Source organism: Adiantum capillus-veneris, chromosome 17 (genome assembly GCF_014529385.1).
Source record: "Adiantum capillus-veneris isolate H3 chromosome 17, ASM1452938v2, whole genome shotgun sequence".
Taxonomy (NCBI): domain Eukaryota; kingdom Viridiplantae; phylum Streptophyta; class Polypodiopsida; order Polypodiales; family Pteridaceae; genus Adiantum; species Adiantum capillus-veneris.
In genome coordinates, this window is record NC_140947.1 from 68608214 (window position 1) to 68680302 (window position 72089).

General features: G+C 43.3%; 1 protein-coding gene across 4 annotated transcripts; it reads right to left on the reverse strand.

Moving 5' to 3' along the window:
- Positions 1–7242: 7242 nt before the first annotated feature.
- TAFII59 (TATA BOX ASSOCIATED FACTOR II 59) lies at positions 7243–57512 on the reverse strand. Of its 4 annotated transcripts, none has more exons than XM_086486981.1 (13): positions 57186–57512; positions 56527–56637; positions 55326–55412; positions 55138–55239; positions 26318–26435; positions 26102–26220; positions 25841–25978; positions 25667–25762; positions 25131–25255; positions 8257–8389; positions 8042–8167; positions 7779–7893; positions 7243–7703 (listed from the first exon to the last, which is right to left on the reverse strand). In XM_086486981.1, the coding sequence occupies exons 1-13, from the start codon at positions 57309–57311 to the stop codon at positions 7273–7275; spliced, it is 1827 nt and encodes a 608-aa protein (XP_086343107.1). In that variant the 5' UTR covers positions 57312–57512; the 3' UTR covers positions 7243–7272. The 4 variants fall into 4 exon arrangements, with proteins under 4 accessions (XP_086343107.1, XP_086343108.1, XP_086343109.1 ...); XM_086486982.1 differs by having other exon boundaries at positions 26318–26426; positions 57186–57511; XM_086486983.1 differs by lacking the exon at positions 56527–56637 and having other exon boundaries at positions 57186–57509.
- Between the last annotated feature and the right edge of the window lie 14577 nt (positions 57513–72089).

Genomic DNA, 72089 nt, shown 5'->3' on the forward strand with positions numbered 1-72089 from the left:
TCCTCTTCCGACGAAAGCTATGGCTATTCTCCTAGAGAATACAAGAGGGGAGGCCATCAAAAATCATACCCTGCATGGCGAAGGTCACAAAAGCTCAAGAAGTTCAAAGAGGGAGGAAAGAGTATCTCTTTTCTCACCTATGATGGCACCTTTAGTGCCACCGACAAAGTATTGGCCTTCATCTAGCAATTTGATGCAGCCTTCGGAGACGAGGGCTTCACGGAGTCCTCCAAGCTACACCATGTAGCTATGCACTTCTAGAAATCAGCTCGTCAATGGGCTAGCCTTCGTGGAAATGGCAAAGCCCCAAAGACATGGAAAACTCTATGAGTTTCCATCATGAAGCAATTCCTTGCAAGCGATGCAAAGGACAAAGTGCTTATCGAATGGCACAGTTTGAAGCTTCTCTCTCACGAGTCTATCCACAAATATGTAGACAAGTTTTGGGATTTACATCTCAAGGCTACTGTCTTCCAAAAGATAGACTTCACCGAGCAAAAGCAACAATTCTGTGCAGGATTACCTGAAGAGATGGCCGAATATGTCAACTCTCAACGGCCTGGTCCTATCACCTAAGTAATCCATCACACCATGGTTGCTTTATACATCAATTTCCCACAAGGGGATAGACGGAATGTCAAGCCCATGGAAAACAAAGATAAAAATGATGCAAAGGGAAAAATCAATGCCCAAAAATTTTCCCAAGGCACTTCCAACAACAACAATTGGTCCAAGGAGAAGAGAGTTTACAAAGGCAAAAACAAACTCTCTCCTAAAGAACTTGAAGCTTTTTGCAAGGAGCATAAGTGTTTTAAGTGTGGGGAGCTAGGACATGGCTATCATTTTTTACCCCAAGAAAAATGCTCGCAATGAAACTCCTAGGGCTTCCACCATTGAAGCTCCAAAAGAGGATGCTCATTGCAAAGGCTCATCTCTCTCCTATGCTTGGAGAAAGGTGAGGGAACATGATGCCTTCATCCTGTTTAACCCTGGCTCATCCACAACTTCATATCAACGGGGTTTGGCGACCAAGTTGGGCATTCAAGCTTTCAAGATAGGAGATATCTTAACAACTGACATAACTTTCAAGGGACAACAAGCCTTTGTTACTCCCTTGATTGGGAAGTTGAGGCTCCATGTCCAAAAGCTATGTCGACAAAGAAGACTTTTTCATCTCTCCTCTCCAACATGAGAATGCTATCCTAGGGGCGCCATGGTTTGATCGCATGGCTGCCAACATGAAGTTCCCTGAAAGGAGAATCTACTTCACCTACAGGGGAAAGAACATGTATATAAATGCTAGTGAGTGTGTTTTCGCACTATACCACTTGCAAATCCTCCTGCTTTTGATAAATCAATGAAGAGCTCAGTTTCTTCGTACATGATTTTTGTCAAAGAGTCCTAAAAGATCCTAATGTTTCATCAAATGTAAATGGTAGGAATCAAGAAGAGTTAGATTTGTCTAATTTTCTAAATGGATTCCAAGATTTGCTCATCGATGATATCCCTATGGACTTACCCCCAAAACGAGGGGATGATGACCATTGCATTGAGCTCCTTCTAGGAAGCTCACCGCCTAACAAGCCTCCTTATCAAGTTTCTCAAGCTCAACAAGAGGAGATCATGAGGCAAGTACAAGAATTGGTTGACAAAGGGATGGTGAGGCCTAGCTCCTCTCCCTTTTTTTCTCCAGTCTTTAGTGCAAAAGAAAGATGGTACATACCATATGTGCGTGGACCATTGAGCACTGAACCATATCACTATCAAAACAGATTTCTCGTGCCTCGGGTAGAAGATCTGTGATAAGCTACAAGGCTTTACCTATTTCAGGAGGATTGACCTTAAAAGTGGCTATCATCAAATAAGGATAGTGGATGAAGATACGCAATTTAATTTCCATATTGCTCACATTGCTGGTAAGCACAATCAAGTGACCGATGCACTTTCACGAGACAACCAAAAGTTAATGCGGTGTCTATAGCTACTCACAATGATCTATCTTCTCTGATAGATGAGTATGCTACTAACCCCGACTATAGAGACATAATGTTAGACCTTGCTTTGGGGAAGAAAGAGAAACCATTCACCTTGCAGGATGGTTATCTTCTCCACGGAAATAGGCTATGTGTTACCCACTCCTTTGTGAAAAAGTCATGTATGAATTCCATGCTCCTCCCTATGCGGGGCATAGAGACATTCAACCTACTCTCCGAGGATTAGAAACGTACTTCTATTGGCCTACCATGAAAGTGGACATACAAGAGTATATTTCAAAATGTGTAGTATTCCAAAAGACCAATTATGATAGAGGGAAGCAACCTGGATTACTCCAGCCATTGCCTATCCCAAATTCACCATGGGAGAGTATATCCATGGATTTTATCTTTGGATTACCCAAGTCTATCCATGGGAATACAAGAATATGAACAATAGTCGATAGGTTTAGCAAGCAAGCACCTCTCAGAAAAACCATTAAGACACACCAAATGGCAACTCTCTTCATATCACAAATTTTCAAACACAATGGGTTACCAACATCCATCGTGTCAGCAAATAGAGATCCTAGAATGACCAGTAATTTCTGGAAAGGTCTCTTTAAAAATCTAGGGACAAGATTGAATTTCTATTCGGCCACTCACCCACAAACGGATGGCCAAAGTGAGATAGCCAATCTTACGATACTTGATCTACTAAAGACTTATGTTACTGAAATAGATCAACACTCACGATGGAAAAAGTACTTACCTCTTGTAGAGTATGCCTACAATAATATTGTACATACTTCTACGGGAAAAGCACCTTTTGAAATCATAGAGGGAAGACTTAAAAGTCCCTTGCTACTCAAAGTACATGGGAAGATCTTCGCTACTGATGAGTATAGCCGCCGCGACCTACAAGAGTCTTTTCAAAAGATTAAGGAGGCTATATATCCATCTCTCAACAAAGGCAAAAAGTTGTTGCTGCTGACAAGCACAGAAGGACCTTAACCTTCAAAAAAAATTGTTGGGTCTTACTTAAGTTTCCCAAGGCTCGATTGAGGCAAACTACGGGCAAAAATCCTACGGGCCACCAAAAGTATTATGCTAAGCTAGCAAAAAGATACTATGGTTCTTTCCAAATCTTGAAGCCCATCAATGAGATGGCTTACCAACTCAAGTTTCCCAACCATTGGCTCATACACAAGGCTTTTCATGTGAGCCGTGAAGCTCACTCCAGGAAGGGAGGGAAGGAAGAGAGAGAGAGAGAGAGAGAGAGAGAGAGAGAGAGAGAGAGAGGGAAAGAGAGAGAGAGAGAGAGAGAGAGAGGGGGGGGGGGGGGGGAGACAACGAGAGAGAGGGGTGGCGGGCGAGAGAGAGACACACGCACATAGGGAAGACAGCACGAGAGAGGGGTGGAGAGAGAGAGAGAGAGAGAGAGAGAGAGAGAGAGAGAGGGGTTATAGAGCGACTAAGAAAAGAGAGAGGAAGAAGGGAGTAGGAGATAGGAGGACTTTAGGGAAGGGATGGTGGTTTCTAGAGGAGGATCTGGAGGAAGGGAAGGTGGTTAGAGGAGTAGATGGAGAGAGGAGGTGGAGGAGAGGAAAGATTTTGGAGGAGGAGGCTGAGGAGGAGGAGGAAGGGAAGAGGAGGAAGCACATGGGCGGCAAGAGGAGGAAGGGGAGGTAGAGAGGGCGGCACTCCAAAAAAAAAAAAAAAAAGCTCGCTCCAAAGCTCGCTCGAAGACCTAACTCAAGATTGACAAGCAATCTTGCAAGAGCGTTAGCTATAAGAATCATTGTTCCTCAAGGTGCGGATTGGGGGACTTCCCTCCCCATGATGCACTAGCGAGGACACCCTAGAGCCATCACCAAGCTCAATGATATTCTTCAACTAGTTCACATAAAGCCCGAAACCATCTCTTGGGTCAATGATACACGTAGGAAAGTGCCACCTACGGAATGTATCCTCACCTTCTTGGACAGAGAAGAGCAACTATGGTTACTACGCCAATCTCACCTTCTCAAGGGACAAAACCTTTGAATCGCCGAAGATTTAACTACGAATCAATTGAAGACAAAAGCAAGCGAGCTCAAGAAGATGCATGAAGCCCACAAACAAGGCAAATGGGCGGTCTATTAAGGTGGCAAAGCCGTCATTTAAGAGTATCAAACTCCCAAACCGGCTTCCCCCTCATCCAATCTCTCTTAGTTATTGTTCTTTTCCTTCCTCTTGGTCAATGGACCCTCGGTCCTTAACTGATATGTACCCAACGCCTTCATTTAAAAGCACCTCCTTTTGGTCTCATAGGTCATATATGATCTCCGTGGAAGATAACTCAATCAATCAATCTCTCTCTCTCTCTCTCTCTCTCTCTCTCTCTCTCTCTCTCTCTCTCTCTCTCTCGCGTTCTCTTTCCACTTCATTGGAGGCCTGCATGTCAAGAGTTAGCACTAATTTACAATGTTGTATAAGTGTATGTAACATTTCTCAAAATAACCTTCTTCTGAAATGGCAGAGCGACTTGACTATATTTGAAGGTTTCTACACCAAATTTCTTCAAAATTCATAGGTTTTCTCACGTCCTTAGTGACGTAGGTTTTATCAAGCACTACGGACGATAGGAAGCTAAACTTTCTTCTCTCTCAATCTCACGAGTATTTGCACTCTTATGAGTGTTTGCAGTGAACTCGAGCGAGCATGTTTGTATCCCTTCTTCACAAGCTTACCAAGCATGTTAATATAGTGTAGACACGAGAGATAGCACTCGAAGACCTTGCCACATGGTAGGTCTACACGATAAAAGGATACTACTCTCTCACTCTTACGAATGTTTGTAGTCTTAGGAGTGTCTGTAGTGAATTTGAGTGAGCATGTGTGTAGTTTCTGGATGTCCTTTCCTCACCTACTCGCAAAGCATGTCAATACCCTGTACATGCAAGCAAGACCACCAAAGACCTCTATGAAAGTATTTTGGTAAAGCAAATTAATACGAGATGTGCTCTCTAACACCCTTCCCTCCTATACTCTAGTTGCCATTGGGTGCTTACATGAGCCCCTAGCACCCTTGGTGCTCATATTGTAGAGCCACACTCAACTCTACGTTCAGAGAGAGCGAGAGACATAGAGAGAGGGGGGGGGGGGGGGGGGGGGGGGGGGGGGGGGGGAGGGGGGGGTCTATAGCAACAATGTGACATGATAGAACATTGAAGGTGGACCAAGGGGTTAAATGTCAGTCTCTATTTATATTGGCTTTGGCGACCATTTCATTGTCCCCTACTCGCAAAGTAAGTCAATACCCTATATACAGAAGCGAGACCACCGAAGACCTCTATGAAAGCATTTTGGTAAAGCAAATCAACTAGAGATATGCTCTCTAACACTCAAGTTGCTATTTGTGTTGAGTATTTTCATATTTAAGATGGTGTATTTTAAAGTAAGAGGGCTACAAAAACCTTGCAACCTTGCCGCTAACATGGCAGCATTCTAAGGGGCTCGGAACATTTCTAGGATGCAACCCCCATTTCCCTTGAGGTGGCCTTCCCTTCTCTACTCCAACTCTCATTGTATGCATACATGGGTCAAGCCCTCGATATTTAGATTGTCTGGCCACCCTTTACTCTACATTCCCTAATCATATGACAAAAAGGGGGATGTTTTCATTGGCTCTAAAGAGAGGCCTTCTCTGGAGATACAACAACCTATGCTTGCATCTTGAAGGCATATTGTGTTATTTCAAAAGTTGAGAGATTTGGTGAATATATATGCAAAAAATTTCTTAGTTTTGAAGTTAAACTATGAAATGTCAGAGCTATTTATCAGCATTGCAATTTCTTGTGATACATTGGTTACAAGAAAGATCGATTTCAAGATGTGTCTAGCCAGATGAGGAAGTTGTGGATCCATCAACAACAAAGCGAGGGATTCTCTTTGGATGTAATGATGTTGCTTTTATCTCAAGGTGCAATCTCCCTTAAGATGCATTGAATTCAAGATATGTTAGGCAAGGGAAGGTTAGAAAGCATGCAAAGGGAAGAATACTTTTGGCGTACAACCGATTCTCTTTCCACCTTCAAAACATCATATTATGCAAGATACCAATGTAGGCAAACAAAGGTTGTCAGTAAAGGCCTTGGTCTATTTCCCTTAACCCAAGGCAACTGTCCAAGTTGTGGTCTCATGGGATGGATTGATTCAAGGATACATCCAAAAAGGGAAGGATGAAAAAGCTTTGGGATCTTCTCATTGGATGCAAAGAGAGGCCTTCTATCTTGCATTCACCTATGTTTGCATCTTGATGGAAAGTTGTAAATTATGTATCACCTAATGCTTGCATCTAAAGGGAATCTTACATTATGGAACCTATAAGAGAGATCTTCATTCAGATATAAATTTGAAAGCACAAGGAGTTTTTGCATGTGCTTCCATCTTGAAGCTTGGCATTATGCAAGAGGCTAACATGAGTAAACATAATCATGATGAGATTGTTGGTCAATGTCATGCTTTGCAATGCTTTAATTGACATGTATATCAAACATGGTATCCTTTCAACCAACTTCCTATGTGGGAAGTTCTTGATGAACTTGTTATGTGGGATGTCTTTTGAATTGCACTCATTGAAGGTGTGTCCAACCAAGGCACGGTCAAGAAAGTTTTTTTCACACCTTATAAATACCATGTGAGTCATCATTCATGGTAAGAGCAAGTGAGAGGGTCGCGCGAGCTAGTTAATAACTATGGCTTACGATCTTTGTCCATACGAATGTCTTTTTCCCATGGGGAGCAAAGGAACCACACTTTGTCCCAGAACAATCTCTTGGTTGTAAGACATTACATCCAAGTAAATAACAATGCAGAGGACCTTCAAGGTGTTACAAGAGTACCAATGCAAGAGCCCCCTGAAATTTTTGCTGAGGCATTTTTTTACATTGACACAGATTTGCATCAAACAAGAAATATCTATAGCATGCGGAGTATTCGCCAATAAACAAATTAATCTCCCAACTTTCCAGGCCCATCTGCAAGCCACAATCAGGCCATATCTTGTATAGTAATTACATTTGTCGATATGCCACTGATTGCATTGGATTATGACGCGATCCATACCTATGGAATATAATAATTTGTGACAGTGTGACCCATAACCTACTTCATGCCAATCTTATTGAAATGCCACGAATAGCACCTAGCCCTTTAGCATCTACAATCTCAAGTAAATGTTTCTAACTATCATGATTTGCAATTGCAAAGTAATCTCTAAAAAGCCTTTAGATCAAATGAATAACCCCAAAGCTTATCATATAAAAGTATTCAATTCAGTTTGTGGTACAAAAGGTAGTATTGCTTCCCCAAAGATGTCAACTAAAGCTGAGAACAGAGGTCCTAATGGAACATCCTCTTTCCAAGATTCAGATAAAGAAAAACTGGACTTTGCAGTATTCGATGACTCCAATTTATCCTTGCTCCCAGATTTCTCTGGACCTGGCATCTGATTCTTGCCCTTGCTTGAATCATCATCAACCGTTTTGGCAGCGGGAATGGTAAGCTGTTCCTCCTGAGAATTGAGGTCCATAGTCGACATGGAGGAGTCAAATGAAGGTCCCTCCATCGATAGACTTTCCACCAAGGGCTTCTTATGTTGGGCTTCCATGCCATCACAATTCCCCGTCCTCTTCCTCGGGCTAGTAATAGTAAGCTGTGAGAGGGCCGAAGCATCGGAGACAATGTCTGGTAGAAGCATGCAGCGTTTTAAGAGGTCATCCTCAGAAAGAACACAGCCTAAGCCTGGTAGGTGTGCCATACCTGATTTTTGAGCGGACGTCCCAATCCTCCCTTTTCCTCCCGGGTTCCAAGCATGTGGCAAAAAGAACCTGGGACATGACTTCACCCTGGAAGACATGCAAACACCTACTGCAACCTGGTACACACACACAAGTGTGTTAATTGTTGATGACAAAACTTCTGTTGGGATAAACCCCTTGTGTCTACTTGCTTTGTAGGATATTGTAGGAGGTAACTTTTGAGAAGATAAGAAGCACAACCTTGAGACCATGGAACGCACATACCAGTAAAGTATTAAACACGCGCATTGCCTCATGTCGCTTGATCTCATTCTTTTGTGTCTCCATGGACAACTCTGGGGTAAGCAGTTCCATGAAAGCCTCAACATTGGGCAGAACCATTAACCCAACCTGTGAGAACAAGGCCAGCGCACTAAGCAGCAAGAGCACAACGAAGCAAGCAAAGGCGGAAGACAAGCTTGCAACCCAAAATGACCTACCACCCGTGGCCCTAGAGCAGCTAGGCCTTTTATAGCACCATAGTGTTGTGTCAGTGCTCGCTTTGGATCCAAAAGCGCTTGCATAAGTGTTCTAGTTATACGAGGTTGAAGGTTGTGGTAAGAATGCCCAAATCTGCCAAAAACAAAGCAACTGAGGCTTGAGCTCATTATACTTGTAACTCATGCCATTCAACTTTCATACGTTTGAAAAACAAAAACAGGAATAACTGATTGCTTATTTCGCTGCAAGTATATGTATCCAGTTTACAACATATAGCAGCTGATCAAGGGGAAAGGACGAAACAGAACCATTTTGGTGGTGGTGGTGGTGTGTGGGGGGGGGGGGGGGGGGGGGGGGGGGGGGGGGGGGGGGGGGGGGCGCGGAGAGAGAGAGAGAGAGAGAGAGAGAGAGAGAGAGAGAGAGAATGGTGCACAGGCCAACATGAGCCAAGTCAGTCCACGTCAACAACGAACGAGGGACAAGCAAGAGGGTGGACACTCACGTGCAGGACGAAGATGACATGGCGGCAACAGCAACAGCACTCTCTCTCTCTCTCTGTGTGCGCGTGTGTGTGTGAAACTGGCCCGTAGGGCGGTAGACGTAGGCTTTCACCCAATACTTTACTTTAGACTTTAGAACACAGAGAAACTTTGCAAAAGAAAACGTCTAACAAGAATTGATAGTTCAAACACACACGACTTGGAAGCTAGAGCGCTACCAAGCAGACGCTGACACCAGTTGGCCCCAAAGACTGGCGTCCCTTTCGATATTTCTTTTTTGTATTAACAGAGGGAATAAAACATGTGATTTCCTACAAGCTGTCCCACATAATCCAGGCTGAAAACGACCTGTTCTGGCCCGATTTCGGTAGCATAACTATACTAGTATGCTTCACAGACAGTATCCCCACGCAATAGATGACTTTCCCGACGCATACGGACACTTTGCAAAACCTCGCGAGAATCTGCAGCACGCTAAATTCTCTGTTTTCTGCTCTGAAAATGCGCCAAATCACTTGTACAGCGGTCCCCTCGCGTCCCTGCACAACTTGGGGGTATAAGGGACAGTTTAGGGCCGAAACCCTAAACCTGCAGAAATACACAGCAGGCTGTATTTCCCTGTTTTGGGCTCCGTTTCGCAAGCCGGTCGCCTCCTAGCAAGCCCTCAAACTCCCGCACCTGTAGGGCTACTTGCCCTTTGAATCGGACGAGATTTCTCACGTGAAACCTCTCCGAATTCACCTGTAAACCTGCGGGGGATTAGCTAGCTAATCCAGTACCTCTGTAAGAGGCTCTTGCCTCGGCAATCGCGCATGAACCCACACAATTGTACATAGGTCAAATGAAAAGCCCTCTTGTAGGGCATCACATAACTGCACGAAGGGGAGAGAGAGAGTAGTGAATGTTGTGCAAGGCTTCAATTCTTGCACTTCACTGTACATAGAGGATAGGCAAGCACACATTAGCTTTGGTACCTGCAACAATCCACCACGGCTGAAAAATGCAGCCCACGTTTTGTTTTATTGCTTCTCTCTCTCTTAAGTTGGAAAAATGTCCAAAAATGTGCCAAGTGGCACTCATGCATTAATTCCCCGCTTTGGACCTTCTGGTCTAAAAATATCTCAACCGGTTGCTCAGTTGACTTAGCGGCAAAGTAATGGAATGTTCCTCTTCTCATTCCGGAGCTAATGACGCGAACAAATTTCATGGCCCAAAATAGCAATTCCCTAAATTTTAGGAGATGCTTCCATTGGACTCTTACTGGTCATCTGGCCATCTTTCATTATTGGGACCACATCCAAAAATGCAATGTAGCCGAGTTCTCGGGTGATTTTCTCTGGGTGACCCCACCTTGTTCTTGTGCCTCTATGGAGTTAATTTCCTAGTATCCTCCAACTTATTAAGTGCGGCAAGGGGACCTAAATGACTTTGAACTTAGCCTAGACATCCTTTACTATACGAGTTCCAGTGCCGACCAACTTCCCGTCTGCGGGTGAAACTACCGTTTACATTGGCAATACAATGTCGGAGCATTTGCAGCTTCAAAAAGAGGATCTCAAAAATTAAACAAAAATCATTGGAAAGAAACCAACAACTAAGGTTAGCACTTGCCACGTCCTCGTGACATAGTTAACAATTGCCACGTCCTCGTGACATACCCCCCTCTTGAAATCGCAAACGTCCTCGATTGTATATCAAGTACATGCCACTGATGATCTTGTGTTGTTAGCACTCTTTTATCATCCCATATATCCGCAAGAAAGGTCGTAACACATAGATATAAATGACTTAATGAGACCTTCGTACTTTTGTCATTTCCATCTATTACACTGAATTCATATGTACATATGATGTGCTAGCTCTATCATTACCCCTCCTTTGCACACGTTGGGTTGGGGCATAAGTAGGCTGTAGCCCAAAGGCTTCAAGATAAAGCTACAATACATTTGGTGACTCTAACAGTTCATGCTCTTCTATCCACTTTGCATCCATACGTAGATAGTTCTTGAACTTCACCAAGTAGCGTCTTGCAACCTGTCCTTCAACTTTTATGTCCTTACGTGCCAAAACTTACTCAGGTACCAAGATCTCATCAAGTTCCTCAACTTCTGGCTGATCCTCATCTGGCAAATCTTCAAGCACATCACCCACGAAGGGTCTTAGAAGACTCACGTGAAACGCATTGTGAATCTTCCATGCATCAAGCAATTTCAGCCTGTAAGCCACATTGCTGATCTTCTCAAGCACTTGAAAAGGCCCATAGTTCAAAAAGGCCGTTCCTTGCCCTTCATCTTCTTTAACCTTGCCTTTTCGAACCTTAACAGAACCCATTCACCAGGTGATAACAGCAATTTACGACGATGACGATCAGCAGCTTTTTTCTGCTTTGCTTGAGTCTTCTCCAAGGCAACTTTAATTTTCTTGTACATTTCATCCATGTTTACAACATATCGATCTACCTCAAATATTTTGTCCTTTGTACGTAATATGGGAGGAACTTTTTGCCGCCTTCAACAATCTCAAAAGGTGCTTGCCAATCACCGAATGCACCGTATTGTTGTACGCATACTCAAGCATAGCCTCTTCTAATTGTCCATCAGTTTGTGGATGAAGCGAAGATGAGAACTTGAGCGTAGTGCCCATGTTCTCAAACAATCCTCTCCAAAACAAACTTGTCATGCGAGGATCACGATCACTGATAATCGATTGTAGCATACCATGGTAATTTAACACATTGTACATGAACAAGCGTGCCATCTGATCAGATTTTATCTTCTTCCTAATAGGGAAAAAATTGGGTCTGCTTGCTGAACCTGTAGATAATGGTCCATATACCATCGTTCCCTGTCGACGTTCTTCGAAGATCAAAGATAAAGTCCATAGTAAAGCTTTCCCATGGCTTATCCGGAATCAGTAATGGTTGTAACAACCTTCGTTCCTTTTGTTTGTCAAACTTGACCTTTTGGCAAAAAACGCATGCTCGCACAAAGGCATCCACATCTCTCCTCAAGGTAGGCCAATAGAAGAATGTCTCTACCACTTTAACTGTCGCATCAACACCACGATGCCCTGCATACGGTGGGACATGACTCTGAAACCGGCCCGTAGGGCGGTAGGCGTTGGCTTTCACCCGTAATTCTTTACTTTATACACACACACAGAGCACTTTGCAAAGAGAACCTGTAATGGGAATTAACACTTAATCGCACACACGGCTCGGAAGCTAGAATGCTCCGAGCAGACGCCGACAACCTGTAGGCCCCAAAATTGGCACCCCTTTCGGTATTTCTTTATTCTTTAGGAGGATAAATTACAAGGTAAGGTCCTGGGAATCCTTCACGTGTATCCACCTAGATACCATTTGATTTGGCCAAATTTCGGCAACATAACAGCCCCAAAACTTGCGCGAAACCAATTTCCCTGCTGGAACTCGCTTGCACTGTCGTATACCCTCTGATTCCTGTCCAAAAACAGTAAATTCAGCACGCTGTATTTACTGGTTTTTGCCCTGTTTTCAGCCCCAAACAGTCTCCTAACTGTCCTCTGCCAGTGGGACACGATTCCCAATGGTCCTGGCGTCCGTACGGCTGAAAAACAGTGAATTTACAGCGCATACACAGCGCTGATTTTGCACCTGTACGGTGAGGTTATGACCCTCACCAGTGCCTGCTTTGGAGCAGCAGCTAGCTACCCCTGTTCCTGCTCAAGGAGGCTCTTGCCTCAGCACAAAAGCATGAACCCACACAACTGTACATCAGTCAAATGAGGAGCCCTCTTGTGGGGCATCACATAACTGCACGTAGGGGAGAGAGAGAGCAGTGTGTAGTGTGCAGGGCATCACTCCTAGCACCACACTGTACATGAGAGGGAAAGAAAGCACTCCATAGCTCTTAACCTGTGACAAGTTCTCAATGAAGCATCCTCCCAGCATAAATCGAGCGCCCCCTCTTCTGCCCTTGACCTGTAATGCATCTGTGAACAAATAGATGCAAAAAGGAGAAGATTTCCATGGCTGCCAAAACCTGCGTATCGCTGAAAACGCAGCAAAACAGCCCTGTAAACACGCATCTGATGCCTTCCAATGCTGAAAATGAGCTCCTTGGACCTAGGCAAAGTCATGGGAAGCTCAAAAATGAAGAGAAATGGCTGAAAATCAGCGTTAAAAGCCTCCAAAACTGCTCCAGAAAGTCAGTTACGGGTTCTGTTCTCCCAGACTTGGTAAATTGACCACAAAGTGCCAATTGGCACTCATACATGCAATTTTCCCGCATTGGGCTTCCTGCTTAAAAATCTCTCAACTTGTGCATCAGTTGACTTTGCAGCAGAGTACTAAAATGTTCCCTTGGTCATACCGAAGGTAATGACGCGAACACATTTCACGGCCCAAAATAGCAGTTCCCTAATTTTTAGGAGATGCTTCCGTCGGGCTCCCACTGGTCTTCTGACCATCTATCCTCATTGGGACCGCATCCAAAAGTGCAATGTGGCCCAACTGTCGGATACTTTCTGTTGGTGATCCCACCTTGACTTTATGCCTTTATTGAGTTCACTTCCTAGTATCCACCAACTTGCTAAGTGCGACGGGGGGGACCTGTATGATCTTGCTCTGAGCCTAGACATCCTCTTACTGTACGAATTCCAGTGCCGACCAACTTCCCGTTTGCGGGTGAAACTACCGTTCACATTGGCCATACAATGTCCGACCATTTGCAGCTTCAAAAAGAGGGTCTCAAAAATTAAACAAAAATCATTGGAAAGAAACCAACAACTAAGGTTAGCAGTTGCCACGTCCTCGTGACAGACTCTCTACCATGACCTTATGTCGCAATGGCCTAATGACACAAAGCCTGCCATGCATCATCAAAAAACCGTCTCTGAGGAGGTAGTGCTCATGGTGTTGCCCCTCTTGCAACTGTTCAAAGATCCTTGTAAAATCTTCTTCAGTAGCATACTGTTCCTTCATGTCATCAAGCTCATGATGATAAAGAATTGACACAGCTGAAATTTGTGGCTTCCTTGATCTCATCATCCACAACATTCTTCTTGCCTTCCACATGCATAATCTCGAAGTGGAACATAGAAAGAATGTTTGCCCATCGCATATGCTTTTCAGATAGCTTCTGTGTCAAGAAGTATCGCAAGGTCTGATGATCTGTCTGGACAACAAAATCAGCACCTAAGAGGTAGTTCTTCCAACTAGAAAGCGCATGAATCACGGCCAAGAGCTCTTTCTCATAGACTTGCATAGCCTTCTCTGGCTCTTGCAAAATTCGACTTTCATAAGCTACTACCCGTCCATCTTGCATTAGCATTGCTCCTACTGCCACACGCGTCACACTGTACCACAAATGACTTCCTGAGATCTGGCAAAACAATTACTAGATTTGAAGTCAACTTTTCCTTCAAGAGACTAAAAGCTGGAATCTCTTTTTGGGTCCATCTGAAAGTGACCTCTTTCTTTTGCAAAGCGTGAAGAGGTGATGCTATCTCTGCAAAATTCCTGATAAACCTTCTATAGTAGGAACACAATCCCAAGAAGCTCCTGACATCGTGCACAGTCTTCAAGTCTTGCCATGTTTTAATAGCTTCGACCTTTGCGGGATCCATTTTGACACACTGTGGCCAAGAAAGTGGATCTCTTCCAGGAAGAATTCAGTTTTCTTCGGATTGACAAGTTTCGAACACAATAATCAAGTGACGCCTATGCTCCTCTTCATTCTTCGAATAGACTTTCATGTCATCGAAGAATGTCCCAACAAATTGTTGATGCAAGCGGAAAATCCGGTCCATCATCTTGTTGAATGTGGCAAGAGCATCTGTTAGACCAAACGGCATCACTAGGAACTCATAAAGACCAGATGTCGTTCTAAACCGAGTCTTGTGCACATCCTCTTGGTACCCACTCTTAAGGTCTATCTTGCTGAAAATTGCAGCACCCTCTAAACGATCAAGAATATCATCAATTCTAGGAATAGGAAACCTACTCTTGATGGTATTCTTATTCAACGCACGGTAATCAATACACATGCGCCATGAACCATCCTTTTTCTGTACTAGGAGCACTCCGGAGCAAAAAGTAGGCTGGATCAGCCCCTTCTCTAATAAACTCCTCAACCTGGCCCATAATCTCTTTCTGTTGCGCCACACTAACCCTGTAGGGAGGTCTATTTTGGTGGGCTACACCCTGGCACCAAATCTATCCGATGGTCCTCAGGTCTCTCTGGCGGCCATTGCTACGGCAATGAATTAGAAAAACAGTCACTAAACTCTCGCAAAAATGTTGATCTTTCTTTATCCAACACAGATAAATTGGACTGACAATTATCTGAGACATCGCGTGCAAAAATCAAGTACACAGAAAGATGATTCTTTATTACAGAAGTGATAGCCGAAGCAGATACAATACGAACAGACTCCCCTTTGAGCTTTACATCCAAAACATGAGTTTTGCCCCTATGTTGAATGGTGATCGCCATGCCCAAGGCATCCAGCACGCCGTGTACTCTGAACATCCACGGAATTCCAAGTAGCACATCGCATCCTTCCAATGGCATGATATAGAACTCTTCTGTGTCTACATATGATTGAATATGGAGACGCAGCTTTCCAATAATGGGAGTAACACACTCTAAGTGGCCAGGACATGCCAACCCTACCTCTGCCATGTACCCCATCACTTCAGCTCTGATGCCCAGCTTCATTGCTAACTCTGGTGAGATAAAGTTTGCTTTGTCACCTGGATCAAGGAAGATGAGTGCCGTCTGATCTCTAACTTTACCCCATGCTCTGCATAACTTGCTGGCATCTGTACTAGGCCTGTCACCCACCATATCTGGCACCAAACCTGTCGTGGGTTTAGGCTTCTTGCCTTTCTGGTCCTCTTTATCATCTGAGTCAGCTCGTCTTTTCCTTTGTGGACAATTGGTAGCAAAGTGACCAGGCTGCTCGCATATAAAGCATTTGTTTTTAGCCATTAAGACCTTCTTTTCCTCGAGCGACTTACGCACAAAAGGATTCCTTTTCTGTTTCTTTGCCTGCGCTCCAGAAGTCCCAGTTGAGTCCTTATCCTTGTTGGCCTTTTCTAACCCCTGTGACGCTTCAGGAGCCGTTTTCACACAGGGTTTCTTCGCTGAATTTTTCTTATGCTGACCTCCTTTTTCGTTGCTCAGAAACCCACTGTCCTCTCCTTTCAACAAGGCAAGACCAATGTTAGCAACTTCCATGAGCTGAGTGAGGGTAGCCACTTTGTTCTTGGTACAGTAGTACCGAAGCCCTGCAAAGATCTGTGCAGGCTAGATCTCAGATAACAAGACATCTCCTCGTTATGCAAAGCCTACTAAATAGTCAAATCCCTCTGCAAACTGAGGAGACTCACGCTCTTGTTCACCTCAATAGGACCTACCGTAAGAGGCACTTGCGACTGAATCTCCAAGGGATCCAAAGCCTATTGAACTTGCCTATCCTTGGGCAACTCGGGCTGCTCCTAAACTACCACTGACTCTTGGCCCTCATGCTCTATTCCTATGTCCAGATGCTCTTGGACCTCCTCACATTCCTGATTTGGTAACCTCTCCTCAAGAGGTCTATCTAGGGTCTGCTCTACCTCATCCAACCTCTGTCTCACAGACCATCTATAAACAAGGACAGGTTTTATCTGTCCTTGTCTACCTAACTGTCTTTGTGTCTGATTAGAACTGTGCTGCTGCTAATTCTGATCCCTCTGACCTCTATAATGTTGGCATGCATGATCCTGTTGCTATGCAGGAACTATTGTAGTTGTGAGGGCCGTCCTCTGTTGCGACCAATCTATCTCTACTCTCCCCCTCTAGGACAATCCCTAACCAAATGCCCCATCTCATGACATCTAAGGAACTGTTTGGTCTGCCTCATCCAACCTCTATCTCACAGCCCATCTATAAACAAGGACAGGTCTTATCTGTCCTTGTCTATCTGTATGTCTTTGTGTTTGATCAGAACTATATTGCTGCTGATTCTGATCCCTCTGACCTCTATAATGTTGTCATGCATGATCCTGCTGCTGTGCAGAAATCTGCTCTGTCAATGGCATGAGGTTACTGAGAGCAACGCTTTCCAAAACCACGCTTTCCAAAACCTCCGATTGTACTCCTGTAGGCTCTTGCAAGTAGCCGCAGTGAGTTGGTGCCAAGCTATCATGACATCGGCTTCAAATTCATTTGACAACCAAGCAGATGCAAACATTTGCTTGAAGTAAACTCATGTGGCGGGTGCCTGTCCTTGCATTAACAATGTCGTCCACCATGTAAGCACGTTGTCTTTCAAGAAAGTGACACCTTTCTTGACCTAGAGGCCTCTGTAAAAATTCCCTCCTGCATAAGTTGTATCAAACTGCCTTTGCCTTATCCTCAAAGCCGCTAAAAGTGCTAAACTTTACAGCTGCACCACCTTCTTTGTAAGCTTTCGGCTTTTCCAGTGCCCCCAAATTGTCATAAGGAATCGTCTGCAACATGGGCACTGTAGTAGGAATTATCGGCGCGTCTTGGCCATTGACATTTTGCGGCATAGGTGCCATATCAACCATGACAAAATGACCCTGTGGCCCCCAAACTGGCCTTGGTTGCTCTGAAAACCTTGCTACATGCTGATGCTACCATACATGGGGTTTGGCATCATGCCTTGCATACCCCCAAACATTGTTCCTGGTATGTACGGCTGGCTTCCAGGCGCATAACCAGCCATACTCTGGAGCACAGATCCACCCCCGAAATACCCAGGATGTACCATGGGTGGTGGAAAAACTGGATGCATTGCCTGGTACCCAGTTCTCTATCCATTAAAGACAGCACGTGGGCTCTGAAAGGTGGCGGGCTGAACTGGCATAGCCTGTAAAACAAGCGTTCTAACCACCTGTTCAAGGGCGAGAGGAACCTGCTTTGGAGCCCCCGACTCCGCAACATGTGAGTGCTCCCTATCCCGTTGGGACGCATGAAGTACTTGGGCTTGAGCCTCAACAAGCTCTGTTTGCGGTGTAGGTTGCCTATTTTACTGCGGAACTGGTGGCGCTTGCAAGAACTCCATAACCCTTGGGTTCTGCAGCAGTTGCAAAAACACATTCACCGTAGCAACTAACGGAATCCTGAACGCATCATCCTCACGTTACCCAGTCTTAAAGCCCTATACTGGAGGAACACTCACATCAACAAGAGGCACATACAGTCGTGGCAGTGAACTCTCGCCAATCTCGAACACCATAGAAATTTCATGTCTGTCCTTCGAAGAGGAGCCCTCTTCCATAATGCCCTTCCCTTTGTCGGCCATAGTGTAATCCCGTGTTTCTGTACTCTGTGTCTTTACCGAAAACAACCGAGGCTCACTTCTTGAGGAAAAAGTGATTTATGTCCCGACAACAAAACCTTGAAGAGGGCCCGTAGGGCGGTAGACGTAGGCTTTCACCCGAAACTTTACTTTAGACTTTAGGACACAGAGAAACTTTGCAAAAGAAAACCTGTAACAGGAATTGATACTTCAAACACACACAGCTTGGAAGCTAGAGCGCTACCAAGCAGACGCCGACACCTGTTGGCCCCTAAGACTGCGCTCCTTTCGGTATTTCTTTATTGTATTAACAGAGGGAATAAAACCTGTGATTTCCTACGAGCTGTCCCGCATAATCCGGGCTGAAAACGACCTTGTCTTTGCCCGATTTCGGCAACATAACTATACTAGGACGCTTCACAGACAATATCCCCACGCAATAGATGACTTTCCCGACGCATACGAACACTTTGCAAAACCTGGCGAGAATCTGCGGCACGCTGAATTCTCTGTTTTCTGCCCTGAAAATGTACCAAATCATCGTCCCCTCACGTCCCCGAACCTCTTGGGGTATTAGGAACTGTTTAGGACCGAAACCCTAAACCTGCAAAAATACACAGCAGGCTGTATTTCCCTGTTTTGGGTTCCGTTTCACTAGCCGGTCGCATCAGTAGCAAGTCCTCGAGTTCCCACACCTGTAGGGCTACTTGCCCTTTGAATCGGACGAGATTTCTCACGTGAAACCTCTACGAATTCACCTGTACCTGCAGGGGATTAGCAACTAGCTAATCCAGTACCTGTGCAAGAGGCTCTTGCCTCGCCAATCGCACATGAACCCACACAATTGTACATAGGTCAAATGAAAAGCCCTCTTGTAGGGCATCACATAACTGCACGAAGGGGAGAGAGAGTAGTGAATGTTGTGCAAGGCTTCAATTTTTCTGCAGCCCACGTTTTGTTTTATTGCTTCGCTCTCTTTTAAGTTGGAAAGATGCCCCAAGCGGCACTCATGCATTAATTCCCCGCTTTGGACCTTCTGGTCTAAAAATATCTCAACGGGTTGCTTAGTTGACTTAGCGGCAGAGTAATGGAATGTTCCTCTTGTCATTCCGGAGCTAATGACGCGAACAGATTTCATAACCCAAAATTGCAGTTCCCTAAATTTTAGGAGATGCTTCCATTGGACTCTCACTGGTCATCTGACCATCTTTCACTGTTGGGACCACATCCAAAAATGCAATGTAGCCCAGTTCTCGGGTGATTTTCTTTGGGAGACCCCACCTTGTCACCATGCCTCAATGGAGTTAGTTTCCTAGTATCCACCAACTTATTAAGTGCGGCTAGGAGACCTAGATGACTTTGAAATGAGCATAGACATCCTTTTACTATACGAGTTCCAGTGCCGACCAACTTCCTGTCTGCAGGTGAAACTACCGTTCACATTGGCCATACAATGTCCGACAATTTGCAACTTCAAAAAGAGGGTCTCAAAAATTAAACAAAAATCATTGGCAAGAAACCAACAACTAAGGTTAGCAGTTGCCACGTCCTCATGACATAGTTAACAGTTGCCATGTCCTCGTGACACTCTCTCTCTCTCTCTCTCTGAGGCTCCTGGAACTGAACCTGTGAACACATCCTCTCCAAACCTCCCAAAGCTATGCCTTTTTGATACTCTGGATGCCTTAGCTATGCTATATAGAGTGTAGATATGGGGACCCTCAGTAGATCATCGTCATAGTAATCAGCATGGACGTACAGATGGGTGGCGAGCCATGGAGATGCCACTTATCTCCATGATCTCCAAGATGATCAAGACTAAGGCCTCAGTTCCCCATGCGATCATCCGAGCATAGTTGGTTGCCCGTCCTTTGGTGGTGGAGGCTCTTACAAGATCAGTGGCATTCATACACAGCTTATGGGAGCTCCCACGAGATCGTGTTGATCAGCTGGCTCTAGAGTCCTCAAGGCACATGACAGCACAGGGAGATACATCATGTTGGTATGCACAAATTGCAGCATGGTTTAAGTTACATGGTTTCTCTATGACAAGCTCCCCCGCCCCCTTTTAGTATTCTCTAGATGCATCTTCTCTTTCTCTGACATAGAGAGAGGTCACTAGACTTATACAACAGCATCTGTTTCAGCTAGGAACCCACAGATGGGAACCCAAAGGACATGGATTCAGCCTATACAGGAGCCGGCACAAGATGACTACATACAGAGAGCATTTTCTCCAGCTCAGAGAGGATGGTTTCTTATCTAGGCCTGCCTACATGGAAACCCATTTGTCCCACGGCTTTCGATGTGCTATTAAAAAGTCTCAGTCAGATTGAGACTCACCGATTTCGAGGAACCTCAGATGAGGCCAGGTTATGCCAGCTATGTCAGACAACATAGCGTCTCCCGTGTTTTACCAATGTATATCTGATCCTCTGTTGCAACCTCCTCCTGCGATGGGAGCATCCCCTCATCATGGGCCTCCTGGATCTCCCAGCTTTGCTGCTTAATCACTCAATATACCTCTGCTAGTGATATGCCTTGTATCCCTCCTCTCTGGGTGGAAGAACATTGTGATTTGTCTCTAGGTGTGTCTCCCAGTTTGTGAGCCTCTCTCTTAGTAATTATGGTCCATGTCCTTGAATCTCTAGTAGAGAGTCCAAAGACATCTTTAATATTGGTATCTCATAACTCTAGATAGAGGCAAGAGGTAGTGAGAGCAGCCACATATCTCATAGTATGTTGTACAGTGACATATATAGTGGAGCTCCGTCTCTAGCGCTTGCCGCGTAGACCAAAAATGAGCTGTGATTTTGAAGTTTTAAAGTATTTTAAGTGATTCTCTCGTGTGTCCTGTTTGATTATCTGCTTGGGGTGCCCAAGCTTGTGACAGTGGTATCAGAGCATGGCCGATTTCTCTTCTACCAAAAAATCCGATCCTTCTTCTCGCGACACACATGGATTCAGGCAAGAATGAGACGACTCCTCCTGCCACCTTAGAAACGAGAGGCGACAGAAAATTCAAGTGGATTAGCAGAGAATGAGTACGGGCCACCTCTGCCTACGTAGTATCAACTCATGGAGATGCAACATCAACAGCAGGTTGATGAGTGCGCAAAAAGCAGATGCTCCAGTTTGCCAAGGACCCACAGTATGCCAAATTTTTGACACGGCACCCGATGGATGAAGTGCATACTCACTGGCAAAAAGCCATTGAGTGACCAATAAAACCGGCAATCAAGAAACCTCCTGTCCCACGGATGTTTATTGAAAATGAACTCGAGGACATTGTTGAAAAACGAGTCAACTAACTATTTGGGTCAAAGGAGAAGCAACTCAAGAAACGTAACAAGGGAATTGACTTCCCTAATTACTTGGTCCGAAATCCTCTTTTGAGAAAGCAAGAAAACAGAAGAAGCGTGTACGGTTCAAAGCATTGTCCAATTCCTCCTCGTCTTCTTTTGACAGCTCATCCTTTTCTCACTCGAGTGATGAGGACAGAAAGGGTAAGAAACGATTAACGGACTATACGTTTTATTCAAAAAGGAAGCACTTGTACAGAGCTAATCAATATGATTTTCTCGACGACAAGGGCAAAAAGGCCAAGGAATTCAAAGAGAGTGGACAAGCAATAAAATTTGAAACCTTTTCAGGGTTTTGAGATGCTCCTAAGTCTCTCTCTCTCTCTCTCTCTCTCTCTCTCTCTCTCTCTCTCTCTCTATATATATATATATATATATATATATATATATATATATATATATATATATATATATATATATATATATATATGATCATGAAGAAAGCTATTGACAAGATGAGGACTGGGAGAGCATATGATCATGATGGCTTAGTCGCTGAGCATTTCATGCATGCCAAAGACCTACTACCAGAGCTTCTAGCAGTTATATTTAACCGTGCCATGTGTAAGGGCCTACCGGACACTTGGAGCCTATCTACGATCGTACCTATCTTCAAGTCAGGAGACCCCATGGAGCCTGGGAATTATCGCACTATCATGATTGGACACACACTGGCACGGTTGTATGCATCCATTCTTGAGCAACAGCTGAGTAGATGGGCAGAGAGGGAAGGAATGCGTGCAACTGGGCAGGCAGGGTTCAGGAGAGGCTTCTCTACTCTTGACTATATCTTGGCCATCATCGAGGAAGGCAGATCTCATGGGAGACGGATCTATTGTAGCTTTGTGGACTTCCACAAAGCTTTTGACACAGTACCCAGAGCAAGATTGATGCGCAGATTACAGGAAATGGGAGTACCCACAAAGCTCATTTGGGGGATCATGGCATTGTACAGATCGGTAGTAGGGCATGTACGCACCCCGGAGGGACTTTCTACACCGGTTCACTCCACTATTGGGGTGAAGCAAGGCTGCCCGCTCTCTCCTACTCTTTTCGGTATGTATGTGGATGAGGTTTCTGACTACATTGAGAGTGATGGGGATAGAGGTGCACAGTTGGCAGGGACATGGATCCCACTTCTGTTATATGTTGATGATATAGTGTTGATCTCCGAATCCCCAGAGGGAATGCAACGTCAATTGGATGCTTTGCATACGTTTGCCCACGAAAGTGGGTTGTCTGTCAACCTTGGTAAAACCAAGGTGATGGTGTTTAATACCACCCCACAGTGGATCAGGAGGTCAGCACCTACATTCACATACGGCCAGGAGACCGTGGAGTACACAGATGCTTACACTTACCTTGGAGTGGTTTTTAGCGGACCTGCATTCACTGAGAAGAGCAGCAGAGACCAGACTGACTAGAGCCCACGCAGCATTGGGCAGATTGGAGAAGATGTGTTCGCAGGTTCAGTTTCAGGAGCCCTGGACGAAGCTTTGGCTCTTTGACACTTTGGTGGCTTCAGCATTGCTCTATGGAGCTGAGATATGGGGACCTTCATTGGATCACCGCGGGAGGCCGGGTCGCACAGATGGATGGGGGAACATGGAGAAACCTCTTGTCTCTATGATCTCGCGGCTCATTAGAGCCAAGGCATCAGTACCACGGGCCATTATCCGAGCAGAGCTAGCGGCCCCCCCACTAGTGGTGGAGGCGCTCACCAGATCAGTCTCCTTCATAAACCGCACATGGGAACTCCCTAGAGACAGATATGCTCGCATAGCACTTGAGTCCTCTCCACACTTAGCCATACAAGGAGATACAACATGCTGGTATGGGGCGATGACATCATGGTTTCAGGCACATGGGTTCAACATAGACAGGTTGCCACCATTCCAGTACTCATTGGATGCACCATCTCTCACTCTTACACAGTCAGAGATCACCAAGCTCATCCGCCAAGACCTGACCCAGCAAGACACCAAGAGGACATGGATACAACCAGCACAGGAATTGGGCACGAAGATGGCTTTCTACAGAGACCACCTTCTCCAGCTTACGGAGGATGGTTTTGTGACGAGACCCAGATACATGGATACCCACTTGTCTCATGGGATACGATGTGCTATTGGCCAGTTACGCACATCTTCTCACCAGCTGTGGATTGAGACTGGGAGATACAGCGGAGTACCAGCAGAGGCCAGGACATGCCCCTTGTGTGACATGGAACCTGAGACAGAGCTGCATTATACATGCTGCTGCCCCGTCTACTACGAGATATGAGGCCGCTTCCATTGCTTGTTCAGAGAGGGTTTTGGACCACTCTCAAGAGTCGTGGGATACGAAGATCAGAGATGCCTGGGCTTGTTCTTGCTCGAGCTGCGTAGACACAGAGATAGCCTGATGAATGGCGAGGCTAGCCAGTCTCAAAGACGGATCACAGACTTCTTCAGAGCAGACACGGGATAGCCGCAAGAGCCACTCCCACAGCAGAGCTCCCCCTCATCTCACACCAGAGGCACACTAATCGACCGAGCGATTGAACTGGGGAAATCTAGGCGCCCACGATTGCGGAGGACTACACAGCATCGACGGAGGCTACGTCAGAAGACTCGGAGCACGCTGGCCAAGCATGCACGACGCCCGGTCAGACTACTAACCATGGAGGAAATTGATGAGATTCGCCAACGACCAATGCTAGATCTCTTGTGACTCAGCCCATTTTTGCTTAGTTTTTGCTTAGTTTTTTGCTTAGTTCACACCGACCAGTCTAGGATCCCATAGTATATATCTTTGTTTTGTACTGTTGTTATTTTTTGTTACTCTGACTTTGTATCAGATCCACCACCTTGTAACTTTCTGGTCTCATAGGTCACTATGGCCTTTTGAAGACGTTAATATAACATTTCATTTCATTTCATCCATCTCTCTCTCTCTCTCTCTCTCTCTCTCTCTCTCTCTCTCTCTCTCTCTCTCTCTCTCTCTCTGCCCCCCCCCCCCCCACCCCACACACACACAAAAGTTCAGTGATTTTACAGTTTCTATTCGTGTGTCGCTATTGATTTCTTGCTTGGAGTGTCCAAGTCTGATACATGTGATGACGTGGTAACCCGTAAACTGACGACCTCGCAAACTGTACGGCCTGCAAAGATGCCGCAGTTTACGAGTGTTGACATGGCAATTGGCTGCTAAACTGGAGGGTGATTTATGGGCCCTAGCTTTTTACAAGCAGCCAACTAATTCTATGATTTCAAGTTAGATGAATCTATTACCTAGACCCCATAGTTGAGAGTTAAAACTCCACTCTAGCCTTGGTTTTGATTTCGTGATGGTGTATCACTAGAGGTTTGAACCTTCTAATGCTCGTTTTGAAATAAACATTTAACTTTTAAGGAGTTGTGTCTCAAGTCATTCCAAATTCCTGCTATTGAGAGTCTATGTTTTGGGCCTTTGAAAGTTTGAAGTTTAGGATTTGCAATTTTGCAGTGTGCACATGTGCTCTAGCCTCTAAATTGTAACTTCTAGCTTCTAACATGTAGTCTTTTCATGTTCTGAAGTCCTATTGTATTGTTTGAATGTAATGAAAATTCATCCATCTTGTCATTTCAAACCCGCATGTGTGTGCCATATGTTCAGAGTGTGAAAAAATTATGCCCTACACTGTCCAGAAATGATTACTTACTGCTAAGAAGTTCAACTAAATGATAACAAATTTACCGCCTACATATGAAGGAGATAAGATTAGCAACGTAATCTCGAAGCTTCCAGTGGTCTTCTGTCAATTTTTTCCCCAGTCGCTTGGCCACCAAGCATGTAATTACAGATGGCATTAGCTGATGCAACTGCAAAAAACAAACAGGACAGGTTAAGGTCTCGTCCTCGAGTGCTGTAAAACAGCATTAACTACAGCTGGCATTATGTTTTTTAAAATATCCCACTAAAGACTCAAGATCTTGACCTTGGAAAAAATTTATTGAAGAGAACAGTATTGGGTGCTTAACTATTATACAGTACCAACAGGATCATAGCCAGAGGTGAATCATTTGCATGGTATGTACAGACTGAGGCTCAATTCCCAGAAATTCCCGGCAAATTAAAACATTGAAAGCAACAAACAATCCCACTTTTTCCCGCCAAAGCTCTGAGACTAAAGACCCAAACTTAAGTAAGACTCGAACATCAAAAAATCTCTTGGACAATTTCACACTTCACTGAAAATATTGATAGCCACCAGCTAAATAGTAAGGCCTTACATATAAATCAATATGTATGTGTGGATTGACCAAAAGGCTGCGAACAATCATCATGAGTGATAAAAGTAGATCAACGTCATCTAGATTCCGACCAACCTGCAAAAATTACCAACTTAACAAGTACCAATTGACCTGCCTTCTTGAGTGGTATTTGTCCCGCAACAGAAAACTCACCTCATCTGCAATAAATTGAGTGAAATATGGGACAAGAGGATGAAGACCAGCATCTGTAGCCAAACTAGTCAGAGCAGCCTTGAAAAGTGGGGAGCTAGCTCTTGTAATGATGAGATCTGTTATCTTCTCAAAGTAGAGCTGCACAAAATAGCATATATAGCAGGTACGTTGAAAAGTGATGTCAACATGCATACAGTCACCTTCAAATGTCAGATACACCAGCAAATTTGAGAGCAGAAATGTGATAAGAACATTAAGTACCTGTAATTCTTGAGACAGAACATGCTTTACGGGAAGCTTGATTTCCACGCCAAATTCATCATCCTTTTGTTTACCCAGTAATGTGTCTATTTTCTTAGAGTCAAGAGAAGGCATTGACACTGTAATAGAAAAGGTTTGAGCAGCCTTAGAGCTTAGCGCAAATCTCAGAATTTTGTGATCATCAATATCTAAATCAGTACTGCATCCAGACTAGACCTTCAAGGGGTACATTTTCTGGAATGGCCGGTTGCACTCCCTCTATTGCCAACCAATGTGTCACAACTGCACTATCCAGTGGCACCTTGGGCAAAGGTACCTCCATAACCTGCAAAAACTGCTGCATGGGTAACTGAAGATATAAAGTTGGCCAATACTTCTTCATCGCAAACATAGTGTTTCTAGCCTATATATATATATATATATATATATTTGTGAGTGTGTGTGTGTGTGTGTGTTTGTGAGTGTGTGTGTGTGTGTGTGTGTATGCACAAAAGTTAAAAATCAAAGAGTTCCTCACGAGAACTGGACAGAAAAAAAAAAAAAAAAAAAAAAATCTCTGAGAGAGACAATTCAGGTGAAGTAACAAGTTAAAGTCCAAGGTGACACGAAACGTTTCATGGTTTCGATTGTTCCAGGTTTCGTCGTCGTGAAATGGTTCATTCAGCACAACAAAAGGCGCCATGGATTTTGTAGTGTATTACACATACATACATACAAACATACATGTATGTATGTATAGATAGATAGATAGATAGATAGATACATACATACATGTATATCTTTGTGTGCGTGGGTTTGTGTGTATGTGTGTGTGTCTATCTATACATAGAGAAGAGAGGGAGATATAGATGTGTATGTGTGTGCATGCGTGCGCGCGTGCATGCATGCATACAAAACAGCCCCTCCACACACCCACAAACATGTGTGTGTGTGTGTGTGTGCGCGCGCGCGCATGCACGAGAGCGTGCGAGAGAGAGAGAGAGAGAGAGAGAGAGAGAGAGAGAGGAGCTAGGAGCTGGAAAGGGGCACCACGTGCCAATGGGAAATAAGACTTAAAAATGTTGACTTTAATACTTCAAACACCTAAATTGAAAAAGACCTTCACACTTCAAACAAGACACGTAGCAGAGGACTTCCACTCCCATATGCAATGGCCCCTAACTAGGTGCCCCTTGCGATGTTTTTTTATATTGATCTTCCACAGATACACCTCTGAGGGAGAAGTCAACTCATCCCACACTCTGATGACCCTCGAAAATTTTTGAGCTAACTTGAGTTGTTTTGCAGATATGATGTAATTATGGACAATTGCTTTCTTTCAAGAAGGGAGGGTCTCACAAACTGCTAACGTGACAAGCCACTGAAAAACGGAGCCAACCTGTAGATCCTATCACAAGGGCACCACGTGCCAATAGAAAAGAACAAACTGAACAGACTTTTCGCACTTCAATAACAAATGAGCTGAAAGAGAGAGATAGAGAGAGAGAGAGAGAGAGAGAGAGAGAGCATACGCGACACGGAGTGGCGGAATTCCACAGAGTATTGGCCCCAAACGTTGGTGCCCCTTTCGGTATTTCTTTATATTGCATCAACACAATACAAGCAGGCACTCCACGCTCTGCACCTTCTCCCAAAAGAGTGCCAGAGAATGAGCCCTAGCCTCATATTTAAAGGCCCTAGGCCCAAAAGCAATTTAAATGAAAAGCCTTAAACTCAAAAGCATCTAGTACAAAAAGCAGTCAACGTGATTTACAGAAATCCGTACAGTTCTGCCACGTCAGCACAGCCAGCGCATCTGCGGAAATTTGTACAATCTGTCACGTCAGCAGCACAAAATCCGGAAATCCGTACAGTTCTGCCACGTCATCAACTCCACACGTGTGTGTGTTTGTGTGTGTGTGTGTGTGTGTGTGTGTGTGTGTGTGTGTGTGTGTTCCTTCTTTACTTTATGCTCTTGTGTCACTTGGGCCTCATAGGACAGGGTCCCATAAGTTGGTAGGAGCTTCTTCTTCGTAATCTGCTTATTCTTAGGGTTCAGGCCCCTCAGCCGGGATCTCCACAGTGGCTCCGTTCTTCAATGGCTTAACACGACAACAGTTTGTGACATCCCCCCTTCTTGAAAGAAAGTAATCGTCCGCGATTACAACATATCTACAAAACAACTCAAGTTAGCTCACAATCAGTTTGCCCTTTTCTTATAAGGAGTTGGCTTCTCCTTTCGGCTCTTTTGATCAAGCAGTTGGCTTCTCCTTTCGTCCAAATCGGAACTCTTGATATTCCGGCGTAATAAAATTAGCCATCACACCCAGACCGCAATGATCCTTGCTGTTGCCTTGATGCACTAAAATTACATACCTAGGCAATCTCATCCAATTAGGAATATTTAGTGGTTGATACATCACAATGCAACACAAATGCTCACATATGCATGTTACAAGACATAGAAACATAAAGTAGCCGATGAACACTCCCTCCGCAAATAACCATCCAGGTCCGGGCCATGAGCTGTTCAACAACTCCCTCATCACTCCTCCCCCAAATAACCTAAAAAGGTCCGGGCCATGAGATATAGAGGCCTTTTACAACCAAACGCCCCCCCAGACCGCAGCCTACGTCGTTTGGAGGTGTTGAGAGTAACCACTGCTTAGACTTCTTAATACTCCTCCCGCATAACCATCTAGGTCCGGGCCATGAGTAAAAACAACACTTTTCAATCATTCAATACTCCTCCGCAAATAACCACAAGGGTCCAGGCCATGAGTATGAACAAGCATTCTCAAACATCATTTCTCGCTACTCCAGCCAGGAGTAAAAATCACCAATCAACCAATATTAAAACCAGAGTCAAACAATTCAAATTGGCACATATACCATATGTTTCAAACAAATTCCACAAATTCCAAACAAGATCACCAAACAAGTTCTCATACAGGTTTCAAACTTAAAAAGCAATCTCGACATTGATCGAGCTCGAAAAGTCGACTGACTTTCCATAATGAAACCTGCACCAAAAATTAGGGTTAGGTTCCTTCCATAAGGCCGTAGCTAACCGTAGCATGATCCACAAACTCTTGAATAGTCAAAACAAGCCTCGACAAGCAATGTTCCTGTGGTGGTGATGGTAGTCCCAAGACCTGGCAATCACACTGGACCTCCAAGGTTTTTAGCTTGAAAAGAGACACCTACTGAGAGATGTCGAGAAATTTCGAGTTATAATTTGCTAGGGTTTCCATGGCAAGCATTTCAGGACACCCTACTCTGCCAGAAGTTGCACTCCGAAGGAAGAGGTCAAAAACCATATAACTTCGGACAAAAACTTTCTTGAAAGCTTGCCAAGTCCTTGGAGTGTGCGGCTTGGTAGCTATAGACTTCCACCACTGCATGGCACTGCCTCTGAGAAAAACAACAGCTCGAAACACTTCTCTTGCAAGTGATCTTTATGGCTTATGCCCTGTAAGACATGAGCGATGAAGACTGGAGCGCACCCGATGAAGTAAGGGCGGGAGTGGCTAATAAGTTCGGGGTCGAGACCTGAAGATACTTCAAATAAAATTCCAGTAGTCTCTGGTTTGCTCTGTCTCCTCTTTTGTAGGACCGGTATGCTTTCAAAAAAGCACACACCTGATACTCTGATACCACTGTCACAAGACGGGCACCACGTGCCAATAAAAAAGAACAGATTGAACAGACTTTTAGCACTTCAATAACAACTGAACGGAAAGAGAGAGAGAGAGAGAGAGAGAGGAGAGAGAGAGAGAGAGAGAGCACGCGACACGAAGTGGCGGAATTCCACCCCAAAAAGTATTGGCCCCAAACCTTGGCGCCCCTTTCGGTATTTCTTCATATTGCATCAACATAGTACAAGCCGATACTCCACGCTCTGCACCTTCTCCTAGAAGAGTGCTAGAGAATGAGCCCTAGCCTCATATATAAAGGCCCTAGGCCCAAAAGCCATTTACATGAAAAGCCTTAAACTCAAAAGCATCTGGTACAAAAAAGTAGTCAACGTGTTCATGAAAATCCGTACAGTTCTGTCACGTCAGCACAACCAAAGCAATCTGCGGAAATCCGTACAGTCTGCCACATCAACAACGCAAAATCCAAAAATCTGTATAGTTCTGCCACGTCATCAGCTCCGCGCGCGCGTAAGTGTTTGTCCTGCTTTATTTTATTCTCTTGTGTCACTTGGGCCCCATCGGACGGGGTCCCATAAGTTGGTAGGAACTTCTTCTTCTTCGTCTACTTATTCTTAGGGTTAAGGCCCCTAAGTCGGGATCTGCACAGTAGCTCCATTCTTCAATGGCTTGACACGTCAGCAGTTTGTGACAAATCCAGGTCGAGGTGCCTAAACCCTAGAAGAAGTAGAAGAAGCAAAAGCAACAGAAGAAGAATTACCAACTTGCAAAGTCTTGCCGAGTGGCCTATTATGAAGACCAGTTCCCACCAACTTATAAGACCCGTACGATGGGGCCCAAGTGGCTAGGATTTAAAGTAAGACCTAGAAGATACATAAAAACGTGATGACGTGGCAACTATACGGATGCCCCTGATTTGCATTGATGATGTGGCAACATGTAAGGACTTCCACAAATTGCATTGTAGCATGCTGACGTGGCAAGTGTATGGATTGCCGCATTTTTAGCTACTGGCTGCTTTTGGAATCGGATGCTTTTAAGGCTTGTAGCTTTTCATGTACCTACTTTTCATGGCCACGGGCCCTTAAATATGAGCCAAGGGCTCATTCTCTGGTACGCTCCTGCATGGAGGTGCACAAGATGGAGTACCAGCGTTGTAATGATTCAAGCAATATGAAGAAATACCGAAAGGGGCGCCAAGGGTTGGGGGCCAGTGCTCTCTCAGGGTGGAACCCCGCCACTCCCCATCTTGTGTGTCGTGCATCTCTTTTAGTTCAGTTGTTATTTGTAAGTGCTTGAAGTTGTTCAATCTGTTCTTTTCCGTTGGCCCGTGGCGCCCGTCCCCGTTATAGACATTTCTCAGAAGCTTGCAAGGTACGTAGGGCGGCGTCTTATCTATAAGGTAACGCCCAGACATGGTGGTCTACTTTGTTGTTGCACAAAGAAGCAACTAAGAAGTTGTTAACAGAAGAGTATGAACACGATGTCATCATGGCTTGGCATCATCTGAGAATGAAAAAAGAAGACACTTTGGTTGACTATTGTCAAAGGTTTTGGGATACTTTTTTGCCAATGTCCTTGTTTCGAAGGAGTACCCTTTTAGACCAAATTGAGCAATTTTGTTGTGGACTACCAAAAGAAATTCGACAGTGTTGTCTGTAGCACAAGGACAATAACTCTATGCACACATGCACCAGACTATGCCAATCTTGCTCTTGCACAAAGACAAGTCACTGAACAATCATTATTGTTGGGGTAAAACCCCATTTGGCTAGTTAGGCTAGGCCATAGTTACCAGGGAACGGTTCCGGTTGATCATGCCCGAAACGTCCCGGAACGGATGGGCGTTCCGACTGGCTGGACGTGACCGGAACAGCTAAGCTGAAACGGGCAGCAACGGCCATAAACGGGCAGCAAAAAACACGGTCATCTAAGCAGCCAACGGTCATAAACGGGCATTTTTAGCCAGCAAGAAACTTATAAATTACTCCCCCTTCCCCCCATTCCTTCACAAATGCATCAAGGCTCTCTCTCCCTTACTCTCAAGCCATAGTCTGGCCGCTCGAGCCAAGCTCTCAACCTCTCTCTCTCTTAGGCTAACCCTCAAGGCTCAAGCTCTCTCTCCCTCGGTCTCAACTTTCAAGAGGTTAAGCCTCTCTCTCAAGCTCTCTATCTCAAGCTCTCACGGAGTCAAGCCCTCTCTCAAGCTCTCTCTCTCTCTCTCTCAAACCCTCAAAGATCAAGCTCTCTCTCTTTCACGGATAATCCATGGCCTCTTCTTCTTGTACAACCCCCTCCGTTCATGCGGGCAACACTCAAAAGGCGAAGGAATGGTCGTGGTGGGATGAAGTGACCTCAGAGGGCACCTTGTCGGCGGCTGGAGGTTCTCGTGCATGGGCATGCAAGCTATGCTCTTACACACAGAAAGGGGGGCATGGCAAAATGAGGGCACACTTTCTTCAAGTGTCGGGACATGAGGTGAGATTTTGCACCAACGTAACCATCAAGAAGAGGAAGAAGCTCCAGGAAAAAGGATTGGCAATTCAACCATAAACCCAAGCCCGCATGCAAGGGTATCGACCCAAAGACCCTCATTTTCCCTCCTCTACCCGGTGTTGGTGGCGGTGGATCTTCATCGGGTCCGATTCGTCGCCAAAGGACCCTTGCCACCTCTTGGGCCCCAAAGAAGAAGGAAGAGGTGGATGCCGCCATGGCCCGATTCTTCTATCACGACCATATCCCATTTGTCGCGGCAAGGTATGCTTTATCGATCTTCTCTCTCATTTCTTCCGTTATCGTGATTTCTGCCACTATGATCTTTAAAGTTTAAACTATGAAGATTCAATTATAATTTATCATACTAATCTCTTCTATGTGTGATTGAAATAGGTTGGAGTATTGGAAAGTTATGGTGCAACGGCTAGGAGAGTACGGCACCAGCTATGTGCCGCCATCTTTAGAGGCTCTCCGAATCACTTTGCTCGATCGAGAGAAGGCAATCGTGGAGCAAGCAACACTCAATATTCAACGGCTTTGGGCAAAACATGGTGTTTCCCTCATTACCAACAGGTGGAGCGATACAAGGAAGAGATCTATCCATGGCCTCGTCGCATACTCGAGTGGAGAGATGTACTTTGTGCACTCTCATGATGCCACCAAGAGTGGCAAGTCCGCCAATGTCCTCTCTGCAAAGTGGAGAGCACCATAGAAACGATCAGTGAGCAACATGTGGCGGCCTTTGTCACAGATGGGGAGGCATCAAACAGGGCAGCAACAGCTATTATAGAGAGCCACTATCCGCATGTGACAATGTGCTTTTACATTGCACACTGCTTCAACAACCTTCTAAAAGACATCGGCAAGCTAGACTGGATCGCTCCAGTCATTGCTGATGCAATGAAGATTGTTACTTTCATCAACAATCACAACTTGGTTCAGAGCGAGTACCTCAAGAGGTCGGGCGGCAAAGTGCTTCTAAAGTATTCAGACACCCGCTTCGCATTCAACTTTCTTCTTGTGCGCAAACTGTCTGAATGTCAAAATGCAGTCCGACAAGTCTTCATCAATGATGAGTTCACCACCTCCCCCCATGCAAAGAAAGTTGCAAGGATAAGGCAGAGGATCTTGAGTTCTGGAAGGAGCTCAAGGGTCTAGATGAACAGGTTAAACCGGTCGTTCATTTGCTTCGAGTTCTGGATAGCATGGATCCTTGCATTGGCAATGTTTATGAGGCAATGACCGCATGATCGAGCAGCTTGCACAGTTTGAGCCGAACATAGAACGATATGAGGAGATCCAAAGTTCCAAGGTGCAGGGCAAGAGACAGATAGAGAAGTCATGAACCAATTTACAGAGATCTTTAACAAGATGATTCTAGACAGAGATGAGCGACGCATTGTCAAAGATCAATTGAGACAGTACAGAGAGATGCGGGAGTCGTTTGGCAGCCCAGATGCTCAGATTGATCGCAGGAAGATAGGTTCAGTGCTATGGTGGGAGGACTATGGCTATGATGGCCCTAAGCTTCAAAGATGGGCGATCCGTATTCTCAGCCATTGTGAAGCAATTGTGGAGTACCTTTAGCCACATTGCTTCCAAGAAGAGGAATCAGCTTGGAGTGGAGAAGGCAAATGATCTTGTCTTTGTCAGCGCAAATTTGAAAATGCTCTGCAAGAGTAGAGGCAAACACACAGATCCTTTTACACGCTGGGAGATGAAGCAAGAGGCTCCTCAGGCAAGTGGAGATGCACAGCCACCGACACCAGGTACTTCATCCATGGCTGAGATCGAGCCGGCGGGCCTAGAGCTTGATGATGAGGAATGAGAGAATGCGCATGATTTACAGCCGGCTACTACGAATTGGGAGGCCTCTCAGGCTAGTGACTCTTGAGTCTTAAGTCTTGAGGCTCAAGAGTTGCGACTTTAGGACTTCCATTATCCTTACCTTTTTGTATGGTTGCTTGAGACTTGCCCTCTTTGACATTTGTAGCTACTAGCATCTTTATGGTATTTGTCACCTTCGGTCTTTTGGTATTGTGGTCACTGGTTTGGTCCCCTTATAGTCTCGACTCTCATTATGGTATATATCACCTTTGGTTTTTTTGTAGCGCCTTGGCGGGCCTTGTTAGCCAGAATTAAGTGAAAAGTGTTATCTTTGACTTCTACTCTTGCAATTATTTGAGAGCTCTAATCTGTAATTACAAGTGTTATTGTGTATGGGCATTGTGTTTGTTCAATGTTGTGTATGTACCATCATCCATGACCGCGGCGCCGCACATCCCAATCAAGTCGTAATAAGGTTGAATGGTCTTTAAATCTTGTTTTTTGTGTGTATTAGAGTCAAAGGACTCTAGTACTACTTGTATTCAAACACATAACGCTAAAAATAGCATTATTTGGGTGTTTCTTTTAGCCTCCCGTTCCGCGCCATTCCCGTTCCAAACCCCTTCACAATCCCCCGTTCCGCAGGGAGACCCGTCGCCGTTTCCATTCCGCGTTCCGGGTAACTATGGGCTAGGCGCCAGCCTACTATACTAACAAGTCTTTCTAGGAATTCTCGTTTTCAATGTACATTTTTCATAAGGTCGTTCCACAAAGTAATGTAACCATGTTCGCACCCCTAAAATCCCATAGACAAATAAGTAGATTTCATTCCTTCTAGGCAAATCTATAACAAAGAAGTGGAGTGGCTCCCCTCTTGTGTAGCACGCACCGCACCACATTCAACCCGTTGATTCAACATGCACTTCTAGAATAGTCCAAGCTAAACCAAAAGCCTCAACTAGGTCCTCAACTTTCCATCACGAGTGATTAATTCCTAAACTTGATAAAATATCCACAAATCTGCTTACCTTTCGCTTTCCTTTCCTTGTGTGCTAGGACCTGCTCTGGAATGAAAATCTCTTCCATCTCTTTCACTTCTAGTTGCTGCTCAAGCTCCTTGTCCTCTGGCACCGCACCCTTGAAAGGTCTTGAAGACTCACATGAAAAAGCATTATGAATCTCCACGTATTTGGCAACCTCAGACTCAAGGATACAATGTTTATCTTTTCCTAAATCTGAAAGGGCCCATAGTATCACATACTAAGCTTTGGGAAAAGCCTCTCCTTACCCATCCTCTTTCATAGGTCTACTTTCTCAAACCGAAGTAGCACCCAATCATTCTCCTCCAACTCCAAGCGACGTCGATGATTGTCTGTTGCCTTCTTATACGTGCTTGAGACTTCTCCAAAGCCTCCTTCATCTTAGCAAAAGCAGTCTTCAAATCTTGTGTATTGATCTGCTTCAAAAATTGTCCTTGGTGCACAAAATAGGTAGAACATTTTTGACACCCTCAACAATCTCAAATGGCAACCTAGTACAAAGTGAGCCTGCTTGCTAAATTTGTCAATTATGGTCCTTTGAACCCTCGGAAGATCATCGAAAAAATCCATTGTATACTTTCCTAAGGTCGATCGAGAATAGGTAAAGGTCATAGGATTCCTCCCACTTTGTCTGTCACTAACACACTAAGCAAGTGCGCACAAACTTCTCCACATATTTCTCAAGCTGTAGACCAATAGAAATACTTTTCAGCACCCTTCAAAGCTGACCAATAGAAAGGTCTTGATGGAGTGCCACAATTCGGAAATGTCTGCGGAGTCTCGACTCCGAGTACAGACGGAAAAAGGATTGAGAGCTTGTCTCTCGGATTTCCCTTACGGGAAGGAACGACCATCGAGTCAGAGATTTAGAACGGAGGGGTTTTCTCCGGTTATTGTGCTTGTAAAAAGATTCTCCCTAATAAAGAATTCTCTTTAAGGGGGGGGACCGGCCCATCTTCTGGTCCCAACACTGTGTCGATCTTCTCACTCTCTCTCTCTCTCTCTATTTATTTCTCTCTATATATCCTTTGGCTTCAGTATTAAGTGATAAATTCTATTTATCCAAGTATATTTTATATTGTTATGCGCTCCCGTTTGTGACACTGGTATCAGAGCATGGTCTCCTCTCTTTCTCTGTAACGGAGGACGATTCTGGAAAGATACAGGAAGAAGCCATGACAAGCCAAGAGAGAAGTAAGCCCTGCAGGAAAAGCTCGTAGAGTTGGGAAAATTTTTCTCTCTGCAAGAAGTCGACACAAGAGTTGGGATTCTCTGAAAAGGCGACAAGAACATGATGCTCAAGAACCTAGAGAATCCGAGGAGCGGAATGCTCAAGATTCTTCAGAACCCAGGACATATCCAAAACCATAGCCAGTAAAACCCGTCATTTTGGGAAGGATATGAAGAAGGTCTTTCGACCTCAGAACACTCCGGTCAAGTTTGATACTTTTGACGGATGGGAAGATGTCCCAAAAGCTAACGCTTTCATTCGACAGTTTGAAGTTGCCTTTGCAAGGGGCAATTTCTGAAAAGCGTCGAAGGTGAGGGATGTGACCAAACACCTCAAGGGGGATTGCAAGTACTTGGTGGTATACCAAAGCTTTGCAAGGAACTTACAACAAGACTTGGATTCAATTCAAGGCTGAATTTTCGGACAATTTTTTTTTTCCTCTACGCTTTGAGGAAGGCATTCAAGAAGATTGGGATTGGTTTGCCCAATAGGAACACGAGCGAGTCAAAGCAAGTAGTGGTTCACTCTTGCCAAGGTAGCTCCATTCTTGATCCTCTCTGAGGAAGGAAAGATGAACAAATTCAACAAAGGACTTTTGCCCGAATTTTGTAAATGCATCTGCAAGATACTTTGCAGCAGATGGTGGAGTCAGCAATACAAAGCTGAAAGTGTACACCTTAGTGTACATAGAATACAATCCCCGCAGTGGGACGAGAAACATTGAACACAGAAACAACAAATTTTTGTTACCTCTCCTCGAAGGATACATTGCTATCCGGAGAAAGTTTGGAGTAAGGGAATTCAATCTAACTCCTGAGTTTTTGACCCTCAAACTTTAAGTGAGAGGGCAGGTCTTTGATCAAGGTTAAATCTTTGAGGAACTCATAAAATGCGTATTGCTTTTATGCACGAGATATGGTTGTGTCTAACTAGGACAATCACTCTCGAGTGTTTATGAGAGCAAGATCAAATTGAAACATTGTTTTCTGGGATGAATTGGTTTGCTTAACTAGCCCGAAGGTCAACTATTGATCTGGTATTCGGTAATTCTTGAACAGATCACCTGCTACTGTGGGTACGAAATTAGGAAGGAACCATTTTGAGCTTTTAAGCAAAGAAAAGCTTTCATTAAGCTTGAATACTCTTTAAGCCCACACTCCCTACCCGGTAAGGGAAGATATGGTAGTGCTTTTTGCACAAGTAAATGAACACTCTCTTTACGAGGGAAGGAACAAGCGACGACTACGGCCTGTGCTTGAGGAATCCAAGGATTAAAATCCTAGATTATTTGATGAGTGGGTTTTGCTCTAAGATCGAGCCAAGTGATCATCGAGTTGAGCGTCTTCGCTCTAAGGATCTTACGAAGGGAAGGTAATTTCCCAGGTTCACCGAAACTCTAACACAGGTTAAGAATTATGTATACTTTTGAGTACATGGATAACACACGAAGATGCAGACCTATGCCAAGGAACTGGACGAGGGTTTGTTATACTCTCTTGAGCGCCTTTTTGCGCCAAGGATATTCCGACACGAGAATCTCTATTTGAGATGTGTTCGGTAGAAGGAATTTGAGTTTCTCTATGGAGAAGAGGTTTTCTGATGGTCGTTGATCATTGAGTATGCTATGTGCTTTTACCATTACAGTAGCAACTTTTGGTTGCGGTATATGTTTCTCCATGAGCAGGTCAAGTAGCATTTACACGCTGCTGGAATAAATTCGAACTATTATGTTCGTAAGAATATAGTTCGCCAACCGTTTCAAAATGGTAAGAATTACATATGGGAGAACATCCCTGAGAATCAAACAAGGTTCGCTCTATTGTGAACGAGGTTTGAACGTACGTTCAGAAAATGCTATGGCTAGAATCCTATCTGCTTGAGATTTTGCAAGGCGTCATTGATGCTCGCAAGGTGAATAATTTTTTATGATTTTGAAAGGAACAGACTCTAATGGGCGTCGGGAAAACACTACTGTTGGTGGAAGGAAGTGCCGTCGTGCACAAGGAAATCTTCGGATTGGAACCGTCCGCCTACGTTGAGCGATGCCCCGGAACAAGAACCTTCTTTAAGGTGATCACAAATTGTGAAAAAAAGACATCACCTTAATGCTCTATGACTTGGGCATTCCCTATGTGGGAGGACCCAAGAGGTTTAATACCCTCTGGACTAACAACGCAGGATTATGCGCAAGGACAGATACCTAGATTGATTTCTAGGAAGATTATTCTTCTCGGGATTGAGAAGGTGGAATTGAGTTAACAGATTCTCGAATGAGGAAACTTTCAATCTGTTGGAAAGACGAGAATGACGAGTTCTTACATGGCTCGTAAGTTTGATGATTGGTGAAGGATATCCCCGAGGTACTAGAGGAATGACATGAACCAATAAGGTAAGTATTGAATTATTGAATTTTTGAATTTCTGTTTAATTTAATTTTTAAGTTCTCTTTTGAGAAAGAACTAGCTCAACTCACCATTGAGCCAGATTTGAAATCTTCCGGTTTCTCCCCGGCAGTCCAGTTGGACCTCTACAGTTGAGGACAACTGTTTATTGGATTTATAAGGGAGAGCGTTTTCTCACTTGGAACACCAAGGAAAAATAATTCTAAATGAATTATTGGAATTTTAAGTGAGAGGGTTTTTCTCACTAGAGACATCCGAGTACAGAGTATTCCTAGTACGTCATTCAAAGTAATGACGGGAGCACTATGAACGGGAATATCTGTAAGGCCACCAGGAACGGGTACTTCTGATGCGTCACATCGGATGGGTGACAGGGAGCATCCGGAAGAAGTATCCGACCATCCAGGAACGGGCATCTCTGATGCGTCATAGGATGGGTGACATAGAGCATCGTGAAGGGGATTGTACCGTAAGTTCAGTAGGAAAGGACTAGGTGATGGGTATTCCTGATGCGTCACAAGGTGGGTGACGGGTGCATCAGAAAGGGGATATCCATAGTCGAGAGGAAATCCGAACTGGAAAGAGGAATAAGCGTAAAGACGCAAGCACAAGAATAAAGATGGGTTCTGAGAAGCTTTTCTTAAAAAGCGGAAAATTTGAACGAGTTTTCCGGGAAGAGCGAACGCTTTCCCGCGAGGAATCTATGTCTACATTGCATTTGTGCATGTGATTGCATCCAGGGACGCCTGGGAAGTGCTGTGAAAGCATTGTTTTTAACTTATAAGGTTTTATTGAGTTTTTGGGCAGATTAATACTATTTTTAAAATACGCCGGCCGCCCATTTAATAAGTGGGCAGCCATTCGATAAATAAGGCAATAGATCAGCCAGCGTTCTCTCTTTCTCTTTTTCTGGCAGAACAGTGAAAAAAAAATTGAAAAAAAAAAAAAAAAACCGGCCGCGATCTCTACGCGACCAGCTATTCGTGCCGTGGCGAAGGAGCTATAAAAGCACCACATGCCCTCACTAAAAGGAGGTTACCAACACCACCAAGAGAAGACTCTACCGCCAGATAACGCAAGAGATCGCGAGACTACGAAGCACGGATGTCGCTTTTCCCGCGAAAGAGCGACAGGTATCTATTGTGGATTCGCCATACGAATTGTTGTCGCGTGTTTGCGTGTGTGTTTGCAGGTACTTCATCGCGAAGGAGAAGCGAGAAGGCTTCGGCCTACGCTTGGGAATTCCGAGAACGGAATTCGGAAATGTCTGCGGAGCCTTGACTCCGAGTACAGACGGAAAAAGGATTGAGAGCTTGTCTCTCGGATTTCCCTTACGGGAAGGAACGACCATCGAGTCAGAGATTTAGAACGGAGGGGTTTTCTCCGGTTCTTGTGCTTGTAAAAAGATTCTCCCTAATAAAGAATTCTCTCTAAGGGGGGGGACCAGCCCATCTTCTGGTCCCCAATACTGTTTCGATCTTCTCACTCTCTCTCTCTCTCTCTATTTATTTCTCTCTATATATCCTTTGGCTTCAGTATTAAGTGATAAATTCTATTTATCCAAGTATATTTTATATTGTTATGCGCTCCCGTTTGTGACATTTTGCATCAAATAACCTTCCTCGAGGGAATATCCTACAACTCAACTATCTCTCCATTTTGTACCTCGTCAAAGATGTCTGCAAAATTTGCATTTATAGCATATTGCTGTAGCATATTATTGGATCATCTCATCAAAGCTCTAATGATGCATTGCAATGATAACGGATATCTGTGGCTTGCAAGACAAAGCATCGGCCCCAAAAATTCTTCTTTTCCATGAGATAAACAATCAAAAAATTGAACTACGACAATATGTTCGCCAATGTCATCTGCTTCTCTAAAAGCTGCTTCTAGGGCAAGAAATACTTCAAATTCTGATGATTCGTAAACATCTGTGAAGGTCTCTCCTTTTGAGTCAAGGTATGGAAAGGTGAAGCAATCTCCACAAATTGTCGAAATGAATTGCCGGTTATATGGGCATAATAAACCCAAAAAGCTTCGCACATGATAAACATTCTTTAATTCTGGCCAATCCCGAATAGTAGCTACTTCGCACCTTCTGTTGAGACGATTTTCCCCAAAAAGTGTATCTTTGGAAGAAAGAACTCACTCTTTTCCGTTTATGACCAACCATTGTTTCCGCAGTGCCTCAAAACTTGTAAGAGATGTTTTCCGTGTTCTACTTTTTTCTTGGAGAAAACGATCATGTCATCAAAGAAAGTGCCCACAAACTACCTATGCTCTCGGAAAATCCAGTCCATCATCCTATTGAACGTTGCAAGAGCATTTGTGAGACAAAATGGCATCACCGAATACTCGTACAATCTGAAGGATGTCATGAATGCGGTCTTGTGTACATCTCCAAGAGTGATCCTGATCTGATAATAGCCACTTTCAAATCAATTCCACTGAAACATAAAGAACCATGTAATTTGTCAAGTATATCATTGATCCTTGGTACTAGGAACCTGTTCCTGATGGTGATTTAGTTAAGCCCCATAATCAACGCACATTCTCCAAGTTCCATCTTTCTTTAAAACAAGAAGGCACTGGTGAACAAAAAGGTGAGGTACTGGGTGTAACAGACTTGGACACTCCAAGTCAAGAATCAACCGCGACAGCACCAAATAACCACTTCAAAACAATTCACAGATCACAATAGATTTGCACTGGCCCGGCGGAGTTCCGTGCCTAGAGATAATGGCCCCAAAGACTGGCGCCCCTTTCGGTATTTCTTTTTATATTAATCAATCATCAAAGTACAAGAGAGCAGTTAGGGTTTCACTCTCAGACTCTGCGTCCAGATGCTCTGAGAAGTGAGGCCCTCACCACTAATTTAAAGGTTACAAGGGATGCCCAAAAGCAGAGCCCCAAAAGCTTCAAAGCAAAAGCAGATTCTCTCTCTCTCTCAATGAGAGTCAGTAAAAAGCAAGTTCTCTTTTTCTCTTTCTTTCTCCCAAATCAAAGCGAAAAGCTGAGATTTGCGTCGCTCAAAATTTCTCCATTTTTTTTAATTTTTTTTATAAAATATTCCGCCTCCGCGATTTCCGAAAATTAGGGTTTTTGGCAAAAATTAGGGTTTGCAGGAATTTTAGGGTTTTTGCTATCCACCACGTCATCACTTTGTGACACTGGGCTGAATTACACCCTTTTCCAAAAGTTCTTTTACTTGATTCATTATTTCTTCCTTACGGGCTTTGTTGATTGTCAGGTGCAAAAGAAGGGTTTAAGGATTTTAACTCGCATCTAGTACTTCACACAAACACAAGGCTACTTTACTTTACTTGAGAGAAATGAACAGAACGCAATGAAAGAAAGAGAAAAGAGTGACGACATAGCATGTCAGGTCCCAACCACCCTCGGGGGCCCCCTTGCTCGGTTGCCAAAGCAAGTACTTGCTTTAGATAACTTGCACAAATGCTTGTACAAATTTACAATGGCTAAATGTTGAATGTTGAATACTTCATGCTGACGCTCATCTGATGCAAAAACGCTAGGCTAATCTCATGATGCTGAAGGTGTTGGTAGCAGAATTACCAGGGAACGCCTCTTCCAAGGCCTCGAACGCCGTTTCGGCATTTTGGCAGGTCGTCGGTGCAAGGAACGTCCCGGAACGGCATGGCGTTCTGATAGACAGGCTGGTACCGAAACGGCGGGTGGGAACCGGACCAGAACGCTCGGAACCGCAGCAGCAGTCAAAAAACTAGCAATCTCCAACAGTCAGAAATGGGTAAAAACAGGCAGAATTTGGGTGTTATCATCTCTGGCAACCCTTATAAATTGCCCTCCCTCACCCCTTTCCTTCACAAATGCAACAAGCTCTCAAGCTCTCTCTCTCCCTTGCTCTCAAGCTCTCTCCCTTAGGCTTGCCCTCAAGGCTTCAAGCTCTCTCCCTTGGGCTTGCCCTCAAGGCTTCAAGCTCTCCCCCCCTTGGTCTCAAGAAGTGACGCCTCTCTCTCAAGCTCTCTATCTCAAGCTGTCACAGAGTCAACCCTCTCTCTCAAGCTCTCTCTCTCTCGCTCTCAAACCCTCAAGAATCAAGCTCACTCTCTTTCTCGGATAATCCATTATCCATGGCCTCTTCTTCTCGTACAAACCCCTCTGTTCATGCGGGCAACACTCAAAAGGCGAAGGAATGGTCGAGGTGGGATGGAGTGACCTCGGAGAGCACCTTGTCGGTGGCGGGAGGTTCTCGTGTGTCACACTCGTGACGTGGCAGGCTTCCAGACACACACAGTGACTGCGGCAGAAATGCCACGTGGAAGCAGTACGGAGTCCGGACCCCTGCAAAATGCGTTGGCAGGCTGACGTGGCAAATTTACGGAATTCCACTTTTTGCGCTAGCTGATGAGGTGGCAGCCTGTACGGATTTTCGTAAATTGCGCTGGCTGGTTTTTATGGCAGCTTTTGGGCAAATTGCTTTTGAGATTAAAAGCTTTTAAGGTTAGAGATTTTTGGGGCTCTGCTTTTGGGCATCCCTTGTACCTTCAAATAAGTGGGCAAGGCCTCACTTCTCAGAGCATCTAGACGCAGAGTCTAAGATGAGCACTTGCTGGCTCTCTTGTACTTTGAACACAGATTAATACAAAAAGAAATATCGAAAGGTGCGCCAATCTTTGGGACCAATACCTCTAGGCACGGAACTACGTCGGGCATGTCGTCTTTGTGAACTGTTTTGAAGTGAATCTATGTTGTGTCGCGGTAGAATCTTGACTTGGGGTGTCCAAGTTTGTTATAGTGGTATTAGAGCACGGCCGATTTCTCTTCTACCGGGAAATCCGATCCTTTTCTCGCGGCACTTATGGATTCCAACAAGAATCAGTCGACATCTTCTGCATCTGCGAATGCGGGAGGAGATCACAAAGAAGATTCTCATGAGCAATCAGGAGAAGAGTATGGCCCACCTCGGCCTACTCAATTCAAGATTGAAGAGATGGAACGTCGATAATTGGTTGACGAGGCAACAAAGCAGACGATTAAAATTGCGAAGGATCCAAAATTTGCAAAATTTTTGTCTCCGCAATCCCTCGCAAAAGTACACACCCAGTGGGAGAAGACCACAGAACCACCCATCAAACCGGCAATCAAGGAAACCTCCTTCTCCGAGGATGTTTACAGAGCAAGAATTACAAGACGTGGTTCAGACACAGATTAGCCGGCTTTTTGACGCAAACAACAAATCCAAAAAGCACGATAAAAAGCACAAGAAAGGGACTCGCTTCCCAGGTTATTTGGGTCGTCAATCTTCTTTTGCATCGGCAAGAAAGCAGAAGAAGCGTGTACGATTTAAAGGACTACCCAGTTCTTCTTCTTCTGATAGTTCTTCTAGCTCTTCTGACTCGAGCAAAGAAGACAGGAAAGGCGAAAAGCGAAGCAAAAAGCAAAGCTTCGTAAAGGGCGAGAAAAAGGCAAAGAAGCCTAGATTTCGCCCAGTTTCTGACATTTCTACCGAGGAGTCATCCTCAGACAGTTCGGACTCCGACGTTCACATGTTTTATGCAAAGAAGATGCATTTTTATAAAACCAGCCAATATGACTTCCTCGAAGATAAAAGCAAGAAAGTAAAAGAATTCAAAAAGGTGGACAGTCAATTAAGTTTGACTCTTTTTCTGGATTCCGAGATGATCCGAGGGCTTTGGCCTTTATACAGCAGTTTGACATAGCTTAGGGCATTACTCAGAGCACTCCTGTCACAAACGGGAGCGCATAACAATATGAAATACATTCGGATAAATAAGATTTATCACTTATTACTGAAGCCAGAGGATATAGAGAGAAATAGATAGAGAGAGAGAGATATAGAGAGTAAGAAGATCGACACAGTACTGGGGACAAGAAGATGGGCTGGTCGCCCCCCGTAATAGTATCTTTATTACTGAGGAGAAGTCTATACAAGCACTTGAACCGAACGTATTAAAGATACTATCACGGGGGGGACCAGCCCATCTTTTGGTCCCCAGTACTGTGTCGATCTTCTCACTCTCTATATCTCTCTCTATCTATTTCTCTCTATATCCTCTGGCTTCAGTAATAAGTGATAAATCCTATTTATCTGAATGTATTTCATATTGTTATGCGCTCCCATTTGTGACATTGGTATCAGAGCATGGTCTCCTCTCTTTCTCTGTAAAGGAGGACGACTCTGGGAAGAAATGGGAAGAAGCCATGACAAGCCAAGAGAGAAGTAAGCAAGCGGAACCCTAAGCCTTGCAGGAAAAGCTCGCAGAGTTGGAAAAAAAAAATTCTCTTTGCAAGAAGTCGACACAAGACTTGGGATTCTCTGAGAAGGCGACAAGAGCATGATGCTCAAGAACCTAGAGAATCCAAGGAGCGGAATGCTCAAGATACTTCAGAACTCAGAAAATATCCATGAATATCAATCCAGAACCATAGCCAAGAAATATTTCGGGAAGGATATGAAGAAGGTCTTTAGACCTCAGAACACTCCGTTCAAGTTTCATACTTTTGACAGAAGGGAAGATGTTCCGAAAGCTACCGCTTTCATTTGACAGTTTGAAGTTGCCTTTGCAAACGGCAATTTCTAAAAAGCGTCGAAGGTGAGGCATGTGACCAAACACCTCGAGGGGAATTGCAAGTACTTGGTGGTATAACAAAGCTCTGCAAGGAATTTACAACAAGACTTGGATTCAATTCAAGGCTGAATTTTCCGACAAATTTTTTTCCTCTACACTTTGAGGAAGGCATCCAAGAAGATTGGGATCGGTTTGCCCAATAGGAACACAAGCGAGTCAAAGCAAGTAGTGGTTTACTCCTGCCAAGGTAGCTCCACTCTTGATCCTCTCTGAGGAAGGAAACATGAAGAAATTCAACGAAGGACTTTTGCCCGAATTATGTAGACGCATCTACAAGATACTTTTTAGCAGATGGTGGAGTCAGCAATAACAGCTGAAAATGTACACCCTAGTGTACATAGACTTAAATCCTCGCAGTGGGACGAGAACCATTGAACACAGAAACATCAAATTTTTGTTCTCTCTCCTCGAAGGATACGTTGCTATCCGGAGAGAGTTTGGAGTAAGGGAATTCAATCTAACTCTTGAGTTCTTGAATAGAAGACCCTCAAACTCTTAAGTGAGAGGGCAGGTCTTTGATCAAAGTTAAATCTTTGAGGAACTCATCAACTGCGTATTGCTTTTATGCACAAGATATGCACGTGTCTAACCACGTGCATCACTCTCGAGTGTTTATGAGAGTAAGGTTGAGTTAGAACATTGTTTTATACGATGAACTGCTTTGCTTAACCATCCGGAAGGTCCATGATTGATCTGGTATCCCGTAGTTCTCCAACAATACCTGCTATTGTGGGTAGGAAATTATGAAGGAACCATTCTGAGCTTTCAAGCAAAGAAAAGCTTTCATGAAGCTTGAGTACTCTTTAAGCCCACACCCCCTACCCGGTAAGGGAAGATATGGTAGTGCTTTTTGCACAAGTGAAGGAATACTCTCTTTACGAGGGACGGAACAAGCGACGACTACGGCCTGTGCTCGAGGAATCCAAGGATTGAAATCCTAGCTTATTTGATGAGCGGGTTTTGCTCTAAGAACGAGCCAAGGAATTGTCAGGTTGAGCGTCTTCGCTTGGATTTTACAAAGGGAATGTAATTTCCCAGGTTCACCAAAATTCTAACACAGCTTAAGAATTATGTACACTTTTGAGTACATGGATAACACACGAAGATGCAGACCTATGCCAAGGAACTGGATTTACTCTCTTGAGCGCCTTTTTGCGCGCAAGGATATTCCGACACGAGAAACTCTATTTGAGGTGTGTTCGGTTAAAGGAATTTGAGTTTCTCTACGGAGAAGAGGTTTTCTCATGGTCGTTGATCATTGAGTACGCTATGTACTTTTACCATTACAGTAGCAACTTTTAGTTGCGGTATATGTTTCTCCATGAGCAGGTCAAGTAGCATTTACACGTTGTTGGAATAAATTCAAACTATTATGTTCGTAAGAATATAGTTCGCCAACCGTTTCAAAATGGTAAGAATCAAAGAGGGTTCGCTCTATTGTGAACCAGGTTTGAACGTACGTTCAGAAAATGCTATGGCTAGAATCCTATCTGCCTAAGATTTTGCGAGGAGTCCTAGATGCTTGCAAGGATGGCCTCTGCAAGGAAGAGACGCTAATGGGCGTCCGGAAAACACTGCTGGTGGTAATAACTCGCAGGAGGAAAAGATTGGAAGGAAGTCCCGCCGTGCACAAAGAATCTTCGGATGGGAACCGTCTGCCTATGTTGAGCGACGGCCCGGAATAAGAACCTTCTTTAAGGTGATCGCAAACTTTGTTTGTGAAAGAAAGACATCGAGCTTAACGCTCTGACTTGGGCATTCCCTATGTGGGAGGACACAAGAGGTTTAATACCCTCTGGGCTAACAACGCAGGATTATGCTAAGGACAGATACCTAGATTGATTTCTAAGAAGATTATTCTTCTCGAAGACGGAATCAAGTTAACAGAGTCTTGGATAAGGAAACTTTGGATCAGAACAATTGGCCTACCCAAAGCAAAGGCCTAGAATAAGAACTTACTTTGGTAAGATGACACACTTTGTCTGCCGCAGGAAGATTCACATGAGCTTAATGCTCTCGACATGCCCTATACGGGAGGACACAAGAGGTTTCATATCCTCAGGACTAATAGCGCAAGGTTATGCGCAAGGACATAGACCTAGATTGATTTTTAGGAGGATTATTCTTCTCGGGATTGAGAATGTGGAATTGAGTTAACAGATTCTCAGAAAGACGCGAATGACGAGTTCTTACATGGCTCGTAAGTTTGATGAATGGTGAAGGATATCCTCGAGGTACTAGAGGAAGGACATGAACTGGTAAGGTAAGTATTCAATTATGATTTTTTTGTTTAATTTAATTCTCAGAAAGACGCGAATGACGAGTTCTTACATGGCTCGTAAGTTTGATGAATGGTGAAGGATATCCTCGAGGTACTAGAGGAAGGACATGAACTGATAAGGTAAGTATTCAATTATGAATTTTTTGTTTAATTTACTTTTTAAGTTCTCTACTCAGAAAGGACCAGCTCGACTCACCATTGAGCAAAATTGGAACTTTTCCGGTTTCTCCCTGGCAGTTCAATTGGATCTCTACAATTGAGGACAACTGTTTATAAGTGAGAGGGATGTTGCTAAAGTGGCTTTATTTGACAGAAAAATAATTCTAAATGAATTATTGCATTTATAAGTGAGGGTTTTCTCGCTTAGAACACCGGGAAAAAATAATTCTAAATGAATTATTGGAATTTTAAGTGAGAGGGTTTTTCTTACCGGAGACATCCGAGTACAAAGTATTCCTAGTGCATCATTCAGAGTAATGACAGGAGCACTATGAACGGGGATATCTGTAAGGCCACCAGGAACGGTTACTTCCGATGCGTCACATCGGATGGGTGACAGAGAGCATCGGGAAGAAGTATCCGACCATCCAGGAATGGACATCTCTAATGCATCATAGGATGGGTGCATAGAGCATCGTGAAGGAGATTGTACCGTAAGTTCGGTAGGAAAGGACTAGGTGATGGGTATTCCTGATGCGTCACAGGGTGGGTGGCAGGTGCATCAGAAAGGGAATATCCATAATCAAGAGGAAATTCCGAACTATGTTAGAATTGTGCACAAGGAAAAGCAAGCACTTGAATGAAGATGGGTTCAGAGGAAACTTTGAGGGAAAACAGATGCTTTCTAAGGAAGCGGAATTGCTTTTCGGAAAAGCAGATGCTTTCCCGCGAGGAAGTCTATGTCTGCATTGCAATTGTGCATGTGATTGTATCCAGGGACACCTGGCAAGTGCTGTGAAAGCATTGTTTTTAACATATAAGGTTTTACTGAGTTTTTGGACAGATTCAGACCATTTTTAAAGGTGACCGACCGCCCACTTAATAAGTGGGCAGCCATATTATAAATAAGGCAACAAATCAGCCAGCGTTTTTTTTTTCTCTCTTTTTTTGCGGAACAACGCCACAAAAAAAAAACGGCCGCGATCTCTACGCGAGCAGCCAATGCTCTGCTATTCGTGCCGTGGCCATGAGCTAGAAAAGCATCACATGCCCTCACTCAAAGGGGAGGATCAGTTTTTGCAAGAAGGAGATGCTGCTGCACAGTTCACCCGCAAAGAAGACGTTTGCCGGTGATGCCCATGACTGCCCCAAGTGTACCCGATGTCGCCAAGACCCAGTGCGCGAGTTCCCTCGTGAAGAAGTGCCTACGGAGCGTGTTTCCATCGCGACAAGCTGCTGTTTTTCTCTGTTTTCAGCCCATAAACGTCGTAGACGGGGCTGATTTACGAGAAGGAACCCGAGAACACACCTCTTTTGTGTGTAGGATTGGACGAGAGGATTTTCTATGTAGAGATCTCTTCCGAGGAATTGCTTTTCGAGAAGCGAGTTGCGTTGCGAGCGTCGAGACTTTGAAGGTAACGATTTTCATGTTATGATCTCTGAGTATTTGATTGCAGGTGTACTTCCTCTTCGTGAGGGAGTAGGAGCAAAGGAAGGCATGAGCCTCTGCAGGAGAAAAGCGCTCTGAGGAACTAGAGCCAGATCAGCCCAAGGGTTTCGTACCCGAGTTTGGGAAGTAGATCCACGGATCGGAGAGAGGTAGTCTCTCAAGTTGTGATCCGGAAGTTGGGATTCCCAAGTAAGGACTTTGTGTTCAGGAAAGCAGAGTTGTTCTGCGGGAAGAGGATTCTGGAAACAGAGTTGGAAAAGAGAGTTGCAGAGATGTCATGCCCTCAGTCTAGAAGGTGAGATCCAGAGGCGAGAACCTTGGTTCTCAAGGATTTGGAATAAGGAACGGAAGTTCCTTGGAATAGGGTTTTGCCATAGGAATCAGAAGCTGAGGCTTCCGAAAACCATCAAGTCTTATTCTAGAACGAACGTGGTAATATGTTCGGTTCAAGTGCTTGTATAGACTTCTCCTCAGTAATAAAGATACTATTACGGGGGGGACCAGCCCATCTTCTGGTCCCCAGTACTGTGTCGATCTTCTCACTCTCAATATCTCTCTCTCTATATCCTCTGGCTTCAGTAATAAGTGATAAATCCTATTTATCCGAATGTATTTCAAATTGTTATGCGCTCCCGTTTGTGACAACTCCAAGATTAGGAGGGCTACATCTTTCTTCAAGGAAAATGCTCGAACATGGTGGTCCACCCTTCTACTGAGAAAGGAAGCTCCAGTTAAATGGTTGAAATTCAAAAGGCTTTGCATTTCTTCTTGGCTGACTCGGGAGTATGAACGAGATATACAAACTGCTTGGAATCATCTTCGGATGACCAAGGGAGATTCTATGGATGCTTATTGCGAGAGATTTTGGAACTCTTTTCTACCAGCTTCTTCATTTAAGAAGGTCTCGTTTAAAGAACAGATTGAGCGGTTTTGCTGCGGACTTCCAACAGAGATCCGAGACTACTGCTTGGAACAAAAGTCAAATTCTATTCAAGAATTGGTGGTCATGCGAAACGGAGTTTTACAATACATTCGGACAATTTAACTTACCCCACTGATAAGATCTTGACTCAGAGAACCCAACAGACTTCTAACAATGGAAGTAGAAAGAGAGAGAGTTTCCAAGAAAAGAAAGACAAGGATTCACGACCCCGGCTCACTCTTCGAGAGAGGGCCAACTACATCAAAGAGGGGAAGTGTTTTGGTTGCGGGGAATTTGGACACATCTCCGCAAAGTGCCCCAAAAAGGAACAGACTGAAGACAAGCCAGAGAGAGTTCTAGAGCAGTAGAGGAACGTGGCAAAAAAGGCAGATGAAAACAGAACTATACCACATTGCGTGGGGCCCAAACCGAATCAAATGAACGAAAGTACAAAACTTTGCCGCAGGGCAAAGTGAAAGATCAGGAAGCCCTCGTTTTCTTTGATGGAGGAGCCAAGGCAAACTTCTTTTCACTTGAATTGGCGGCTCGACTTGGAATTACACCCGACAGGCAAAGGCAATTCTAGCGGCACCCGAATGGGATATTGCCATTACACCGATCATTGGCAAACTTCGTTTGCAATGTCAAGGGTATTTAGGGCACGAGGACTTCTACGTAATCCCCTTACGAAGGTTGTGACGTCCTCCTCGAAATCCCTCGGTACCACAAGAACAACGCCATGGTTGACTATCGGGTTGAGAAAGCGACTTTGACAAATGAAGGGCAAAGAGATTGTACTTGCTAAAATTCGGTTTCTTTACTCGATATTCTATAGAGAACTGAATGATGATTGAAGGTCGAATATGTTTTGACCTTGATAAAGAGCGCCAAGATTTTCTCCACACTCATGCTGATTGCTTTTCTGGGCCTGCCAGGCGAGTTGCCACCATCTCCTCTTGAGGATCATACTATTGATCTGATACCTGGAAGCACTCCACCGAACCGGCCACCTTACCATGTGAGCCAAGCCCAGAATGAAGAGATTATGAACCAAGTGAAAGACCTCTTGGAAAAGAGTCTTATCCAGCCGAGTACTTCACCCTACTGCTCTCCGGTGTTGTTGGTTTTAAAGAAAGACGAATCTTGGAAAATGTGCATTGATTATAGAGCTCTCAATAAAATCTCATCAAGAACAGATTCCGATTCCGAGGATCGATGATATTCTTGACTGACTACAAGGATCCTCTTGTTTCAACAAGATCGATTTGAAAAGCAGATATCATCATATCCGAATCGCCCCGAGAGATGTCTACAAGACAGCTTTTCGAACGAGCTTCGGTTTATATGAACTTTTGGTGATGCCTTTTGGCCTTTCCAATGATCCAGCGACTGTTAACCGAATGATGGATAGGATTTTCAGAGTACAGATCTTTTGTCGGCACTTTCTTTTATGGCATTTTAGTCTTCTCCAATGATGAGGCAGAACATAGACACCATCTGCTACAGGTCTTTCAGGCATTATAGTCTTCTCCAAGGATGAGGCAGAACATAGACACCATCTGCTACAGGTCTTTCAGGCATTGCAAGATCACAAGTTAGTAATCAATGCCAAGAAGAGTGAATTTTTCTTACCGGAGATACACTTTTTGAGACACATCGTCTCAACAGCAGAAGTACAGATGGACCCGGCCAAGATTGATACCATACGTGATTGGCCCGATTTGAGGAATGTTCATGAAGTTAGAAGCTTCTTGGACTTATGTTTTTACTACCGGCGGTTCTTTCGAAAGATGGCACGGGTTGCTTCCCCTTTGCACATTCTGACATAGAAAGGAGTTCCTTTCTCGTGGGGATCCACAGAGGTGACTGCCTTTCAAACTTTGAAAGAGAAATTGACTACGGGACCAGTTTTGACTTTGCCGGATTTGCAAAAGTCATTCGAAGTATAATGTGATGCTTGAGGTCGTAGTCTGGGTGCGGTCTTAATGCAAGAAGGCCATGTCATTGCCTATGAGAGCCGATTGTTTTCAAGGCCGGAATTGACAACACAGATTTATGAGAAAGAGCTTTTGGCAGTTAACCATGCTCTTACTCAATGGCGACAATACCTACTTGGAGCCGATTTTATGATCTTCACTGATCATCAGAGTTTACGCTACTTCTTGTAACAGAGGCAGCTTTCGGAAAAGCACATGCGGTGGGCTAACATCTTGTCACAGTTTCACTTCCAGATTGTTGTACAGGGACAAAAGAACTTGGTGGTAGATGCTTTGTCCCATCTCCTCATCCTTGCAATTCCCTCAAGATGCATTGCACCTTTGCATGATAGCAATCGTGACTTCTAGGAATGAATATTTATGAAAGCCACAGAAATCTTCCAAGAAATTTCAGTGTTTTTAGGAGCAATTTTAAGCGCAGCCAAATATTTGAGACTTTTCTTGCCATGGTGTGGCCAGCTATGATTTTGTCGGTTAGATCTCTCCTTAACTATGAGACATTTCCACAAGAATGACCGCGCCATTCAAGGATGTTTCCCATTTGCTAAACAAAGAGTTGAAATAAAATGGCACAAAAAGTGTATAATCTGAGAAAGTGCTTTGCCAAATCTTCGTTGTACATCATGTTCTAACTTGGCAGAATGCCTGCCTGTTGAACATACCCAAAGGCAAAGGTCCCATGAAATGTGACTATAGATAAGCCAACATGAATTTCAAACAAGCGTAAACAGTACAGATTAAGACAGGTGTTTGACATCACAATACAATTGGCCATGGATAAGCAAACACACATTTCTAACAACCATAAACAGTACAGATTAAGGCAGTCTTTTGACATTAAGATACACCTTTGTTGGATGCCATGCCAAGCAAAGGCTGATTATCAGGTTTTGAAAATCTCTGGATTTTTTTCCTTGAGGTTGCAGATACCCATTGGTACAAATTGCACTTAAGAAACTAACCGCTTTAAAACCTAAGAAGACAAACCTTAACATAACGAATTCGCAGAATGTCCAAAAGCATCAGAGGTAGATACAGGAAAGTCAATGCGACAGATTCAATCTTTAAGGTTATACAATTTTACATCCTGATCCCAGCAGTTATGGGGATGCATGGAGAAATGATTTGCACTGTGACAATAAAAATTGTTCTAGTAAGTTCTACTATCATCAACTCTCTGCAATTTGTTCTCTTGTTAATTAACAGAAACATCGTCCAAACCCCATATAGCTGCTGTATAGCTGCTGATGAGTCTGTTCGAATTGACATCCCAATGACCAATTCCAGTTCCCCATTCCATCCACCACACCCAATAACACGGTACAAAAGTCCTAGTGCATGGATTAGCGGCATTATTCATCCTGTGCATAATTATTCGGACTCGATGCATTATAGAAGAAAGCAGGGAATGTCTTTGCTGCGCCGTTTTGGTGAAAGGTTGTCAACTCTTGTATACTAACCTTCTAGTCACACGACATATGCTCTCGGTTAGCCACGTGGTTGTTCCCAGCGTTTTCACAAGAATCAGTAGCTCAAGGCTGTGAACAGTCTCTAAGAACACCTAAAAATATTGGTAAAGCTCAATGCATACTTAAGCTCTGATACTAAAACTGAAGGATGTGTCCCAACTTAAGACCATATTGGCCATTTGACTAAGACAAAAGTTTAGAGTGGCCCAAATTCCAGGGGAATCACGAAACTAGAATGGAATTAAAGTTCAGTGAATACTGCAGTTCTTGAAAGCATAATTGCAGAAATAGAGCAACTAAACCAAACTCGGGCTTTTTGAAGATTGAAGATGTTTCGCAGCAGGTGTGCCAAAAAAAGGAAACTAGATTCCTAAACAAGAAAGATACCACGCTGAAAATGGCTTTAGTGCAGCTTTCTAGCAAACAAGACAAACAATATCATAGGTAATGACTTTCAGCAAACATAAATTGCATTAAAGCTGGTACCTAATCAAAAACAATGTCCCAGGAAAAAAGTTTTCTACGAATAATAGGGATTTCATCTAATTGCGATAGGAAATAACAATTATTGATTCATCAATTTGAACATCATCCTTCCCCATTTCAGCACCCAGAAAGAGGGACCATTTAAGTGCAAAAAATCAAGCTGTGCAAGCATTAATGTTTTCCACAATTTTTGCAGGTCCTTTGTAAGCATAGTTTTTTCAAATGCCAAACGCGAAGGAGTTTTAAACTACCAAACAAGATTGATTCAATTCCCTAAGCCAAATCAAAAGTGGCCCTAAATTTTTAGCATTTTACAAGCACTTTGTGGCACTCAACTTCAAAATAAAATAGAGCATATACAAGTATTTCCATAATATTACGACATTCAGCATTATAAGAATCTTAAGTCAATGACCATTGCAAAAAAAAAACTTATTTTTTGTAAGCCCAATTATGGTCGAGGCAAAAATGTCATTTCAAACTTCAAACATTTCAAACGCTTTCATACATCTGGAAAACAAATCAAACGTGTCTCAAACAAAAGAGTCTGTTACAAAATCACATGAAAAAAATTTCAGGATGAAACCCATAAAGTTGAGCTGTAGCTATGCCATAAAAATTTGCATAAAGTTGACACTTGCACAGTAAAGTTGCAAAAACCTGAAGCATCTTTCCCATTTCTGATGAAATTCATAGATGTACATGTGCCCAAAAGCACTACAAGCAGCATACAGCTGAATTAAAAAAACGGTGAAATTTTGTTCTCCATCTGAGGCTAGATATTTTGACCTAACTATGCCTCCTTGCCGCCTAAATCCTGATTTGGTATGGGCATGCAGTCCGTACCATTATCGGGGATCTGTAGAGCCTGGTCAAAAAGCATTACAGTGTCCACACTAAAATGGTCTACATCACGTCCTCAAATCTTGAAAGGTCATTTACTTTCTAAGAAAACTTGAAGCTTTTCAACATAAAGACCGCAGATAACAAAAGAGAGTAACTTTACCTCCTTAAACTCAACATCTCCATCATCTATGTAAAACAGATCTGGGTGGCCGATAGCTCTTTTAAATCGCAAGGGCCCTCCTGATGCAAAGCCATATAGAGGCTGGGCTTCAAAAGAAACATGTCAAAATAAATTTCCTGTCCTGTCCAACGCATGAACTCACAGAACAAATTGGCTCGAGTTCTTACCTCAACGTTTCGCAGCTGAAGCGCACTATTGACATCATCCATTGTCAGGATAGTTCTCTTAGAATGAAGCATGCATTTAATAGCCTCCTGAAAGTTGAACACACATAATTTGTAATATATTTTGAGATATGGTATATTGCCTAATGCTAAAGACTACCTTTAAAGTTTATACGTTAATTAATCACTTCTCAATTGTCTTCTAATCAGATCTCTTCCCATACAAAAACTATTTACATTGTGCGGTCTAATTAAAGGTCAATCCACTCAACCCTAAACGAGATCCAAGGTGGAACCATACGTAGTGTATTGTGTACCATATAGATGTGTACACACTATAACCAGTCAGCCAACTAAACAAGTGGTAAAACACTGCAACAACAACGCAACAAAACTAAAAACAAACGACAGAACTTGAAATAACCCATGAGTCAGACACACATGGGGGCAACAGGCTCCCCTTGCGGTATTGTTTCTTATATAAGTGGATAATCATGGTTAGAACTATTATGTGAGACCACTCACGGTGATCTAATACAACTGAGGCCCTGGCCTTCAATTTTTAGGCATCTGCTAGTGGTCCAAAAGCAGCTCTCAATAATAATCCACGGCAGCTACACTGCAAGAATAGCTTGCGTAGATAAAACTCCCAGATCAGCAACGCCAGATTCTGTATCAGGTTCTGAGCTGCAAATCATCGGCCATCTGTACAGCATCGTCAGCAATTTGCGGTCTCTCCTCTTCCTCTTTGGTCTCAGCTCCAGTCAATCTGGACGATGGGCCACCGCCACTTAATTCACTGGAGACACGTACAATACATTGTACTGTATGGGGTGTAGTGTAGACTTTAAGGTACGTAAAAAACGTACTATTGAAAAAACTGTGAACCATAGAACTTATTAGGACAGTTTCAGAAGGCATTTAGAAACATATAAGATGTCTATCCACCACACTTCTTTGGAGAACATATCTAGTCATAGTGTCATAACATTATCTGGAGACTTCGAGACTACAAGTATGGTACCATCTACCACACACCATTATGGAGAGAGAGCCCCAATTCAAGTTGTAGCCACCATGTCTCCATTGGTGTATTAGAGTCTTCGTTCCCCTCCAGGCTCCAACTTAACAAGTGTGAAGAAAAGAGAATCCACCATAGGTTGGTGTGGGACCGGGATCAATGATGAAAACACATCAAACAGACCTCAAATCTCTGTGGCCGGCAACTGCTGCCAGGAGTCCAAGATGGTACCGTCTGAAAAGTACACCACACTACAACCCTCTCTTGAGTCGCACAGCACGGACATGAGCACCGCTGTCAATGGCAGAAAAACACCCTAATCAAGTCTCCTCCAGGATAGATTGAGAAAATGCAGATCTTGCTCCTCGCTAGGGAAGCAATCTAGAGCCTTCTGTCCTTGCTCAAATCAGCCGCAAGAAGTACCTTGCACAAGGAGCTTCTTACAAGCCATTGGGCAGAAAGAGACATGAGCGTCCAAGAGAGCAGACATTCCCGACTCATTTTACATAGAATTTCCTAAAATTTAATCATTAGAAACAAACATATAGAATGTTTCTGATTTATGCTGGCAATTCAAAGCATGTATAACGATCCCATAGTAGCAATGATCATAATCTAGAGTATTTAAGGGTAAATTCACCCCGGTGCAGCCTTTACTACCCAACCAGAGGCTCGCAATTATTGCAATGATGGAACTTTCACATGTAGTCCCTCACAGACACACTATTGAAAGATTACTTGCTGCATAATTTCCATGAAACGTGTGCACATTTACTGCGTAGAAGTACAAATTTGTGCAGTCGTTGCAAAAAAATTCCGGAAGACAAGCAGTGGGAGCGCACCTGCATAATCTCGCGCATGCGGTACTCGACATCAGGAGCAAGAGCTGCAGCAACCTCGTCAGAAAGATTGCTGATGCCAATGCTCTGCGCTATCACTTGAATGGTTTCTTTGAGCAGGATCGTCATGTGCTCTTGAGTTCCGCTGGCTTCGCCTGTGCCTGCCTATATCCCTCCTCTAATTTGAAATCGATCAAACCTTTATGAGGTTGTTTGGCTGCGTGCACACGGCCCACGGGGATGCAAAACGAACTTGGAGTGAGCAAACACACATGCAGCCGGAACGGCCTCTGTCCACGAACGTTAACAGGAAGGTGCAGCCAGTAGGTGATTCAATTTATTTAAAGCTAGTGCCAATAGCCTACGGTATGCAGCAGGGCGCCCCAAAAGCGATCGGCAAGGGACATTTACATGTGTAAGCGATTGCCCAAGGAACTGGGGGAGGGGACATCGTCACTATATGGCACGGACATATGGCCCAAAGGGGATCTAGGGCCCAAAATTAGGGGGGCGAGACGGTTTTAATCTCAGCCGTCGAATCATCTAGTGAACTAGGGTGAATTAGGGGTGGGTGAACTAGGGCGGATAAATTAGGGTGTGATCATGTGTCATACCAACATGGATAGCTGCACGTGCTAGCATGGTGGTAGGACATTCGTGTGGCAACCGAGAGGTCATGAATTCAACCCACACCCCACGAGGCAGGTGAACTAGGGGTGAACTCCGAGCGCTATTTTACGCGAGTTCACCTCGAGTTTACCCTTAGTTCACCCCCTAGTTCTCCACACGATCGGACGGCTGAGATGAAAGCCGCTCCTTGCCCCCAAATTTGAGCCCTAGATCCCCCCTAGTTGACCCCGTGTGAGATGGGGGGAGGGGGGGGTTTCTTACATATGACTCAGGATCAACTGAAGGGATCGACGAAAGGGGTGGTTGCAGCTTCTGCGGGTGGGATATATGCCCTTGGATGAGTGGCTATGTCATCCAACAAAACCACAAATGTACATATTTGTGATTGCATAATTGATTTTCAACCAACGTGCATGGCTATTTTCACTAGAGCATCAGCCTCAAAAGTGCCACATCAATGGTTCAAGCTACAAGTCGGGGTGTGGTTGGACCTCTGACTCGCCTCCTGCCATTCCCTTTTTCAAACCCATTGAACTTGGGGATCTGTGCAATCCATGTCTGAACCATTGATCCCTTCATTGCATCCGTGTCACGTATGGACGAGGGGAGGGATGTGATTATGCAACATTGCCACAACCAATCCTACATTCGTTTTTAGCCCTTGCTCATATGAATGATCCCTTACTTTTTAAAAGTGTTGACATCAAACCTAAAAACCTTGTAAGGACCAATGAAAAGCAACCAAATAGATCCACTTTTCATTCTTGCCACCTTAGGCGGAAGGCTTGTTAGCAAGCCTATTAAGAGATAGAGCAGGAGAGAGCTGGAGCTCTTGCAAAGCACACACATGCACGCACATACACATAGATGGGGGCAAACCTTCTACTTCTTCTTCTTCACTTACTCAAGACAAGAAGTATACAAGGGACAAAAGGAAAATACAACATAAAAGGAAACTAGTACAACGGTCTAATGTGAACCGCTAATGAGTGAGTTGGATAAATAAGTGTTCCATTACTTCAATAGGAAGACCAAATTGATGTAGTCCAACTATAGTATCATTGGCAAAGATATGTGTATCCACCAAGGAGTGCCATTGATAATGACTATCGGTGATATTCATCCAAGAGTAGTATTTGTTGAGCTTGACATCTCCACACTCCCCGTCAAGCTCAAAGCCATCTCCTGTATGCCAACCATTGCTCAAAACCATTGCAGCTTTTGCACTCCAAGGGCCTTCGTGAAGATATATGCAACATGTTCATCCATCATCATGTACCCAAGGTTGATGTCACTTGCCAAGACCTTGTCTTCTGATGAAGTGGTAATGCACCTCAATGTGCTTCATTCTCGCATGAAACACTAGGTTCCTATCCACCTATATACCAAGGTTGTCATAGTAGATGACAATTGTCTTTTGTACTTGTACTCCAAAGTCTTGAAGTAACAATCTCAACCATGCTACCTCACATACCACCACTGAAACACCCCTATACTCTGCCTTTGTACTCGATAGAGCAACCGTAGGTTGCTTCTTACTACTCCATGTGATATCAATACTCACAAGTGAAAACATGAATCCCTTGATAGACCTCCGATCATATGTGCTACCAACCCAATCCACATCTGTGTAGCCATAGAACTAAAACTCAACATCAGCTCTATAAAGAGTGCATAATCCAAAGTAGCACTCACATAGCACAATGTGCACCTCACTGCATCCAAGTGTGGCTTCCTAGGAGACTGCATAAACAGACTCACCAATCCAACTGTGTAGCTTAAATCTGGAGCTAAGATAGTTAAGTAGATCAAGCTACCAACCATCTTCCTGCACACAGTAGCATTCTCAAGCATTTGACCTGCATCATTCCCCAACTTCAAATTCTGATCTAAGGGCATCGCAATTAGCTTACAATTAGCCATACCATACTTTTTCAACATGCCCAAAGCATATTGTCTTTGTAATAGCCACATGCCCTCTTTTGTCTTTGTAATAGCCACACGCCCTCTTTTGTGCAAATAATTTCAATACCCAAGAACTATCGTAAGTCTTCCAAGTCTTTCATCTCAAACTCCTGCATAAGTAGAGCTTTTACATCCTCTACTTTAGCCACATTATCATCTCCAACAATTAACCATCCACGTATATGCATATCACAACAATTCTTGCTTCATTCTTTCACACATACAATGAATAATCTTCATCAAACATTTCGAAACCCAAAGAAATGAGGAATGCTACAATCCTTTTTTACCAAGCTCTAAGTGCTTTCTTTAGCCCATATACTGCTTTCTTGAATCTACATACATGGTCATGTAGCTTCATATTCACATAACCCTATGGCTGCATCATATACACAACTTCCTCCAACTCTCCATTCAAGAAAGCATGCTTTACATCCATCTATTTCAACACCCATGCTAAAGCTGCATCCACGACAACAAACACACGAGCGGTAGCCATCTTGGCTACAAGGCTAAATGTCTCCTTATAATCAATCCCATACCTTGGTGCATAACCCTTGGCCACAAGCCTTGCTTTGTACCTACTCACACTGCCATCAGAATTGTACTTCACCTTGTAAACCCACTTACATTAAATTGCTTTCTTTCCCTCTAGTAATGGCACCAACTTCCATGTTCCATTTGCATCAAGGGAAACCATCTAGTCATCCATAGCTTTGCCACCATTTCTCATCTTTGACAACATCTTCGAAACAAGTGGAATCTAATTCATGAGCCAAATAATTGTCATAAGTCAATCACTACACAAGATTTTGTACTCTCACATACTTGCATGGTACGAGGTCACTTTTAGGTGCCTTATTTTTTGCTTGTATCCTTCTTGCATTCAAAGTCTTTAGGTAGGGTATACCAAACTCCTCATCTAAACTCTACTCAGAACCATTGCTATCACCATCGCCATGACCAACACTTAAATTTGGTAGCTTAGGTGCATCATCAACTTTTTTGTTTCCTTTTCTTGATACATTTGAATAGTTGGTAGACTCACTCTTTTACACAACCTGCCACTCCATGGCTTCTCACCATGACATGCACTAGGTGACCTTTGCGGCCCACTCAAAACTTGTGACTGAGCATTTGTATTTTCTGCAGCAACATTCTCTCTTACATCAGCCCCTAAATCATCCTTCACATCAGCATTCTAACTTGTCAAATTATAAAAAACAACATCTTTGTTCGCTTTAACTTTACTCATGATGTAACACTTATACCCTTTTTACTCGAACGAACGTTCAATGAACACGCATTTCTCTCCTTTTGGATCAAGATTATTTCTTACCTCATTTGACACATGCACATAAGAAATACATCCAACACTTTAAAATTTGATACATCTAGTTTTTCATCACAAAACTTCTCTTCTAGTGACATATCATGCACTACAATAGTAGGGTCATGTTCATTTAGAATTGCTTATAGCAATAGCCTTAGTCGAATAACAATAAGGCATGCTCTTTTCATTCATCAATGCTCTGGGAACTTCTGTTATGTGCATGTTCTTCCGTGTATCAACACCGTTTTGCTGCAGAATATACTTGCATGAATAGTGCCTCTAAATTCCATGCGTTTTCAGAAAACCATTGAACTCATCAAAGAAGTATCCTCCCCCTCCATCTGACCTCAGGCAATTTACATGTTTCCCAGTCTATTTTTTAACCATAAACTTGAAATTCTTAAGTTGAATAAATATCTCTCTTTTTTGCTTCATGAAATATACTCATATCTTCCTTATATGGTCATCAATGAAGCTCACATAGTACCTATATCCACCATACATATATATGCACTAAATCCATTATATTTATACTCATATCTTCCTTATATGGTCATCAATGAAGCTCACATAGTACCTATATCCACCATACATATATATGCACTAAATCCATTATATTTATACTTACATGCTTGTTACGAGGAAATGATTCTTTTTCCAGTTTTCCAAACTAACAAACCTCATAAATTTTTTGCATTTCAACAACCTTAAAATAGGCAAACATGTAACCATCTCTTTCGTTTGCATCGTCTTTAGCCTTTGCACATTTACACGACCAATATGTTTGTGCTAGATCTTGACATCTATAACAACTCCTGCACATTGTGCAAACATGGCAACCTTCACCTTGAGCACATTTATATTCAAAATAAATAATCTACCCTATGTGTGGGTGGCGGGTTTTTACCAACAACCAATGTCCCATCCTTCTTATGCTCTTTGACAAAGAGACCATCAGAGTTAAACTTGACTTACAAATCCTACATTCAAAGTAAACATTCTGCCTTGTGTGTGGGTAGGTGGCTTTTTACCAGCAACCAATGTTCCATCATTCTTATGCTCTTTGACAAAGAGACCATCAGAGTTAAACTTGAATTACAAACCCTGCTCAACCATTTTTCCAACAGAAACCAAACCAAATTCTTTTTGATATTAGGTACATGCAATACATGAACCAGGTACTTTACTTTACCATCTATCACAGCCAATGGTACATAGCCAAGATTCTGCCATGTCTTCATTTCCTTGAACCACTCATCATGGTTGGTCATGTGATTTGACACGCGAGAATCTACATACTAGACATTATCACCAAATCTTTCTACATTTGCAAACATAGTATCTAATATGTGTTGCACCACAAACAACCTTTTAGGCGCATCTACATTCTTGCTACTGGTTGCATAATTATTTTATTGTCTGCTATATGGGCAATCACATTCAAAGTGACCATGTCCCCCACAATTCTAGCATACAACATTCCCATGTTGACCTATATATGCTACATATTACCACGAGCTCTTAGATTCCCTTTGTCTCAAAACATTTAGCCACCACTTATGTTTTGTCTATGAGCATTACTTTGTTGTTGTGCTTGGTGGTTGCCTCTTCCTCGACCACCTCCATGACCTGTACCACACCCTCGTTCTCTTCGTTTGTTGTTAAAGAGGACCTGTTAAAAATTATTTATGCCCTAAGTAGAGGATTCTTTCTCAAGTTCCTTCTCTTCCACAATGAGTAAGGACACCAAATCTATAAATGTGAGAACGCTCTCTTGAGTATGGATACCAATCTTTAATTGTTTGTATTCTGGACCCAAACCTCGCAGACATACTTTCCCCTTAATTACATTGCTTATGTGTGTGGAAGCTCCTCTCATTACTTTCATTTGACCCCTCAATCCCCTACTTTGCATGTTCTTAGCCCGCTAATCATCCCCTAATTTTTTGTCCAAAAATAATTGTGTGTGGAGTGTGTGAGCCTCTACCAAGTTAAGGTTAAAACATTTTATTTTACCTCCTTACCAACAAGAAAACACACAAGGTGCATTGGTGAACTTAGACTGAATACTCTATCTTTGGTAAAAGTGGTCATGGGCTCAACGCCCTTCTGGATTTTTAAAGAGAGCTTCTAGGGCAGACTTGAAAGCCTTGGTGAGTTTCAATTGAATTATTGGTAGGGTTTGTAGGGGCATTCATGCGGGTAGAAAATCCTTTTAGTCCATAGAAGTGCCACTTCGATATAAATTCAAGTGCATATTAATGTTAGTTATGTAAGCCTTGATTCTCGCAACCTCTGTTCATTATTCATTTGTTGTGGAATTCCACAAGGGTGTAGCCCCATAGAGGAAGAGGAGGGCTAATCTATTTAAGGACTGATACACACACAACAAGTAGTACCAATTCCATAAAGGATATGTTTTTACAGAACTCTTTCAAAGCAAAACTCTTCAAGGGACAAAAAAATTCCAAAGGAGCAAGGAATTTTTTGTTAAGCTATGAAGGAAAGATTTTCCATCACTTTTCTCTCACACTGTTTCTTTTCCTACAATTGATTTAAAACTCTTGCAATTAAGGAACAATTACTACAATAATAAATGTAACTTATTTTCTCATTTACAGATGATATTATCCATGCCATTGTGAGGAGTTAGACACTAAAATCTTTGGATAGTATCCAAATTTGTTAATACCACTGCATAGGTATCATGGGAGGGAAAGAGATTGAAAAGTTCAATGGACAAGGCTTTCATTCTTAGTGAAAAAATTGAGAGGATACTTAATGAAGAAAAACCTTTGGTCAATAGTGAAGGCGTCTCTAAAAAAGCAACCCGAGTTAGATCCCAATCAATCTAGGGCATACTAGCCTAGCATACCAACCCTATTCATTTTGTAGATGGGTGTGCTATGTGCACATCAAGCCTGGCAAAATTTTATAGCTAAAGCTGAAGTGAGAAAAGTATGACTAAAGAAGTAACTACACACATTAACCATGGAGGGTTATGAGGACATTACGAGTCTTGTCAATAAACTCAAGAGCATTGTTACTCAACTTACTTACATAAAATGTGATATGGCAGAAGATGCTAAAGTACTTATGCTTCTAATACCTACCCACTCAATATAATCACATAATCTCCATACTTGAAGAAAAAGAACCTACACCTGATTTTCAAAGTGTTGTCAACTCACCATAAAAGGAAGAGAGAAGGATCAAAGAGGAATGACAACCTTCTTCAAGGGGACGAGGTGATATTCCTCAACCTGTAATAACAAAAAGAATACGTTTCATGATATAGGTTTTTCCTATTCTTGCATAATGGCCATGGAAACTTGTAAAAGCTTTGATAGGTGCCAAACTGGGACAATTTTGGAGACACGTATAAAGAGGCAAAACTACACACATGAGAAAATAGGCTTCGACAATATGCCCTTCACATTCCATTGGAAAAATGCTAACTAATAGCCAGAGTATACATGTATTAAGGAGTCCTTATGTAGGTTGAAAAACTAGTGTGTTTGCCTTATCAAGTCACATATATATAGAAGAATATGCTATCATCCTAGTATGACCATGATTTTAGTACAAGCCAAAAGAAATCTCGTTGTTACATCTTTAGTGGTATGGGGTATTAGGTGCCATAAAATTCAAGGAAGAATGACTATGTGATATGGACTCCATGTGCACAATAAAATTTTCAATTAAGTCGCACCTAACTTTCTAAAAAATTCAAAATTTTTCAACAAATTAACACGATCAAATTCTTGTATATACTACATAACTTGAAATCGGGGCATCTACTAATTGTTTGAAGCATTGGTGCATCTTGAAAACAACAATAGGTAGCTATATATCACTTTAAACCTCACAAAGGTGTCTTTAAATGTAGTCATATTGCCAAATTATGAAAAAAATCCAAAAACAACATACTTTTCTCAACACAATTTAGGTTGAAAGATCATTTGGAAGCACAAGGTTAATGATGGAATCTATATACCCAAAAACTCCAAGTTTTTCTAGTTCATAACACAACTTTGTGGACATAGAACACTTCAAAAATCACTTTGCATCCCTTCTAATAATTCTACAAGGTTGCTTGGTTCACAAGACATTAAATTGTATTGTTCTAATTCTTATGCTAAATTATCTATCCATATAATTGTCATAATAAATCCACTCATCTGTAACACCAAAAAATTGTAGTTCATCCTCCACCCTTCTAAATAGGCATCATTTGATACGGGTTCATTTTGATAGATTGTGATCTCTACATCATAGAAATCGACTAAAGGAGTTTATACCTCCTCTACATCATCACCTTACAAATCTTCATCAGACATCTGCTCTTGTACATCCAAGATTTGTACATCCTAAACTTCATGTACATCCAACCAAGCTCTGTAAATTGTCAGCTTCATCAAACATATGCTCTTGTCCATCCAAGATCTATACTTCCTCATGTATTTCTAGACCTTGTACATCCTTAGCTTCATCCATTAGCATAGCTGGATATTAGAATTTAAAATTCCAAGCTTGGCATAAACAACCTTCATAACTTCATCATCATCTCCAAGTTGTGATAGCTAGTCGTTCTCAAGCAAGCACTCAACAACTTCAAACTTAGCTCAAATTTGTTTGACAACATTTGCACAGGCAGGCACATTAGCACAATCCAATTCATCGTCACACATACTCGGGTCCCAACCTTCTTCAATCATAGCAAACTGAAACTTGCTCTAGCTTTGGATGTATTACTACTGAAGCTCATAAACTTGCTCAACAAAATTTGGAATCACAAATCTATCAAATTTTTGAATGTATTTCTCATTTGATACGGCATGTAACTCTAGCTCCTCTTTGAAATGCCCCAAGGAGCTGCTTAGTTGAATCCTCCTCCCTACCTCCCTATTTATAGGCCCTTGGCCTTGTAGGATTCCTTGCCCATGTAGTAGTCGGCCCTTGGCCCACCGGTCCGTGACCCCCCCAGGGTTGCCCTTGGCATGACATGGGGACGACAATGTCATTGACCAATAGATTCTGGTTGATTTTGTCAAACCTCCTACCCAACCGCATGAACTTGAGCAAATTTTAGATTATCATGATTTACGTATGTGTCATTATGTACGTCGTCAAGCTTTAGTCAAGTGGAAAGATCGACCTGAAGAAGGTGCCACTTGGGAAAAACATTAGTGTTCCTAATAAGAAGTTTCCCACTTTTATTTTCGGCACTTCTCAAAGGTGGGAATAATGTCATGCCAAGGGCAACCCTGGGGGGTCACGAACTAGGCCAAGGGCCAACTGCTACATGGGAAAGGAATCCTATAAGGCCAAGGGCCTATAAATAGGGAGGTTAGGGAGGAGGATTTGGCTAAGCAGTTCCTTGGGGCCTTTCACTAGTAATGTTATGCCAAGGGCAACCCTAGGGGGTGACGGACGGGGCCAAGGGCCAACTGCTACATGGGTAGGGAATCCTACAAGGCCAAGGGCCTATAAATAGGGAGGTAGGGAGGAGGATTTGGCTAATTAGTTCTTTGGGGCATTTCACTCCACACTTTCTATTTCTTGAGCATGCAAAAAAGCATCCAAGCTTGAGAGGCCACGCCATTTTCCCAAAAATTTATAAGCTTTGATACCAGCGAAATGCCCCAGGGAACTGCTTAGCCAAATCCTCCTCCCTACCTCCCTATTTATAGGCCCCTGGCCTTGTAGGATTCCCTACCCATGTAGCAGTTGGCACTTGGCCCTGTCCGTGACCCCCCAGGGTTGCCCTTGGTATGACACTCTTCATAGCACTCAAAATATTATGTTGGATCATAGCCATCAAAGATACTTTGCTTGTCAAAAATCGAGTCTTTGTTATTTTTAATAGCTAAATGTTGCATTATCTATTGTTTCCATCTTTCTTGTTCATCAAACTCCCTTTTTCCATTACTGACTCGGATACTTTTGAAAAATTTATTATATCCTGCTTCAAATCCACTTAGTTCATGTCCTTTAGATTGGTTAACTACAATTGATTTGCATATTGTTGTTGAGTAACCTTATGCTACTGCATGGAAGTACCAAATTGTTGCATCATCTACTACATGGCTACCTCTTGTGGTGTCAACACCTTCCCAATCAAAAAATTCTAACCCCGACTTGTTTTGCATGGGGTTCACCAAAGATGGTGGGGGATATGGGATTGAGAGGCGAGCCAAGAAGGCAGAGAGAGAGAGAGAGAGAGAGAGAGAGAGAGAGAGAGAGAGAGAGAGAGAGAGAGAGAGAGAGAGAGAGAGAGAGAGAGAGAGAGATGCTTGACACACAGAAGTTACACAAAAGACACCTTGAAACCCAAAAAAAATATATAGCTTAATGAATCTCAAATTCAATTACAAAAAATTGATCAGAAATGGGCATGTCTGTCTCCCTCAACTGTAATCGTGAGCAAAAGAGAGGTAAGCAAAACTGTGATCAAAGGTGATCATGGAAGAGGGTGTAATCTTCCTCTTTTCCCTCCACACTCTTCCCGCTAGCTTTTGCATTTTACTTCACCTTGCCGACTTCCTCGCTCTTTAGCTTTCATCACAAAAACACCCACGCCTAGATGTTCTTGTATACCTTCATTTGAAACCACACTAGAGAGTCTTCTTCAATCACTCATTCTCCAAAAATCCATTGAGAACTCCCAAAATAAATTCACTTCCCTTTCTCCTTCTTCAAAATGATTCCCCCTTCTTTTGATCCTCCTCTTAGAAGCATGCCCCCCCTTCCTTTCCCAAGGGATGTTGGGAGAGGGAGTTTGAGAGCAAGAGAGAGATGCGAGAGCGGTAGAGATATCGAGGTCAAGGGTGAGGTTGAGAGTCCTACCTATTTTCCTCTTCTCCTTGCCCTTGCTACTCGTTATCTACAAAAACTCCTCTTTTCCCTCCTTTTCTTGTTCTAAAAACTCCCGTCTTGCCGCTCTATCTCTTTTCCATGCTATTGCCCCTTCTCAAAAATCCCCTTCTACTACTCTTCATATCCTAATTACTCCCTCCATATTAAGCTTTTAAAACCCGTTTTAATTGTGTCGAGATTGTGGACCATATGAAACTCCTCTTGCTGATGTGGTAGCCAATGTCGGGGGTGCATCAAAACCATTAAAATGAGCATGAATGTTTACACAACCCTCTTTGGAGCAAGTCTTGTCTCTGCAAGATCTTTCCCTTTGGCCATGTAGCCGTCTTCTCTACTGAAACCTTTGTGTAGTCTTTCTCTAATGTTGCCGATGCTTCCCCATGCTTTTTTTGAAAAAATCTTTACTCTTTCCCCCCCGCCCCCCGAAATTGGTGGCCAAAATTTTCTCATAAGCCCTAATGCCTCCCACTAAAATAGCATGGATATTAAGCAAAGCATTGCTAAGAATTTCCTTTGATCTAGATTTTCCACAAGCAATGTATTCTAAGAGGCAATAATCAAGCGGCAAGCTTGTCAAGCACTTATTGTAATTTTTGAAGTGCACCACATTTGTCATATATCATTGCACAACATCTTTCTCTGATGGCCTTGATTTAATAAAAAGTTCAAAGCTTCCTTGCCACTGCCATGTTGGCATATTCTCGCAATCCAAGTACTCCAAGAAACCATATTCCAAATAAGAAGCTCCTCATGCACTTATTGTGATGTCGGAGGTACACCACATTTGGCATAAGTGTTGTCCAAAGCTTCACCCAGCACTCTTGCTTTGGAAATTGTATCTCATTTGGCTTTCTTATCAACAAGAAAGTATTTTCCAATCACAATGTTTGTTGTACATATCGATCAAAGCATTGCCAAGCTCACAACTTGGCCTACATATTGGCCAAGAAATTGCCAAGCCCAACATCTGGCATACATATTGCTAAAAAAAGCATTGCTAAGCACTTTGTTTTTTTAGCATAACCTAGCATTGACGTCTTCAAGAGTAAGCTCCTCAAGGACTCCTTATGCTTTGTGAAGTGCACCACATTTGGCATACTTTTTTACCAAAGCAGTGTTGAGCACAACACTTGGCACTTATATCAACCACGACATCACTAAGCATGACATATATTCCTGGTAGCATGCACCCAAGTCAATATCAATTGCCAATAATTCATCTCAGGGATGATAACTCCCAAAACCCTATATCATATCTAACTTTCCCTTGTGGATGCGGAGCGTCATGACATCCATCCACTATGAACCTGCATACCCTTTGGCATGTGCCAACTAGCCATTTGAAACTATAAAGATTAACTTATATTATACCAACTACTGCCTCACTGTCACATGTTGTCAAAAACCTCCCAAAATTTGGCTTCATGTAAGCATAAACCTCCAAGATCATAGGGAAAACACAAAACCTTGCTTGAAATCTAGCATAAGCACCTGTAAATACGTGATTCTACTATATCAATCTGTATATAAGCATAGTGCCACAAAGTATGCTAATCATAGAATCCTCCTTATCCCCATGCATATACATCAACTGACTTAGAACACTTATATCATAATACCATCCTAAATCAAATGGCATCCAAAGAAACTACCATAAACCATAAGCATCAAAGCATCCCCTTGGATCAAACGACATCCAATTTGTTGAATACATGAATGACTTGGTGTAAATGTCTTCATTTGGTTCCCAAGGAACAACATAAAAAGATTTCCGGCTCTATAAATGCATAAAATCTAGTAAAGCCTCATCAAGCAATTGCATTAGCTCAACAACAACCAAATTTCAATATACTAGATCATGTACAAAATCAAAGTGTTAGAAACTCTTATCATCTATAGTAGAGAACCCTTCCAAGGCTTTGTCCCATAGACACATAAGCTCTGTATCTACATCTTGAGTAGAATCCAATACCATGTGCAACTTAGGATGCAAGATAAGGCTCCCACATATAGCATACATACTAGCCATATTCTTTGAAAACTGCTCTTCGATTGTCTTGCCCTTAGCCAACTACCTCTAAACTTATGTAGTAGCACAAAATTCTACATGCATATGGAAAATAACATCTACTTTCCTATCCATATCATCGTCATAATAAATCCACGCATCTGTAACATCAAGAAATAGGAGTTGATCCTCCACCCCCTCTAAATAGGCACCATCTCGTATGGGTTCTTTCTGCCAGATTGTGACCTCTATATCACAAAACCCGTCTAAACAAGGGGTTTGTACCTCCTCTGAATCATCACCTTGAAGATCTTCATAAATCTGCTCTTGGACATCCATGACTTGTAAATACTCACGCTCATTAAACATATGATCTTGTACATCCAAGCTCTGTAAATCCTCAGCTTCATCACACATATGCTCTTGTACATGTTACCATATACATGTGGTAGTGATGTGTGTGAACACATCTAGGACCGCCGGGGCATTTTTTCCCTCACTAGGACGCTTTTTCCATCGTGCATTGTATATACACCCATCACTCTAGGGCTATCTTTGTTAGGAAATAAGACGTAGCTAAATAGATAATTGAGTAGATTACTTAATGGAGAGAGACAGATTTATATACACGAGATTATAGAGTAGAGAGAGAGAGAGAGTACACACGATATACGTGGTTCACCCAATGTGGGCTACGTCCACGGGAAAGCAGCCACTCAATGGCTTTAGTACTTCAAAACAAGAAGTAGTTTACAAAGGGATTATACCCTTAATGGAGCTCCCGCCTTGCTTCACTCTCACCACCTCACACTCACCTTGTTGCATCAACTTCACACTATGAAATGTGTGTAGAAATGGCCTCCTTTTATAGGCCAAAAGGGCTGCCCTCTCTTATGAGAGACAGCCGTGTGTAGCCGCCCTTGTGCGAATAAGTCCAAATCGGACCCTCCAATCCGCCCGTGTGTGGCCGCCCGTGAGAAGACAAGTCCGCTTTTGAATTCGGCCACCGGCCACCGGCCATTGACTCCTGGCCACCGGCCAACCGACCGGTTGTTTTCCGACCACTTTCCGGCCGCCGTCCGGCCATAATATTCCGGCGAAAAAAAAAGTCTCGGGGGCCTTCACCCCCGAGGCCTTTAAAGTTGCCCCTGATTCTTGTCCGTGAAAATTTTGGTTTCCGGTGAGTGATTTTCCTTCACGCACGATGGATTCTCCTCATAATGGGGGCCTTACAAATGTGCGCTTTTACCATAGAAAATTACAAGGGTAAATCAGGCTCCATACTTAACAATCTCCCACTTGGAGACTGATCTCCAAACCAAACCTGTGACTGCTTTCCATTCTGGCTTCTTATCCTTGAATGCCGATTGAAGATGAGCAAAAGCTCAACTTCTCCTTGTTGACCACCTTTGTAAACATGTCTGCAGGATTTTCACTTGTATGCACCTTTCCTAGCTTTAGTTGTCCCTCTTCCAAAAGAGTGCGTATGAAGTGATATCTCACCTCAATGTGCTTTGTCCTTGAATGAAAGGCTGAGTTCTTCGCAAGATGGATAGCGCTTTGGCTATCACTGTACAAGACACAATTGTCTTGTTTGAATCCAAGCTCTTCTAAGAATCTGTGAAGCCATATAATTTCTTTGCTTGCCTCCGTCATTGCTACATACTCTGCTTCCGTGGTAGAAAGTGAAATCACTTTCTGCAGCTTTGAAGCCCAGCTTACTGCTGTGCCTCCAACCGTGAACACATAGCCAGTAGTGCTCCTTCGAGTATCTTTGTCACCTGCCATACCTGCATCAGCATACCCTTCTAGAAAAATATCAGTTCCTCCAAAATACAAAGCATTTGTTGTTGTCCCTTTTAGATACCTAAGTATCCACTTCACAGCTTGCCAATGCTCTTTACCTGGGTTGTCCATGAACCTACTCACAACTCCCACTGCATGTGCAATGTCTGGCCTTGTCCAGACCATAGCATACATTAGAGAACCTACCGCTGCAGCATATGGAACTTTAGACATATAGGCTATCTCATCTTGTGTCTTTGGACACATATCCTTCGTTAGTTTAAAATGACGAGCCAAAGGTGTAGAA

Excerpts from the sequence above, each read along its gene's own strand:
- TAFII59 (XM_086486981.1), bottom strand. The coding sequence starts at position 57,311 with ATGACGATCCTGCTCAAAGAAACCATTCAAGTGATAGCGCAGAGCATT. Across the intron at positions 56,638-57,185 it reads GCATGCGCGAGATTATGCAG|CGGTGCTCATGTCCGTGCTG; the intron begins GTGCGCTCCCAC and ends TGCCATTGACAG. Across the intron at positions 26,221-26,317 it reads AGAAAATGTACCCCTTGAAG|TGTCAATGCCTTCTCTTGAC; the intron begins GTCTAGTCTGGA and ends TTTCTATTACAG.